Source organism: Schistocerca americana, unplaced genomic scaffold (assembly GCF_021461395.2).
Source record: "Schistocerca americana isolate TAMUIC-IGC-003095 unplaced genomic scaffold, iqSchAmer2.1 HiC_scaffold_18, whole genome shotgun sequence".
Taxonomy (NCBI): Eukaryota; Metazoa; Arthropoda; class Insecta; order Orthoptera; family Acrididae; genus Schistocerca; species Schistocerca americana.
Window position 1 is genome coordinate 4,740,364 of NW_025725884.1, and position 72,089 is coordinate 4,812,452.

Below are 72,089 nucleotides of genomic sequence, written 5' to 3' on the forward strand. Positions count from 1 at the left end.
GGAACATCTCTCTTCTTGTGCTTTTATAATTAACTTTTTGTCTCTGGAAGATTTTTACCAGTGTCTTGTGATCCATTAGGTAGCCTTCATCTCTGTGTTCAAGTGCTTCTGCATAGTGTTTGAATGGTTTTGCTCCGTGTTCAAATGCCTTGTGGCACTTCTTTCTTTCATCCTGGTATCTTTCTGCCTGCACCATTCCACATCATCATCCCTCCTTACTGATGTCTTGGCCCAATTTCTGTATTTTTCTTCCAGGTGTGTGCCTCATGGATGACACTGCCATCTCCTCCATGGGGATGACAGTTGATACTTTTGGCTGCTGTTACAGTCAAAACTTTTCCTCTGAGCACAGCAACATTGGAATCTAGGACATCATCAGTGCAACTTGCAGTGCTCAGCTTAGCTCATATTAGTGACAACCTTACAGCATATCAGGAGTATTTTTATGTTGCTTGCACTAGGAAGCTGTTTCACTTAGCCCAACATTATCATGTGCCTTCTGTGTTCCAATGAAGTTCTAATGTTCATGGCTACCTGAGCACATCTCTCTCCTTGTGCATGGATCATCCACATTAGGTGGGACATATGACCACGAGTGTGGGTGGCAGATGGGGCAAGGCAGCTCCCTGCTGGACTCCCTGTAGAGAGGTGAGGCAGAAAGACGAACAGATTGGTCTGGGATCAAACTGTAGTGAAAGTCTTGATGGGAAATATTTTATGAACAAAGGTACTGGCACCAGAGACAAATCTAGTGAACAGGAAGTGATACTGCATTATCAGCCATTCTCTCCAAAAGCATTGACACATTCATCCCACATGCTTCAGTTGTTTTCACTCTACTATACACTCCCAGCACCTTCATTTCAGAGGTGATCAGCTTTCATATGTTATAAAGTAGATCATAGAAACCTTATTTCTGCTGACTGTATTCTTCATAGCCACCCTCCCCGTAATTCAAAAGACAGCTCCATAAATAATTGTAAACAATTAATTCCAAGAAACTATTGAGACATTCAAGACAAAATAAGGAAAAGAAAACAAATGTCTCCAGTACACTGTCTCATGAGAAAGAAGAAAAACAGTACATCAAAAGAACAGTATCTGTACATTTGTGGTGGTAGATTTCCAACTACAGTCACGATTTTGATATGATTTTCATTAATAAAGACATGCATTAATTTTAGTTACAAGACACAGACATCAGTTTTCTTCAAGAATGAGTTATCAGTGAAAATATATGTCAAATAGTATATACCTAGCAAATAATGTAACAAAGATAAATAATATCTACACTGTCTTTGCCATCCACAATTAAGCCAAAGATAGGAAGCTCCTTCTACAAAACATACTGTACTCACTTCTGTACCAACAAAGAAAAAAACACATTCTAGCATCACCTGTCAGCTTCTGGGTTTTAATTGTACATAAACTGAACAACAGATTACAGTACACAATGAAATGGGACATTCCTATGGTTGTGCAGATTCTGAAACAAACATTTTGGCAGGACCTTTATGTCTGATTGACCACAGAAAGGTTAAGGGAGCCCCTGAAAATGTTAGTATCAAATAACTTATGGTATTACTGAACGCATCAGCTATGACCATTTATAAACTAGATTCACACCCAAATATTTCCATTTAAGTTACTACCCTAATAGGTTGTACAAAAATGTTCAGTTTTGAAATACAAATCATCCTCTGTTTCTTCTACTCACATCATTCATTCATTGGAGTCCCAGTGTTTGATTAAGCCTCTTCTCTGGCTTCTCCTGGTATTCTGGTCTCAAGCTACAGGCATTGCAGCTTGTAGTCCATGTAGCCTGATATCCACTCAATGCCTCTCACCAGACTGTCACCTCAATGTTCCCCCCACTCACCTCTCTAGGATAGGAGCATGTAATTGTCTTATCCTATCTGCCACTCACTCCATCACTACATTTGTCACTCATCTCCACTACCTCCCCACTACGTCTCCTACTCCTGCCTGTTCCCTGTCCATTTTTCCGTTTCCTTTTCCCTCCCTGTAATTCTCAGCACACATATTTCCACAGCTATATAGGTAAACTTTGTATTTCTGTAAGTCAGTAAATACTCGCCCCAAATCAAAGTCCTCAATATTCAAAAACATAAATATAATAAAATATATTGTGATTTCTGGATTCTAATTAAATTGTGTATGGTGGACTGACTAAGGGGTTGCAGAAATCACATAGATAAGAACTATAAACCCACTATCCAATCAAAATACATGCGCACCCTTTTGTAATGGGCAACTGAGCGTTTTAATTCAATGAGAGGTGGAGCTACTATTATAGGAAGTGAAATGATAATTAAATGGACACCCTAGCTGCAAACAGGCGTTGATGTACTTCATTGGGGGAATGTTGAAAATGTGTGCCCCAACCGGTACTCGAACCCGGGATCTCCTGCTTACATGGCAGACGCTCCATCCATTTAATCATCATTTCATTTCTAGCAAAGCTGCATGGTTATCCATGGCAATTGTTCTTTCGGCAACAGATACTGCCGTCATATATATTATAGGAAGTGGCAGGTAATACTGTTTTGTAAGCAGAATTTATCAGTCAGGGATCTGAGTACACTGAACATGGACTTTTCTTTGCATTACACCTGAATAATTAACACAGGAATGCATTTCAACCCTTCCAAACTTGCCCAAGTCAGCTGTCAGCGATGTGACAGTTAAGTGAAAATGTGAAGGAACAACCAATGCTACATGAAGTCCAGGCACACACAGTATGCTGATGGACAAGTGCTTCTATCATTGTGGTAGGAAATAGTAAAAACCAGCTTGCAGTTAGCTGCTGCAGTCACTCTTCAGTTTTGAAGTGCAGCTAGGAGCCCACTAAGGAAATGGCTGTGTACAGGGAGTTAGAAAAACTGGTTACAGTGGCTGAGCAGCTTCTGGAAACAACATTTCTGTTTAACATAAAGTCACACTGACTGTAGCATAAAAACCCATGACTCCTGTTGAGTGGATGAGTGGAAACGAGATTTGGAGTGACAAACAGTGCTATACTCCGTGGGTATCTGACGGAAGAATTTGAATAGAGTGACTACTCAGTGAACATTATCCGCCATTAACTCTACTGCCAACAATGCAGTGCAGAGCAGGTAGTGTAACAATATGCAATTTCTCCTCTTTAACTTGTTCTCCCCTTATTGTACCGAGCGAGGTGGCGCAGTGGTTAGCACACTGGACTCGCATTCGGGAGGATGGCGGTTCAATCCCGTCTCCGGCCATCCTGATTTAGGTTTTCCGTGATTTCCCTAAATCGTTTCAGGCAAATATCGGGATGGTTCCTTTGAAAGGGCACGTCCGATTTCCTTCCCAATCCTTCCCTAACCCGAGCTTGCGCTCCGTCTCTAATGACCTCGTTGTCGACGGAACGTTAAATACTAACCACCACCACCACCACCACCACCACCACCACCTTATTGTACTTCAGGATATGATAAATGCAGAAGGGTAAGTACATATTTGACAGTATTGTGTACTATGCACAGCAGAGGAACAGTTCACAGACAACGACCGATTTGATCAGCTCAACACTTGTACCTCTCATGTATCAGCATTGTTAGGCAAAGGCTTATAACCAGTGGCATTCCTGAAGAAGGCTTGCCTGCCGATGTTCCAACCTGAAAGCAATGGATCGTCTTAGGGATTAGTTAAAAATGGCATTTTCACTCCATACCCTGTGTCCAATATTTCTACCTTGTCTGGTATCAGCTATCAAGGAAGAATGGGCTGGCATCCACCCACAGAGATTTCGAAATGTCAAAGTGTCCCCAGAAGAGTTCAAGTCCTCAAAGGAGAACACAAAATCTTAATGTCCACTAATAGGTGTCCAGATACATTTGATTCTCTAGTGTACAGAGCAGGAATGTAAGCCTGCCACAGTGGGCTCTTACTCTTACTCACCAGGTGACTTCGCTGCACCTGCAGTACTGGGTCCAGCCTCTGGTGACCGTAGCTGCTGCTGTTCTGCACTGCCTACTATTGTACACACAGAGAGTAAAACGTCTTTTAAGTACTTTATGTACTGCTTTAGTTAAGGCTGCAATTACGTGTAAATTTACTCTTACTCACCAGGTGACTTCACTGCACGTATGTCCTCAGCCCCAGTACTGGTTCCAGGCTTGGGTGTCCGCAGCCGCTGTGGTTCTGCACTGGATACTATTGTACACACAGAGAGGAAAACATCTTTCAAGCACTTTATGTTCACTTTAGGGACATTCTCTTAAATTATGGCTGCAATTGAGGGTAAATTTGCGTATTTTATCATGGACAATGATGTACTGAGGCTATAACCAATCTCTGAAGCCATAGTTACAAAGAGAAATCCACATTCATGGCATATAGGAAAAAAAATTTAAAAAACTTTGGACTGTGTTCACTGGGCACCATGTTCACAGACTGTGCTTGTATGTACCACTCCAGAGGAGAGATGCACATATCAATGACTTCTTATCAATGAATGTCATTTTGAAAGAAGTTTTGTGTACACATTATGAAAAGAGCAATAGAAAACAACATGTCAAACATAAATGTACAGATATTGTTCATTAGTGTTATTTCTATTTTGTGTGTGGTGACTTACATCAGGGGACAATATGCACCTTCAGCACTGTACAGCTATCGCAGCAGCTTTGGGTGCCAAACTACATGTGTTAAAATAAGTATTCTGTGGGGTCACCACACTGTCCTGTAAAGCAATAGGCTGCCGAAGGAGTTATTTCAACAACTGATGTATGTTGTGAGACACAGAAGAGGAACCTTCAAAATTATTGTGAGTGTCTCTTTTATACTGAATGAAGGTGATCTTTTAGTGTAGTTCATGAGTGTGATGATGAAGGGAATAAATAATTTGTTAAGTCAAAAGTGACATAGTAAGTTATTTATATAAATGTGATGCGTCAAAGGCATCAATTTTGAATTTTAAAGTAATTATAACAGAGTTTGAGAAGAAGTATAGAAGATAAGGTACAGAATATAATACATCATTGTATTAAATAATTACACCACATGACACCTGACTGCAGTGTTAGGGGACAAACGACATGAAAGGGAAGCTGTGTTGACAGAGGAGTGAGACAAGTGTCAGAGTCCTGCACAACTGAGTAAGCGAGCACAAAATGTGAGATCAGGAGACCACAGCCTAACTTGATAGGCTGCCCACCCCACCTGTCATAGACATGCACAGAAGTTGTGACTGAGCCTTATACAATGTACAGATATAGTTTAAGTCCTTTTGGTCACACATATTATAAACTTGCCAGCCAGTACTATAGGCAAAATGTCAAAGGTGGTGGTGTATGCATTTATCTAAATCCCAAGCTTAAATTTAAGTTAAGATATGAGGCTAAACCATTAATCATAGAAAAGAAAGTAATTGTTGCAGCAATTTGCAGATCACCATCTGGAGATACTGAAGTCTCTCTTAAGAATTTGGAAGAAATGCTAGACATTTTTCTCAAATGAGAACTCTGCCATAATTCTTTGTGGTGACTTTAATATTAATCTATTGGTCCAGAGTTCAGTAAAATACAAGTTTTTAGACATACTAAAAGCTTCAACTTGTTTCCCCACGTATCAGCTCCCACTAGAACAACAGATTCCAGTGAAAGCCTAATAAATAACATCTTCTCAAATGTGGTCACACATGAAGTTGCAGTTACAAATGTGAATATAGGATTATCAGATCATAATGCACTAACCTTTAATCTCACTGCAACTCCCAAGGAGGGGAAAATAAAAAGGAGTACAAACGATTTTTCTCTACTGAAAATTGTAATCAGTTCAAAAATAATGTTAAAAATGCAGTTTGGCCAGAGGTCTTGGCACAAACAAACACAAAAGATGCTTACAATACATTTGCTTCCACTTTTATGGCATACTTTGAAATGTGCTTCCCAAAAAAGCTTTTGAGTTACAGATCATCTGGATCCAAAGGGACCTGGAGTACATCCGGAATTAAAACATCAAGTGAAACCATGATATTACTAAGTTTAAAGTTAAAAACATGTCATGATCAGCAGTTTGTTGAGTATGTGAGAACATACAAACAGACTTACCGCAAAGTAAAATCAAAAGCAAAATTATTAAGTAATGATAGATTAATAAGGCAGGCTAGTAACAAGTCCAGAATGATGAGGTAAAAAAAAAAGAAAAAAAATTTGGGTCAAACTAAAGAACAGGAAATCCATCTTAAAAATAATGAAAATATCCCCATAGAAAAAACGCCATGGCAAACAATGTAAACAATTATTTTGTTAATATTCCCCTTACTTTAAGCAACAATTAACAGTGATGTCTCCAATGGTAAATACCAGCATGATGGCAATCCCATCAGACGAGCATTAAGTTCTAAAAGTCATTAAATGCTTGAAATCCAAATTGTCCTCTGGTTTGGATGATGTACCTGTATCAATAATTAAAAAATTGCTCCACGTGTTGTCGAACCTATAGAGCACATAGCAAACTTGTCCCTTAGTGAAGAGATATTTCCGGATAAAATAAAATCTCTAAAGTGATACCTCTACACAAAAATGGTGACAGACATAAAATAGAAAATTACCAACCTATATCTCTCCTCCCATACTTCTCCAAAATACTTGAGGAATTTATGAAAATCAGGGTTACAAAATATCTAGAAAAACATAAACTAATAAATAACAGTCAACATGGCACAGTACAGAAACAGCCATATTGCACAGAAATAGTAAGAAATTTTGAGTCAAATAAACAGGTTGTTGGAATTAATCTAGATTTAGCCAAAGCCTTCAATACTGTGAACAATGTAATATTACTAGGGAAACTTGAAGCAATATGCATCAGGGGTACCGTTAAAAATTGGTTTGAATCCTATCTGCAAAACAGGTCACAAGTTGTTGAGCTGAGGTCATCCAAGAATCTTCACAATTTTAAACCCATATCTGAACCAAAACAAATTTAAATAGTTGTTTCTCAGGGCAGCATTCTGGGCCCATTGTTATTTCTAGTTTATATCAATGACATACAGGCTCCAGACAGCCCAGCCAAAATTCTACTATTTGCAGATGACACGAGTATCGTAATTAGTGATAAAAAAGAATCACTGTGTACTACAGCAGAAAAAATGCTCTCATACATACAGTCATGGTTTTATTCAAAAAGGGCTATCATGCTCCAATGTATTTACATCAGAGACAAAAATGGTAAAATAGGTCTAAGCAATAACCACACATGTAAATTACTAAGAAAGTACTTTGATCAATTTTTGAACTGTGGATAACTGAATTGTTACCTAGAATTTCCAGATATTTGAGGAAAACATGGAAGCAGATCTACCACCTACAGCAAACAAACAAATAACCAAACAAACAAAAACCCTGAAAAACAACAAAGCCAGTGGAGAAGAAATAAAATCATCTCAACCATAACTGGTGTCAAGCAGAAATGACAACTAACCTTCAGATTATGTCTGAAGAAATATGGGAAACTGAAAATATTCCAGAAGACTGGAAAGTGGCTCCTATCCATCCTGTGCACAAAAAAGTCATAGGCATTATCTAAATAATTGCACAGGTATGTATCTGTTGCCAGTCTGCTGTATTATATTTTTAACAATATTACTAAACAAGGTAGAAGTAACACTTGACAGCCATTTGGGAGAATATCAAAGTGGATTTAGAAAGATCGAATCTGGCTCAGAACAGAATTTCAACTTTTAGTCCATACGAATTTTAAGACATAGTTTTAACATTTACAGGTTTTAGAAAAGCATTTGATTGACAGGTAAACAGTGGGTAAAGTGACTCAAGAACTTGGCATTACACTAAACTAGCAAACCTTATTCGTGAAACACCCACACACTGAAGCATAAATAAAGTTTTGGTGTGAAACACCTAAGGCACTCAAAATAACAGGTGAAATGCAGGGTGACAACATGTTTCCACACCACCTCAACTGCATCTTAGAGGAAATAGTAAGATAATTGAAACAAAAGGCAAAGAACATAAGCTGTCACAATGAGACTGGAGACTTCAGGAAAAAGAGATACTGAAATTCAGTGTCTAGTATTTGCAAATGATTATGCCATTCTTTATAAAAATATAACAAATTCAGAAATACAAATCAACCTCTTAGAAGGAATACCTAACAAAGCAGCTTTAAAAGTTTCTGTAGGAAAAATGTTTTAGGGCAAACATAAAAAAATGACCCAGAAATCCTAGTAACAGGTAATGAACTGATAAAGATGGTTTATAAATTTAAATATTTGGGAGGAAAGATTCAAGGCAATGGCTTCAAAAATATTAGCTGTAGACAAAATAGTATGTAAAATGGAGAAAGCATATGATATAAACATGAACATTTACAACAAGGTGTGTGTGTCTAAAAATTTGAAAATACAGCACTACAGCACAGTAGTAAAACCAGAATGTCTCTATGCAAGTGAATGTTTAATGTTGAATTATGAGTTACACAAACTTCAAGTCCTAGAATTAAGAATCATTTGAAAAATACTCAGGCTGCTAGGAAATCCATGAGCAGATTGTTAAGCATCTTTGGGACAAGATGTCAACAACAGGACAGATTCAAGTAGTTAGGAAAGATTTGGAAAGAAATACAAGAAAAAGACCCAGCAGAATGATAGGATTTCAAGAAGAAAGTGTTGCAAATGGAAGCATTCCAAGGCAGGAAGAAGAAGAGGAAGACAGGGTCAGAATGGTCTGAGGAAGAAAAAAGGATAGATAGTGAAGACGAAGGAAACCTGGAAGAAGAACAAAGGAGGAAGCATTGAAATTAGTATGTGGTCATTAGATACCCCAAACAGAAAAACAAAAAGAAGAAGAATGTCTGTGATGTCATTAATATGAAACATCAATATCAAGGGCCCCACACACTTCCTTGGAGCACATCTACAGTTACATTTACAATGTTCCATACAGTTCTATGCAGTGTCCTATGTACCGATATATCTTCAGCCTTGTCACGAAGCTCATTTCATTTGTACATATTTTTTATTTAAACCACCCACCATCAATGCATTATGATGTTGGTACATCATTAGAACATTAAATGTTGGGAGCAAAAACAGAGAGACATCTTAAGTGAACACTGTGCACTGTGTTATTGTTACTTATGCAGCCGATACCTATAATGTAAGAGTGAGCACACAATGTATGCTTTAAGTCAGCCTTTCCCATCATTGTGTTTTGTGTTGTTGGGGGCATTACATGTGATCTAAGACAAGTTCATATGCCTAGGGATCAAAGGATACAGTTGTCTTTTCCACCATTTTTACGAAGTACATTACCTTGTTCTCACTTAATGTGGACACATTCTTTTAGGTAAATTGTCATTCTATGAATATTATGTTGACACAAAGCACTGCTACATTTTAATTTAAAATGGCTAAGTCGGCAAAATGAGAACAGTGGAGTTTATGAATATGTGGTTTCAATGGTAACGTTTTCACCATGTATGGGGATAATGCCATGGGACAGAGCATGGCAAGGAAAGATATTCTAATTTAAAGGATGAGTGTTTTGACATTATTGACCCTCCATTTTCAGAAAGACCTTCAGCATTTGATGAAGATCGTCTGGATGCATTAATCCACGATGATGCACATCATTGCACTCAAGAACCAGAAAATGTGATGAAGTATGACCATTCCGTCACTGTGCAGCATTTGAATACAAAGGAGAAGGTTCAACAATAAATCATACGGGTACCACATGCCAAACCATATAAATCAGTGGTTGGCCGTATGTACATTACCCTCTTGCTTGTTCTTGATTAGTGGGTGAATACCACTGACCATTTCTAACCTGTATTGTTACTGATGACTAGAAATTTTGTTTTTATGCTAATGTAAGAGAAAGAACGGAAAGGAATGCTTTAGTCCAAACAGAGCAGCAGTGCCACATAGACATTTGAGCATCCACACAAGATAATGTTATGGATATTGTGCAGAGGTCCGGTGTTAGAATATTGCTGCGGGGTGTGGGAGCCTTACCAGGTGGGATTGATGGAGGACATCGAAAGGGTGCAAAAAAGGGCAGCTCGTTTTGTATTATCACGTAATAGGGGAGAGAGTATAGCAGATATGATATGCGAGTTGGGATGGAAGTCATTAAAACAAAGACGTTTTTCATTGCGGCGAGATCTATTTATGAATTTTCAATCACCAACTTTCTCTTCTGAAAGCGAAAATATTTTGTTGAGACCAATCTACATAGGTAGGAACGATCATCAAAATAAAATAAGAGAAATCAGAGCTCCAATAGAAAGGTTTAGGTGTTCGTTTTTGCCATGCGCTGTTAAGGAGTGGAATGGTAGAGAGATAGTATGATTGTGGTTGGATGAACCCTTTGCCAAGCACTTAAATGTGAATTGCAGAGTAATCATGTAGATTTAGATGTAGGTGACCATGTGGTGTACTACGAGTTGCTTGCATGAGGTGAAACTTTCCTGTTGGTATTTATTGTCAACAACAGACATCTTGCAGATATAGTTCCAGAAAAACATCCAGGAAGACTGTGTGAAGTGGTGCTATTCCACAGTAACAGTCACCAGCATTCTGCTAGACTGGCAACAAACACTATAGAACAACTGGGTTGAGAAGTCATTTTGCACCCACCCTTTTCATCTGATCTTGCACCCTCAGGTTTCATCTTCTCTGCTCTCTGTTCAATGATCTTGACATACTTCCTTTGGAGTGAAAATACACTTTGAACATGGCTTTTTGCTACAAAACCACATGATTTCTACAGTTGTGGATCCAGAAAGTTATCCCAACAGACTGAAGTGAACAGCGAAACAAATTATATTATTTATGATGATTTAAGTCTCCAGTATGTATAGTCTGACTTTCTTAACTTTTAAGAAACACTACAGTGTTATGCATCAGCCTAAGACGTTCAATTGGCCATGAAAGGGTTAATCTGGAAATAAGCAGTAAAAGGCTAAGCCAGGAATTACATTGTTGCGTTCTGTCCCTCTGCCAACCAGATAAATTGTCATAAACCTGCAGGCCAACTGCGTGAGGAGTTGTGGTGGACAGATTTAATGCAAATGACATAGAGGTGATGGGGTGGCAGAGGGTGTAACATAGGAGGTACAGGTACAGGTACAGGTACAGGTACAGGTACAGGTACAGGTACAGGCTAGTACTGAGGGAAGGATTGTGAAACTTAAGTTAAGGGGAACTCCAAAATTTTCAAATTAGGGAAGCTGGTATGGGAGTAGAGGGGGCGAGAGGAGTATGAGATGGGTCTCGAGAATGCAGTACACAAGTTGTGAAGCCACCAACAAGTCAGCCACCTTGTACTCAGTAGCATGTTGTCACCGGGTAGTCAACAACACTCTTGGCAGGCGGGGGATTGAGAGTAACTGTGGCACCCAGATGGGTCAGGCTATTTCACACATCAGTCAGGTGGCAAAATTCATTACTACTTATCGTAGTGTGCCTATTTGTAATGTTTGCTTAACATTACAATGACAAATTTCTAAATGTCAATTTGGTACTTAAAAATTTGTCTTTTTCCTCTTTGACCACATTTCCCTCACAATTTACCACAGTACACATTTTCAATGCAACTGCACATTTGTAACCAATCTTTCGTAGTTACAATAACACCGCCAATTTTCAGTATGAATTATGTATGACATAATTAACATCCAGTGTTAAGTTATAGTATAGAGTTTTTAAAAACTGTTTCACAAAAATTATTTAGCACACCACCAATGGAATATTAATGTCAAAGAAAAAGATGAAAAATAAAGTACCACATAATAAAATATTAAAGTCGTAACTTTAATGTGTAATTAAGCTACTGAAGAAAGCAAATATCTCACCTGCCAACAGCTCCTCCATCCTCAACTTCTGCGGCATCTGTAAAAATATTAAGAAGCTGAATAACTTTACATCAACAGAATTTGAGTGTAAATCAAACATCTTGATATGTGGCAGTGGTTGTCTTCTCACTGCACATGCTCATTTTAATGTCAAGAAGTTGCTAAATTAAAATAGTGATGGAGATAAGGAATCAGGTGCTGTGGCATGTACATACATGTGGAATTTTATAAAAGTGAGATTGATGAAAACTGCATAATGATCCAAGTGAAGAACCACAAAATATTTTAATTTTAATTGTCTGAATTCATTACAGCTGCCATATACAGCCACTGTCACAGAGAAGGACAAAGGTGCCCACAAAAAGCAAGGCAACGTTGGTGTTTGGAGGCTGGTGTAAGGACACTGCCAGTGACCGAAATAATGGTACAGCTTAGTTTGCTGGAATGGACACCCCTCATGAAAGGGGAAAGGAATAACAGACCAATATAAAATTACAGATTGTCACAGTTAGGAGATAGAGAAATTATGTCATGTACAATTCTGATAGTGTCTCCATTGGATTTCAAGTTACTGAGAACCAGCAGATCCCAAAGTGATGAGCCACAGCAGTTCACGTGGCACACGTCGCAAATGACATGCCATGTAGTGTAGCAGAGTTGTGGCTGCTTACAACTATGTGACTCACTTTCTTTTGTATTAGTAGTGTGATGTTGATAGGAAGCCATAAAGGCCACATGAATACCGAGAATCCTGATCGAAACACTTTAAACTATCTGCAAGTACTGTAATGACTGCATACCTACAAAACTGGAGGACACTGGCCTCAACAATACATTAAGATTTTATGAGCTTTTTCTATTTAGGGGTGTACTAACCTGTTCCAGAGTGTTGTTGTGTTAGAGTAATTCTTCATCAAAGTTCATATTTTGGATTCCAACATGCTAATAGCTGCCCCAGTGGTAAGGAGGTTTAATGTGTCGAGGGTATGCCCACAGATACTTAACATGCGTGGCCAGCACATAAGTTTTCATTTCAATTGAGTCACACTACCCTGTTAGGGAGCTTCTTACAGATGCAAGCAGTTTGTTCAAGGTACATTGTTGGTTAGGGTTTGGATAGTTATTTTCTATGTATTTTGTGTTTATTAGCACATGCTCAGTTAGCCCCCAAACTACACTGAATAGCTCTTGTTGTTCACACTGCTACAGCAGACTGCAATGTGATTGAAATATAGCACTGTAGGCATCCAAATCGCTATTGATGGCATTCTCCTGTAAAAATGCATCGGTGGCAACTGGCATCAGTGTATCAGCCTCACTGATTTGTACCTGTACACACAGAACAAGTGAGACTTGTGTGTTTCATAGTGAATGACTAGTGGAAGCCACTTCATACTGTGGACAGTGTTAAGGTGATATGCAGAAAAGTATATCTAATTTACAAAGAAGATAGTGTAAGTGTCTTGAAGTGTACTATGTGACATTGGTAGCAATGATATATGGCATCATAAATCACAAATACTGTAACAGCCTAGCACATGTTCATAGCAACACTGCAGAGAGCAACAATGACAGCATGAAGAACCAGCATAAAGGTGTGGGAGTTTAAACAATTGGAAAATTTTATATCCAGCAACTAAAGGAACTATATGCCAATTTGGATACACAGCTTAACCAACAAAACTATCATCAACAAGTGTGGTACTCAGTACTGATGACTTAACATCAGGCATTCCTGTCAGGGACTGCTGTTACAACTTTTACAAGAAACTAATGTAACATTTACACAAAATCCAACTGCAGTGCAAATTTGGATTCCTTGACATGCATGAGGCAAGTCCTACATCACTTGGAGGGGAAAGGAAATTTCAAAACTGAAGTCTTTAAAGTAATCTGTAAGAGCACAGTTTGACAGAACTACAGGCAATGCATCATTATCCCATTTTGGTATACTCGAACATTTAATTGGGAAGCTGTTAGAGCAGTTGCTGTGGACAATTTTGAAGCAACTTTGTATTTTGGCCATGCACATCTCTGTGGTCATGGCTAACAGGGATGGAAGCTGATATTATGACAGCAGCAACACAATGTGACTAATGTGAACACATCCAATAAAGAGGAAACTGCAAATAAGAATTTTTTGTCGAGTAGTGACTTGAGTAAGAGCATAATTGGACTGGGGCAGCCCAACAACTAGGGTCCCAATGGCAGTCAAAACAAAGGAAATACAAGAAATTAAAATGGAAACAAAAAGTGGAAAAATAGGTAAAAACATCTGACTAAACACGGCCACAAATGTCCATAGCTCATTGAGGGGCTACAGCAGTGGTCTGGAATTAGTCCTCTGAAAGTGAACTAAATGGATTTTGGTCCACTCAGCTTGTGTCAGTTGCTAACAGGATGTGGCTTAACTTCCAGCACTGCAGTACCTCATGAGAAAGAAGTACTTTTATTCACTCTGTGAAGGCAGTACAGAATTCTCTGACCAGTCATTTGCACAGAAGTTGCTGGTGGTGACTGCACTGAAGTCATTCCACGTGGTACTGTGTTACAATCATTACTGTATGCCTCCTACCAGATTTAAACACATGATAATGAATTTAATAATGGTTACAGAGAGCCAAGGATGCTTGCACAAGGTAGACCAGAGTGGAGAACTGCATCAAACCCCATTCGGACTGACAATAACAACAACAAGAACAACTGCAGTCCATAAACTGGGTGAGTATGAGCCTAACACCAAGTGGTGTTTACTTTACAAACTCATTTTCTGCTACATCAGTTCCATACTGACTTCCCTCCTACCTCCCTCCCACCCACCCTACCTCCCACCTTTCGCACTGCAGTTCTGCAAGTATGAAATGTCTGAGATGAGTGGCAGTATAGTTACTTCCCACTCACCAAATCTATCACTCTTACTGAAGGGTGCAGTGATGTAAGACAGATTGTGATTTAGTAAGCAAATTGAGTGCACGGTCTTGCTATTGTTAGGTAGCACTGATTGGGACAAATGACCGACAGTCGAGATCAGATGGCCTCTAACAAAGCTGTGTTTAGTCAGGCTGTGGAGGATGCATGGGGAAATTACATGATGCAGTGTCCACAGTTGCATTTTTCCTCCATTACATGAAGGAAGAACAATCTGTGGACAAAGTTCATTGCTGTAGCCCAGGATTCAGACAAGAAATAAACACGTTTTGTCCAACAGAAATTAAATGTCATATTGTTTCTTATTCTACATACAGCATGAGGAAACACATGTACTCCATCAAATAAATGCAGCATACAGACCAATTTCTATATACAAACACCATCTAGAAACTACAAATTATCCTACTGCCCTGTTTTCTTATTTGGTCATGAGAGACTTTCCAATTTGTAATTTGCCTGTGTGTGTGTGTGTGTGTGTGTGTGTGTGTGTGTGTGTGTGTGTGTGTGAGAGAGAGAGAGAGAGAGAGAGAGAGAGAGAGAGAGAGAGAGAGAGAGAGAGAGAGAGAGAGAGAGAGAGAGAGAGAGAGATGTATTTTGCACATTTTTGGCCGAGGCTGATGGGTGGCAATAGAGTGGGAGAGAAATGAATTTGACATAACAAAAAATAGCCCTAAAAAGGGGCACTCTTGGTTTATTCATTTCATGTATGTAGGCAGAGAGCAAGTAAAGAGAATGTAATACTCAAAATATTAAATTAAAATAAATTTATTTCGGGTACAAGGATAATGCCAACTAGAACTAGCTCAAATTTCCTTCTCTCATCTTTGATATTTTTCCGTCACCAAGAGATTTTGTGCTGGCTCTCACTGGCAGAACACTGCACAGAAGAACAAGGAAAGAATGTAAAATGTTCTCAGTCCATAACATTTTATCCAGAATGCCTCTATTTCCGACTTCAGTCATGCACCCTGGCACTGAATCTGTGAGGCATTGGACCCATTTGTCAGAAGAAACAACCCCACCGAGGCTTCAAAAAAACCAGTCCAAAAGAGCATCAGCTATAAATGGTGTGTTTCACAGCCAGTTCTCTGTGTGTTCGTGCTACTTACACACACATAATTTCCATTGTGTTCAAGTGAGCAGTCTCTCACAGCCAGTCCATTACATTAATGTCTATCTTGGACAGCTGCAGTTGAATGAGCAGACCTATACACAAGTGAATATTCCTCCTGTAGCATGAATTCCCCTCCACAATATAGCATTCACACTAAATGCAGCACCACTTTCTTAAAAATGTGGGCATACGGACTGCTACTGAGGCGGGGGAAACCGACGCCCCCGGCGGGGGAAACCGACGCCCCCGGCGGGGGAAACCGACGCCCCCGGCGGGGGAAACCGACGCCCCCGGCGGGGGAAACCGACGCCCCCGGCGGGGGAAACCGACGCCCCCGGCGGGGGAAACCGACGCCCCCGGCGGGGGAAACCGACGCCCCCGGCGGGGGAAACCGACGCCCCCGGCGGGGGAAACCGACGCCCCCGGCGGGGGAAACCGACGCCCCCGGCGGGGGAAACCGACGCCCCCGGCGGGGGAAACCGACGCCCCCGGCGGGGGAAACCGACGCCCCCGGCGGGGGAAACCGACGCCCCCGGCGGGGGAAACCGACGCCCCCGGCGGGGGAAACCGACGCCCCCGGCGGGGGAAACCGACGCCCCCGGCGGGGGAAACCGACGCCCCCGGGAAACTGACAATCGGCTAGTATTACCTGTTGTCACCACTTATTTGCCATTATGTCTGGACCCTCACGGCTGCTAAACTACTGTTTGGTCTTGGTAAGACAACTTATCTGTGAAAAAATACATTTTTTCACATTGCATTCAGATGTAGCTCTGTGGCTGCCAGCCAGTGTAACATTTCCTCACTGAGTTCCTGTTTTATAGTGGATCATAGTGCGTGCAGTACAGCTTTCCTTGGCCCTCAACTAACTGCATCATTGGAACTGGGAAGTTGGTCACTCACTACAACTGCTTCGTATCTAGGGGAGGGATTAGTTGGCTCTTACAGGCAAGCTATGTGTTATCCTGCTGTGTGCTCAGTATCTTGAGCCAGGCATTCTGCTGATAGTGCCTCCTTCAACAAAATTCTTTAAAATTCTCTTTACAGTAGGGGTAGACTTCTGACATTCCAAAGATTCATCAATCACACAGGTTGATATTTTATCCAAAGTTCCCAATACTCAGGCAACTTCCACTCCCATAGTCACCCTTGGGGTGAATTTGTATAGCTTTAAAAATGCACGTTACTACCCCTCAATATTTGTCATGTCAACACAGGATACATAGAAATTCACGACTCTGCCAGATATGTGACAAGCATGGATGGAAAGCCAAATCATCTGCATACTGCAGACGTTTGCTTAACCTTGCACAGCTTACACTGAGGACAGGCCACATATTTGAACAAAATTTCCTTAAACATTTTTGCCATTTATCAGCATGACAAGAGAGAAATCAGCATTGGACTAATATGCCATTTCTGATGACTAACACCTCTGACAATACCTCAGTTACAGTCATCCACTCACAAGCAGCACCAGAGGAATATCACAGTCAAGCAAACATTAATGGTTTGAGTTGGAGCCAGGGCATGAGTAACGACAACCAAAGGTGTATTCATTTATTTCTTATGTCTGTTACTTGTAATTAGGGTCTCAGTGATGTTCTAAGGCCTTCCATGACATCTTCCACTGATCTGTGCCCGCAACTATTGTTGCTATGATGGTCTAACACAAGACTGCAACTCACCTCGCCATCATCTTCCTTATCTTCCCCTTCTCCCTGTTCCCGTTTTCAAGCACGATATGCAGTACACTAGGACTCCCAAACAAGAATAACATTGTGTGATGAAAACCTGAATAGTATTGTAAACCCCGTGAAGAAATTTGATCTCTTTTTGCTGTAAAAATGTTTGTGGAAGCGCACTTCACAATGTTGATATTGTGCTGGACTATACACAAGCACTGTAATGGAAAGTGAAGTTATAGTTTGGCACATGTGACAGATGAGATCTGATGGAATATGATCAAATGTTTTGTTGCAACACTTTGCTTACCTAGGCCTGCAACTGGATGATACTGTGAATCATTAGTTTTACTGTTTCTATTCTTTGCCATGAGGTCTGGTTTGTGTTCAAATAATTATATCAAACTTGGCACCCATTCTACATCTACATCAGTAAAGGCACATAAGTGAGTACTTAAGATGCCAGCATCCAAGTTCAAATGCATCTGGAAGCTTAATTGTTGGCATTCTTTTTTCTGGTAGTTCATAATAGATCTAATAGATTATAGTTAATATTCTCTGACAAGTAGCTGACCCAGTAATGTTGATAACTAATTTGATAATGCTGCCTGCCCATTCATTAGAGCTTTAATGGCTGTATGTAGGTGCAAAAGTACATCATTATTTGTTCACACTTTGTCAAAGTACTCTGGGAAATTTTAACCACTGCTTTAAACATTTAAGGATGGTAAGTATTAAGTGTGGTTGTAGTAGTGTGTAATATTTCTTATCATGAACTGTTAAAGGTATCATGTTTCATTCTGTCTTTTAAGAAGAGCTCTTCAAATGTTGCTTTTGTTGTTGGTTATTTTCTCTATCATAAAACATTATAACTTTCATGACTTTAGCTACAGGTAGTTTAATAAATGTATCTGAAACAGAGTGAAGCCCATACACAACAAGAGCAGCTATTTCATTACTCAGACACACAATTCCATTATTTGCATAAATGTCAAAAAAATCTGTCTCTCTTTCTAGTGAATTTGCAAAAACAATTAAAAAATGGAAATCTGTAGCTTTGAACTCTGCACCTTCAAGTTACCGTGCAATGCTTCTATCATTTCACCATGGAGAATGGATTTGGGACGAGCAGGTAATTTTGAGGCCATAACCTTCATTCTAAATCATGCAGAGATATATTTTCAAGCTGCAAAATGAAGAATATGAGTGGCAGTGGAAAACAAAAAACTTGTTGGTAAAACTGGTCTTCCATTCTTAGTTGCTTGAATGGTAGACAGTGAGCACTTAGAATCTGAATGCCAATAAATATACTAAGGCTAAGAGTGTGCTTATGTCAGTGATTTGAACCTTCCGAGAGTCAGGTCCATAACCTATGCAGTTAAGTAAGCGATCACTAGCATGAATACTGAGTTAGTATCAGACACCTCACATTTACCACACCAATGACACTCATCTCCCCGAGATCAATCCCTGGTCTGGTTTTTATGGCACTATTGCCAAATGGTCTGATCTTTCCAGGCTTTTGTCTAATATGGCACAATTGTTTGTTTGCTGATGAGTGTACACTGCCCCCTACCTCAGCACCTCAATGCCTCGAGCCATCACAATTCTTCAGAAATGAATTTAACAATACCATGGAAAGCACACAGGCACGACAAAAAAAAAAAAGAAAAAAAAACTGTAAGAAAGTGAGCTCTCAGTGAACAAGGCCTCTGTTATATATAGATAACATACACTCACATACTCACGCAAATGCAACTCTCACACACGTGATCACACTCTCTGGCAGCTGAAGCCAGGCTGCGAGCAGTTGCACATGATTAAACAGGCAATCACGTGGGGGTAAGGAGGAGGCTGGGACAAGGTGTGGGAGGGTAACAGGGTAGAAGTGAGCAACAGTAGATTGCTGGAGATGACCTGCAGGAGACAGGACATAATAAGGTTAAAGGCAATAGCAAAGAGGGTCACACTCAAAACAGTACCCTGAGGCACACCAACTTCCTGGTAAAGGTGTCTGACAAGGCAGTACCAACATTCCTTGAAAAATCAATACTTTAAAAATATCTGAAGGACATGGGGCATGTGGCCTCAGAAGTGCCACATGTAGAGAGATCAAGAGTACCCATCCTTCAGAAGGTGTTTCAGGCATTCTGCAAATTTAAAAACACTGGCAGTGTCTGATATATCCACAGAAAACCATTCGCGACACACGTTGACAAAGTGATGAGATGGTCAGCTGCAGGACGGCCTGATCAAAATCCGCACAGTACAGTGGTCAGTGAATTGCCACACTCTAGTCACTATACCAGCCAGGCATGAATTACATGTTTCATCAGTTTGCAAACACAGCTTGTGGGAGAAATGGGGCAGTAACTAGAAGGAAGGTATTTTTCCGTACTGGGCTTGGGTATGGGTATGGGAATGACAGTGTCTTTATGCTGGCATCTGGCAAACGGCGCCCTCTGCCCAGATGCAGTTGTACATAAGAAAGAGCAAGTGCTTGCCCACAAAAGAAAGGTTTAGGAACATCTGAATGCAAACATCGTCCAGCACTGTGTTGGAGGATCGATAGGAAGTGAGAGCAAGTTCTCGCCCCCTCATACTAAAGGCAGCTTGTAGCACTCGCTAATCTGTCAAAATAAGGGTACTACCCAAGCCTCCTCCACTTGTTTCTGGTGGAGGAAGGCAGAATGATAGTGGGTGGAGCTTGAAATCTCCGCAGAATAGCAGCCCAATGGATCTTGGTCCTGCAGGGCCCATACAACAGATGAGGTAGTGGAACTGTTAGAAGAACTAGTTAAGGAAATCTAGCTAGATTTTTGCTATCCTGAAGGGTGCAACGACACTGTGCATGCAACTGTTCATAATGAATGCAGTTTGCCATCATAGAATGATGGTTAAAAACATGGAGAACACATCTCTGCATGTGAGTTGAGTCACAACACAGCTCAGTCAATCAAGGCACTGGGACATGGCACAGTAAAGATGAAGGGCGAGAATGGAATATTGTGTGGTGGTAATGATGGCATTTGTAAGATACTCTACCTGGACATCACAACTGGAGAAATTATGTTACTCAAAGGGTGCCAGGGAACAGTAAATCTCTAGTCATCCCTAGAAAGTTGCCATTTGGGTGTGCATATATGTGGGGTAGGAGTCAGAAAATGGATAGCAAATGGTAAATGGTTGCTCGAGTACGTACTAGAGACAGTGATGAGATGATGGGCAAATTGGGCAGTGCAGGAGATTTCCAGATATGGGTAGGAGTGCATGTAGTTAAAAGGAAGATGGGTACTCCCACGATAAGGCAAATTAGGTTAAGGTGACAGAAGTTCAGCCTAGAGGGCACCTCTCTGTCAGGTTCTGGGAGATTTCCAAAGAGAATGGTGTGCATTACAGTCAACGAGCAGCAGAAAGGGGTGAGGGAGTTGGCCAGTAAGCTGGATGAAGAGTGTCCATGACACGGAATGACTGAGGGATGTAAACAGTACATATGGAAAAGTTCAGGAGAGGAATGTAAAACACGGACAGGAATAGCTTCAAGCTGGGTAGTCAGGGAGAAATGTTGACTTTGAACGTCCTTCCATATGAGCAGCATGACTCCCCTCTCTCCTCCTACGATATGGAATGCCATCTTTGGAGAGAGGGAGTCAAAGCAGACTGGGAAGAAATACAAAAGCTCAAATCAGTCAGGAGGATGCAATTTTGTTTCCTGCAGGCAGAGAACTAGCAGAGGCTGCGATTCCAAGAGCAGCTGCAAGTCATCTTTTTGGATTGAAGGCCACTAATATTCCATTGGAATAATGTCATGATTAGGAAGAAGGAGGAGGAGGAAAGAGATGGAGAGGTGGCACCTCAGCGGCCATTCCTGTGTTACATTCTTGACTGCATTTACATAAACTTATGGCTCCTCTTTTTTGGTTTCTTAAACATTTTATTTTATCTGACACATTCCTGACCTTTATGATTTGTGCCACATATTGGTCCTAAACAACAAGATGTATGAAAAAGAAACCACTTACTGGATAAAGGACTGTTTGCCATGGTCATGGGAGCTGGCAAGTAAGTCAATGCAAGATCTGAAAGATCACAAGAATGATCATTCAATTCTGTTTAATATACCAGAGACCTATATTAATGTTACTGAAAGCAAATCCCTAATGACAAAAGTAACTAAACAGTTACTTTGAAATCACACTGCACAATTTGTGATGCACGTGCTTAAGTACACTACGGTAGTTTTATTGAATTACTAATCAACACTTGTCAAACATAACAAACACTATGACAAGTATACCTCTCAAAGTAGTTTACTTGGTAGTTATTTCACAAGCAGGAAAGTATTTTCAGAAGAGTTTAGGAAGTTGGATAGGCCATGAATGTATGAAGGAGAATGAGTCTGATATCATTCTAGAAAGGTACTTTGAAATGTGTTTGCAATTGCGAGTACCTGTCATTTGTGTTTGTGATATTTGCTCAAAAATGGAGAAATCTCAGTTCCCAACTGCAATCAGTAAGCATTTTAGACAACAGTAAGTGATAAGTGTCAATTTTAAGGAATATTTATTGTCATGTTTAATGAGTATCAACTATGGTGTAACACATCGCTTTGGTAAAGGTGTACATCTCACAATGTCTACAGTACCGATGGACAATGGTCACCACCACAAAGTGATTATTATTTTTTTTTAATTCAAATGACGGCTTTAAACTTTTATACCCTTCTCTGTTGTGCATAATGTGGTGTCACCGCCAGACACCACACTTGCTAGGTGGTAGCCTTTAAATCGGCCGCGGTCCGGTAGTATACGTCGGACCCGCGTGTCGCCACTATCAGTGATTGCAGACCGAGCGCCACCACACGGCAGGTCTAGAGAGACTTCCTAGCACTCGCCCCAGCTGTACAACCGTCTTTGTAGTGATGGTTCACTGACAAAATACGCTCTCATTTGCCGAGACGATAGTTTAGCATAGCCTTCAGCTACCTCATTTGCTACAACCTAGCAAGGGGCCCATATCAGTTACTATTGATATTGTGAATCATGTACCATCAAGACAGACGTTCATCATTAATGGATTAAAGTTAAGTATTCCACCAGCTAAGTCAGTTTTTCTAAATTCTAATTTCCTTGTCCTGTTCCAGACCTCACGCCAGCCTGCGTGAGTTAAAACGCATGCATTTTGGCCTCCTCTAGTAACACCTGCCAACCACAACACACAAAATCTAGTGGAAATTGATGCAGCATATCTGCAGGGTGGGATAACGATAATTAGTTTATCGTTCTTCACAGTTCATGATGATTTCAGTGTTTTATTCTATCATGATGATGATGATACCTGGTTAGGGGGCACTCAATGGCGTGGTTATCAGCATCCACACGAATCCCCAAATTTTACATGGTCCAGCCATGCCACTTTCACAAATGATGATGGCAACACAAACAACCAGTCCGTGGGTTTATTCCTTGCTGTCTCATTCTTGTTCAGCAATGTGCCTTCCCCCTAGAACTGTCAGCATCATGACAACTGCCATTACATCAGGAGAACGAAGATGAAGTCGAGCTGTCAGTAAGATTCTGTACACTAACCAATGACACATGACTTGACATTAATAATTAAAGAGAGTTACTTGTTTTAAATTAAGAGCCAGTATATGAGTGGTCTTTCAGATATTTTTTGGTTCATTTAGCAGGTAATTTAGACTTGAGATAGCATTTCAGTTAACAGTGCTAAAGAAGTTGCAAAGTTTGTGATGTCAGGAAACAGACTGCCATGGGAGATGCAATGAGACTGAAATGGAGATGAATAGGATATTAATAAAGGAGTTTATTTGATTAAGCAAGTTGGTAGTGTGCAGAGTAGCTCAGAATAGGAGGAAGTATTTTAACGGTTCAAAGCCCTGAGCTGATGAAATATGTCCTCACCCTGGGAGGAGGACAGGAAGCAGTGTGGGGTTCATTACATGCCACAGAACCAAACTTTATATGCTACTGGTGAAAATCACACTTGCTCTGCCAGTCTCATACGTGCATCCACTACTTTCACTCACCTGAGCGATGGGGCGCGTGCCTTCCTCCTCAGCAGGGCCTGATTGACAAAAAAAGAATTTGCGTGTTAATATAAAAAATACTTTATCTGCACAAGTAAAACAAACTAGTGATAAACTAAGTGTGTTTCAACATGACCTGATAAAGAACAGAATCAATTGTTTCTATCTTTTAGAAAAAGTACGGATCAGTGTATAATTGAGCATCTAATCTACTCAATTATAAACAACCATCAATATTACCGAGTTCCAGAAAGCCAGAACTTTATTCCGGTTGTACGCTTGCTATCTGAAGACTGGCAGGGACAAATAAATGTTTATTGTCATCATTTCACATAATTATTGATCAAATTTTAAAATCTGCTTAATAAAACATACAATCTTATGTTACACAGTTAACACAGTGTCACGTTTAACATTTAGGAACTGTGTGTAAGCTTGTTTATGCACCTTCACTACTTGCATTCATGTACCGACATTATATTCATCCAGTATTTGGCAATGAGAGCACTTGGTGTTTTGCAGAAAACTTCACCAATAATTTTAAATTATGATGAATTTCTCTCACAGATACCCCACAGAAACTAATAGCAAAAATGTTTATCACTTACCACATTTTTGCTGTTTGTGCAGTAATAATGCCACATCAAACACATTCAATGTAACACTCCTTTCTTTACTTACAGATGGGTACAAGTAGTGAGGAGAATGAGTGGCAGGTGAGGCAGATTATTTCTCAGGTGGATTTTTTGTAGAGGTGAGACAGAAAGAAAATCTGATGCGTATGGGAACAGGATGGATTAGGAGACATAATAGGAATGAGGTGGAAGTGGGTGGAGTAGCATCTGGCTGGTGTTTTACAATTCTGCCTTATGCCACAGAACAGAGGTATGTCAGTTGCTGGCATCTGAACAGGCTTGAAACTGAAACTCACCCTCAGTGCAGCGGATCTTGCCAATGACAGCCACTGCACGGTTTCCACCCTGGAGCCATGCGACACTGGACAACTTAACAGTATTTCTCCACTACATAGCCTTTGTAGGGGAATGTGCAGTGGCTCACTAGCCAACCCAAGTTCCAGACTCGACATCAACTATCTACTTTGGAATGCATGACTATATTAATAAGAATGCGGCCCACAATATTGGCATTGCCAGTGCTACCTACAGCAGTGTTTGTCAGTTGTTACAGACAGAGTGCTCAACTGGAAGCTTCAAGAATAGTTTTCATATTAGTGGCAATCTTTTCATGCATCAGGGCTTTCTCTTCCTTGCCTTCATCAGAAAGTTGTTTCATTTGCTTCATGTTGGCATGTACCATCTGTGCCACAATGAAACACTCTTCCTCTTGTCCACTCAGGAACATCTCTCTTCTAGTGCTTTTATAATTCCTTTTTTGTCTCTGGAAGCTTTTTACCAGTGTCTTGTCATCCATTAGGTAGCCTTCATCTCTGTGTTCAAGTGCTTCTGCATAGTGTTTGAATGGTTTTGCTCCGTGTTCAAATGCCTTGTGGCACTTCTTTCTTTCATCCTGGTATCTTTCTGCCTGCACCATTCCACATCATCATACCTCCTTACTGATGTCTTGGCCCAATTTCTGTATTTTTCTTCCAGGTGTGTGCCTCATGGTTGACACTGCCATCTCCTCCATGGGGATGACAGTTCATACTTTTGGCTGCTGTTACAGTCAAGACTTTTCCTCTGAGCACAGCAACATTGGAATCTAGGACATCATCAGTGCAGCTTGCAGTGCTCAGCTTAGCTCATATTAGTGACAACCTTACAGCATATCAGGAGTATTTTTATGTTGCTTGCACTAGGAAGCTGTTTCACTTGCCCAACATTATCATGTGCCTTCTGTGTTGCAATGAAGTTCTAATGTTCATGGCTACCTGAGCACATCTCTCTCCTTGTGCATGGATCATCCACATTAGGTGGGACATATGACCACGAGTGTGGGTGGCAGATGGGGCAAGGCAGCTCCCTGCTGGACTCCCTGTAGAGAGGTGAGGCAGAAAGATGAACAGATTGGTCTGGGATCAAACTGTAGTGAAAGTCTTGATGGGAAATATTTTATGAACAAAGGTACTGGCACCAGAGACAAATCTAGTGAAGAGGAAGTGATACTGTATTATCAGCCATTCTCTCCAAAAGCATTGACACATTCATCCCACATGCTTCAGTTGTTTTCACTCTACTATACACTCCCAGCACCTTCATTTCAGAGGTGATCAGCTTTCATATGTTATAAAGTAGATCATAGAAACCTTATTTCTGCTGACTGTATTCTTCATAACCACCCTCCCCGTAATTCAAAAGACAGCTCCATAAATAATTGTAAACAATTAATTCCAAGAAACTATTGAGACATTCAAGACAAAATAAGGAAAAGAAAACAAATGTCTCCAGTACACTATCTCATGAGAAAGAAGAAAAACAGTACATCAAGAGAACAGTATCTGTACATTTGTGGTGGTAGATTTCCAACTACAGTCACGATTTTGATATGATTTTCATTAATAAAGACATGCATTAATTTTAGTTACAAGACACAGACATCAGTTTTCTTCAAGAATGGGTTATCAGTGAAAATACATGTCAAATAGTATATACCTAGCAAATAATGTAACAAAGATAAATAATATCTACACTGTCTTTGCCATCCACAATTAAGCCAAAGATAGGAAGCTCCTTCTACAAAACATACTGTACTCACTTCTGTACCAACAAAGAAAAAAACACATTCTAGCATCACCTGTCAGCTTCTGGGTTCTAATTGTACATAAACTGAACAACAGATCACAGTACACAATGAAATGGGACATTCCTATGGTTATGCAGATTCTGAAACAAACATTTTGGCAGGACCTTTATGTCTGATTGACCACAGAAAGGTTAAGGGAGCCCCTGAAAATGTTAGTATCAAATAACTTATGGTAGTACTGAACGCATCAGCTATGACCATTTATAAACTAGATTCACACCCAAATATTTCCATTTAAGTTACTACCATAATAGGTTGTACAAAAAGGTTCAGTTTTGAAATACAAATCATCCTCTGTTTCTTCTACTCACATCATTCATTCATTCATTCATTGGAGTACCACTGTTTGATTAAGCCTCTTCCCTGGCTTCTCCTGGTATTCTGGTCTCAAGCTACAGGCATTGCAGCTTGTAGTCCATGTAGCCTGATATCCACTCAATGCCTCTCACCAGACTGTCACCTCAATGTTCCCCCCACTCACCTCTCTAGGATAGGAGCATGTAATTGTCTTATCCTATCTGTCACTCACTCCATCACTACATTTGTCACTCATCTCCACTACCTCCCCACTACGTCTCCTACTCCTGCCTGTTCCCTGTCCATTTTTCTGTTTCCTTTTCCCTCCCTGTAATTCTCAGCACACATATTTCCACAGCTATATAGGTAAACTTTGTATTTCTGTAAGTCAGTAAATACTCGCCCCAAATCAAAGTCCTCAATATTCAAAAACATAAATATAATAAAATATATTGTGATTTCTGGATTCTAATTAAATTGTGTATGGTGGACTGACTAAGGGGTTGCAGAAATCACATAGATAAGAACTATAAACCCACTATCCAATCAAAATACCTGGGCACCCTTATGTAACGGGCAACTGAGCATTTTAATTCAATGAGAGGTGGAGCAACTATTATAGGAAGTGAAATGATAATTAAATGGACACCCTAGCTGCAAACATGCGGTGATGTACTTCATTGGGGAAATGTTGAAAATGTGTGCCCCGACCGGGACTCAAACCCGGGATCTCCTGCTTACATGGCAGACGCTCCATCCATTTAATCATCATTTCATTTCTAGCAAAGCTGCATGGTTATCCATGGCAATTGTTCTTTCGGCAACAGATACTGCCATCATACATATTATAGGAAGTGGCAGGTAATACTGTTTTGTAAGCAGACTTCATCAGTCAGGGATCTGAGTACACTGAACATGGACTTTTCTTTGCATTACACCTGAATAATTAACACAGGGATGAATTTCAGCCCTTCAAGCTTGCCCAAGTCAGCTGTCAGCGATGTGACAGTTAAGTGAAAATGTGAAGGAACAACCAATGCTACATGAAGTCCAGGCACACACAGTATGCTGATGGACAAGTGCTTCTATCATTGTGGTAGGAAATAGTAAAAACCAGCTTGCAGTTAGCTGCTGCAGTCACTCTTCAGTTTTGAAGTGCAGCTAGGAGCCCGCTAAGGAAATGGCTGTGTACAGGGAGTTAGAAAAACTGGTTACAGTGGCTGAGCAGGTTCTGGAAACAACAATTCTGTTCAACATAAAGTCACACTGACTGTAGCATAAAAACCCATGACTGCTGTTGAGTGGATGAGTGGAAACGAGATTTGGAGTGACAAACAGTGCTATACTCCGTGGGTATCTGACGGAAGAATTTGAATAGAGTGACTACTCAGTGAACATTATCCGCCATTAACTCTACTGCCAACAATGCAGTGCAGAGCAGGCAGTGTAACAATATGCAATTTCTCCTCTTTAACTTGTTCTCCCCTTATTGTACTTCAGGATATGATAAATGCAGAAGGGTAAGTACATATTTGACAGTGTTGTGTACAATACACAGCAGAGGAACAATTCACAGACAACGACCGATTTGATCAGCTCAACACTTGTACCTCTCATGGATCAGCATTGTTAGGCAAAGGCTTATAACCAGTGGCATTCCTGAAGAAGGCTTGCCTGCCGATGTTCCAACCTGAAAGCAATGGATCGTCTTAGGGATTAGTTATAAATGGCATTTTCACTCCATACCCTGTGTCCAATATTTCTACCTTGTCTGGTATCAGCTATCTAGGAAGAATGGGATGGCATCCACCCACAGAGATTTCGAAATGTCAAAGTGTCCCCAGAAGAGTTCAAGTCCTCAAAGGAGAACACAAAATCTTAATGTCCACTAATAGGTGTCCAGATACATTTGATTCTCTAGTGTACAGAGCAGGAATGTAAGCCTGCCACAGTGGGCTCTTACTCTTACTCACCAGGTGACTTCGCTGCACCTGCAGTACTGGGTCCAGCCTCTGGTGACCGTAGCCGCTGTTGTTCTGCACTGGATACTATTGTACACACAGAGAGAAAACATCTTTCAAGTACTTTATGTTCACTTTAGTGACATGCTCTTAAATTATGGCTGCGATTGAGGGTAAATTTGCGTATTTTATCATGGACAATGATGTACTGAGGCTATAACCAATCTCAGAAGCCATAGTTACAAAAAGAAATCCACATTCATGGCATATAGGAAAAAAAATTTAAAAAACTTTGGACTGTGTTCACTGGGCACCATGTTCACAGACTGTGCTTGTATGTACCACTCCAGAGGAGAGATGCACATATCAATGACTTCTTGTCAATGAATGCCATTTTGAAAGAAGTTTTGTGTACACATTATGAAAAGAGCAATAGAAAACAACATGTCAAACATAAACGTACAGATATTGTTCATTAGTGTTATTTCTATTTTGTGTGTGGTGACTTACATCAGGGGACAATATGCACCTTCAGCACTGTACAGCTATCGCAGCAGCTTTGGGTGCCAAACTACATGTGTTAAAATAAGTATTCTGTGGGGTCACCACACTGTCCTGTAAAGCAATAGGCTGCCGAAGGAGTTATTTCAACAACTGATGTATGTTGTGAGACACAGAAGAGGAACCTTCAAAATTATTGTGAGTGTCTCTTTTATACTGAATGAAGGTGATCTTTTAGTGTAGTTCATGAGTGTGATGATGAAGGGAATAAATAATTTGTTAAGTCAAAAGTGACATAGTAAGTTATTTATATAAATGTGATGCGTCAAAGGCATCAATTTTGAATTTTAAAGTAATTATAACAGAGTTTGAGAAGAAGTATAGAAGATAAGGTACAGAATATAATACATCATTGTATTAAATAATTACACCACATGACACCTGACTGCAGTGTTAGGGGACAAACGACATGAAAGGGAAGCTGTGTTGACAGAGGAGTGAGACAAGTGTCAGAGTCCTGCACAACTGAGTAAGCGAGCACAAAATGTGAGATCAGGAGACCACAGCCTAACTTGATAGGCTGCCCACCCCACCTGTCATAGACATGCACAGAAGTTGTGACTGAGCCTTATACAATGTACAGATATAGTTTAAGTCCTTTTGGTCACACATATTATAAACTTGCCAGCCAGTACTATAGGCAAAATGTCAAAGGTGGTGGTGTATGCATTTATCTAAATCCCAAGCTTAAATTTAAGTTAAGATATGAGGCTAAACCATTAATCATAGAAAAGAAAGTAATTGTTGCAGCAATTTGCAGATCACCATCTGGAGATACTGAAGTCTCTCTTAAGAATTTGGAAGAAATGCTAGACATTTTTCTCAAATGAGAACTCTGCCATAATTCTTTGTGGTGACTTTAATATTAATCTATTGGTCCAGAGTTCAGTAAAATACAAGTTTTTAGACATACTAAAAGCTTCAACTTGTTTCCCCACGTATCAGCTCCCACTAGAACAACAGATTCCAGTGAAAGCCTAATAAATAACATCCTCTCAAATGTGGTCACACATGAAGTTGCAGTTACAAATGTGAATATAGGATTATCAGATCATAATGCACTAACCTTTAATCTCACTGCAACTCCCAAGGAGGGGAAAATAAAAAGGAGTACAAACGATTTTTCTCTACTGAAAATTGTAATCAGTTCAAAAATAATGTTAAAAATACAGTTTGGCCAGAGGTCTTGGCACAAACAAACACAAATGATGCTTACAATACATTTGCTTCCACTTTTATGGCATACTTTGAAATGTGCTTCCCAAAAAAGCTTTTGAGTTACAGATCATCTGGATCCAAAGGGACCTGGAGTACACCCGGAATTAAAACGTCAAGTGAAACCACGAAATTACTAAGTTTAAAGTTAAAAACATGTCATGATCAGCAGTTTGTTGAGTATGTGAGAACATACAAACAGACTTACCACAAAGTAATATCAAAAGCAAAATTATTAAGTAATGATAGATTAATAAGGCAGGCTAGTAACAAGTCCAGAATGATGAGGTAAAAAAAAAGAAAAAAATTTGGGTCAAACTAAAGAACAGGAAATCCATCTTAAAAATAATGAAAATATCCCCATAGAAAAAACGCCATGGCAAACAATGTAAACAATTATTTTGTTAATATTCCCCTTACTTTAAGCAACAATTAACAGTGATGTCTCCAATGGTAAATACCAGCATGATGGCAATCCCATCAGACGAGCATTAAGTTCTAAAAGTCATTAAATGCTTGAAATCCAAATTGTCCTCTGGTTTGGATGATGTACCTGTATCAATAATTAAAAAATTGCTCCACGTGTTGTCGAACCTATAGAGCACATAGCAAACTTGTCCCTTAGTGAAGAGATATTTCCGGATAAAATAAAATCTCTAAAGTGATACCTCTACACAAAAATGGTGACAGACATAAAATAGAAAATTACCAACCTATATCTCTCCTCCCATACTTCTCCAAAATACTTGAGGAATTTATGAAAATCAGGGTTACAAAATATCTAGAAAAACATAAACTAATAAATAACAGTCAACATGGCACAGTACAGAAACAGCCATATTGCACAGAAATAGTAAGAAATTTTGAGTCAAATAAACAGGTTGTTGGAATTAATCTAGATTTAGCCAAAGCCTTCAATACTGTGAACAATGTAATATTACTAGGGAAACTTGAAGCAATATGCATCAGGGGTACCGTTAAAAATTGGTTTGAATCCTATCTGCAAAACAGGTCACAAGTTGTTGAGCTGAGGTCATCTAAGAATCTTCACAATTTTAAACCCATATCTGAACCAAAACAAATTTAAATAGTTATTTCTCAGGGCAGCATTCTGGGCCCATTGTTATTTCTAGTTTATATCAATGATATGCAGGCTCCAGACAGTTCAGCCAAAATTCTACTATTTGCAGATGACACGAGTATCATCATTAGTGATAAAAAAGAATCACTGTGTACTACAGCAGAAAAAATGCTCATACATACAGTCATGGTTATATTAAAATAAGCTGACATTAAATAGAAAGAAAACGAACTTTATACAGTAAGGGAGAAAGTGACAAGGGGAAAATATGTGCCTTATGCTGGATAGCAAAGAAATAGAAAAAATGTGCACCACGAAGTTTCTGGGAATGCGAATTGACCAAGATTTTAACTGGAATGAATACAGTTTTTATATTACTCAGTAACTTGGCTCAGCATGTTTTGCCTTAAGAATAATATCCAAGGTATGTAGCAAGGAATATATTAGAGTGGTGTACTTTAGTTATTTCCGATCAGTTGCTAGCTGTGGCACAAGCTTTTGGGGAGAAAACCAGGTCAAGACAAAATGACATTTTTATTATGCAAAAAAGAGCTATTCGTATCATGACACACAGCCCACCACAAACTCGCTGTAGACCCTTATTCAGACAACTGAAGATACTGACAATACCATTGATATATATCTTTAAATGCCTGGAAATGGTCAGTAAAAATAACTGCGATCTCCAAATCAACTCAAGCTACCATGATCACAATACAAGGCATTGTAAAGACTTCCACATTCCCTATGTAGCAAAAACTAGAAGTCAGAAACATGTTAGGCAATTAAAGAATTGAAAGGTAAAAATAATTAAAGCATTAAGTAAAACAAAATACTTGATGGAAAAATGCTACTAGAGTAAGCAAAGACCTGTCTCAGACTGTGGATTGAAACATGTACTTACTTTTTAAAAAATTTAAACTAATTTAATTGTGTTTTCAACTTCATAATTATGGTACTTATGAAAAATCTGTTAATCATCTGTAATACATTTTGTGTACAAGGCGTAGTTCATGGTCTGTGATTGTTTATCATGAGCACGTACTTTTGTTTTTGTGTAATAAGTTCTTGTACACTACTTATGTACTATGTGTATGTAATTTGTTTGGCTGTTTGTATATGTTCGTCCATTTATTTTGTGTATGTGTTGTTATGAGTTACGTGTAATCAAATGACAAATCCTGTATCACGTGTGTGATCTATTGGACGCTAAATAAATAAATAAATAAATTAATTAATTAATTAATTAATTAATTAACAAATAGACATCCAAAGGAACAGACACCACACTTTTATAAATATTCATGCCTGATGTAATATTGGCCTTTCAGTCCAAATGCACTGCAATGTCAGATATCCCACAGAAATATAGTAGACCCGCAAGCAAAGAAGGCTAATATACAGGGTACACTACTGTGGAGATTTGGGTTAGGAAAGAAACAGACTGATACCCAGAGTGCAAAAGAAATTTTCATGTGTCACTATTCAGTTGTTTCAATGTGCTATTGCAGTAGAAGTCAAATTTCTTTCATCAGGCCTCAATAATGTTTCACTCCGAAGACATTCAATATGTCTATAATGCTTGGCTACATCCAGCAATGTCTTCTCATGTATGTGTAAATAATCCTGCAACATGGGACAGCCAATGCAGTGAGCAGTAAGACTGGAATCAATGCATACACATTGAGGAAGTAAATAGGGGGGATCTAATCAGTGAAGTATAGAGTACAATTTGATTGGTTAGCGATGGAAACATCACGTCTAGTAGGTACGTATTCCACATATACAGCTCTGCATTATTTTGTTTCCAGTCAGGAACCACTCATTTAAAGCAACACATTTGTGATAAAACCCACACTGACACAGCTCCTTCAGAGATAGCGGAAGTAATAAACAACAGTATAGCACAGAAGTGTGTTGCAATGTGTGCCAAAGACACGAGTCCTCAAAGCTGTTTCTGATGAAGGTTGCAAAAAACTAGGCCAATGATTAACACATTTAGGTGCACAGTATATAGAATTCTGTAGTTCAGATGCCATACTGCATGCCATCTCTTGTGAACTTTGTTTTCTTTACACCTAAATTTCTGGATTTAGGAGCACACGAGTAAATGCTATGAAAATCAAAGGAGAGTAATGCTGTTTAGAACATTTCACTGGACATGTTTCATAATTTTCTTACTGTCTCCAACCAGGATACCAGAACAATAAAACTTTTTGGAAAACTGCAAAAGGATTTTTTGTTTTGTTCTGATCTCTATGTTGTTTGTTATAATTGAAAATTGAAGTAATCACTGAATAAAACAGGATTCTCAGTCTTTTACATTTATTAACCTTCAAAATAAGCAAGGTTTTCCACCAAAATAGCAGGGTTCTCAGTGTTCCATAACCGCCATAAACCACTCTGAACTAGAATGATCACACCATTCCCCTCCCCACCCTTTCCCATGTGCTGAAATCACAATAATTTGTTTCAAGACAAAATTATCATAAACACTAAAAATCAGATAATGTGACTCATTTGTGGAACATCTGCAGTGCTTACCATAATCAGGGTCCCTGGCGAGCACACGAAGTATAATTAATTTCTTAAGCTGCTTTACTCGCATTTCCTTCTCATCTATCTCATTAATTTCAGAACAGCATGCTTCACAGAGCATTCCTTTTCTGTCAATTTCTACGTTCCTCATATGTATAATTTCAGCCAGCCTCTGGCTGAAGCTAATTCTGCTGGTGTTGGTGAGGGCAGTCATGGGAGTCCCTGTAATTCCCACCACTTCACGGCATAAAAAGCAGCTGCTTGCACTGGCTGGTAGATGTTCTTGGAACTGGAAGTAAAAGCATACACAAACCTGTGTTAAGTATTTGTCAATATTCATTTGTGTTACATTGGACTACAGTACTGCATACCCTAAAAGGAGTGCCTGTAACTACTATAACCAGTTATATTTTTGACAGTCTTTTTGTTGTGCCTATCTCCAACTCAGCATCTCTGTTTAATGGTGAGTAGCAACTTTCCTTTCCAGGTCAACTTGGGGACAAGCTAGTTAATTTTAGGTGTATGTGTAATGCTGTGCTCTAATATGAAAAGTCACAGTGAACTACTTATCCAATTCTTTGACATGAGCTCTTCTATCCTACAGTGTTTTAACTACTCCATTGAAACTCCACATTTTGGAAGACACACCACAGTCCACCTCTAAGTTTACACTGGAGCAGTAGGTGACTATTTCATTCTTCTTGCAACAAAATTCAACCATATGAGGCTCATCATGTAAATATACATTTCACATGGCAATCTAGCACATAGTCAGTTAGCTTGAGCATCAATATGAACTGCATAAAAGAACATGTTTGACCTGCTGCTGGAAGGTATGTTGCTGCTCACAGTGTTCATCCTCACACAATAGCCACACTGAAGACAACCTTGGAAGAAAGTGGCACTGTCTCCCACTTTGGAGGTCAGTAAGACAACCCTGCAGTCATATAGGCTAAATCAGTAAATATAAATGAAATATTGAAATCATCTTTAAAAATTCAGTCAATGCCAATGACAAATTGGGACAGGCAGTACAAAGTTTTCATGATCTCAGATGAGAATCTGAATGCAGAAGAGAGACAGGAGGCCAAATGGAGGAGTAAAACAACAAACTGGTAGTGTGAGAGAGCTGACAGGAAAACAAGATCTAAATCCTGTCAGAGACACTGATTTTATATGATGGTACTTACTGTCTTTCAATGTCCTGCCTCTTCACTAAGTTTGAAAAGGAATTTCAATTTCTTGAGTCTTAGTTAGAGAAACATGACACCATTGAATGAATATATCCAAGCTTAACAACTTATACGAACTAAACACATTTTTGCAGTAAGAATTAATGTTTTGTGGATTTACTAATGTGCTAGTAATTCAAATCATCTTATATTATTCATTAAAAAGACAATATTCAGAATTAAAATCAGTTATATTGCTACAAGTCCAATTGTGATGAAGAAGTAAGATGGATCAGCATAGATCTGCTTGGTTTTCCTGAAAGTCTGTAAGAGGGGTGGCCCGGAGGCAGATGGCTAACAATCTAATGCCATGCAACTGTCACTTACAGTACAATGCTGATTTATAATAAACTTAGTCTTCAGTGCATGTGTCAAGAGTAACTGTTATGCAGAGAATTCAAGGCTGTTCAGCAATACTGTCATTGTTAAAAGGCAAAGGACTGATAATTAAATATTTATTGCAAAATATATTCCAATTTGCTCAATTTTACCACTACAATGTAATAGAACAAATATCTTATTGCAGTTTATGAACTATTTTACTTTTAAATTATCTATGTATGTCATTTAGCCAAGTACATCATTCACATATTTTTTCCTTTACTCTTCCCCTAAAATTTGGTTATAGTAAAAGGATTTTAAGCCATAAGTTATGGCCACAAAGGGGCAAGAAGGTTCTGAAAATACAGATCAAAAGGTGCCAATGGAATTACTTTATTTGATTTACATCAGCTACATTAACTATTTTTGTCCCATGTCCAGGGTTCTGTTATATCAGATTACACAAATCACTTCAGTTTTCACTTCAAGTCATGGACACTGAGTTCAATAGTTCCTTATACATGAAGAAACACTGCTTCACTTCTAAAGAACCCAATTGTGCATTTCCTGTCAGCACTCATAAAGGGAGCCCAGTCAAAGCTGCAAAAGGTTTCCACATCTGAAATCTTCATTAAATTCAATTTGAATTTGAATTTGTTTTTAGAAACCCCATCAAGTATGTTCTTAACACTTTGATTGTTTTATTTGTTTTATTCTAGGGCATAAGAACAACTAAGGTCATATGTACCCATGTCAGAGCATCTGAAAACTAAGACAAAAAAGAAGTTAAAAGTAAGTGCACGTTAAGTCGAATCTACAGAAGAGAGACAGTTAAAACTGAAAAATTCCTTGTGGAGAAAGTTGCATAAAATTTTCCATAGAGACAACAGAGGTCCTGAACTAAATATTAAATGTCATTTGCTGTATTGCTACGATAGATTAAAGGTAAGACAGGATCAACCGCCTGTGGAGCTTTCACTAAAATGGGTAATAACTCAGGCAGCAAACATAAATGAGAAGATAAGTGGTTGAAAAAAGGGAATTCTGTCAGGAAATGCCAAACTGTCAAAGGCTGATGACAAGCAGATGGACTTTGCTGGAGCTTGTTCCCATGAAGGGGGGACCAGTGGTGATGCCCAAGGGTACCACCTGCGGACTGATGGCAACACAGAGCTCATCAGACGGTATGGAAGAACTAACAGGCTGAGGTAGTCTGTTGCCTTGGCAGCAACAAGAGAAGCTGCGTTTCTGATCAGACCGACATGACCAGGTACCCACATAAACATCACAGTAGCTCCATAAAGAGTGAGCAAGTGGAAGCTTTCTTGAACAAGTTGCACTAAGGGATGGACCTTGTGCAGCACAGGGGATCTGAAGGGATATGAGAGAACTGGAGCAGATAACAATTGAAAAGCCTGTGTTGCCAAATGTAATGCGTGGCTTGATACAGAACAAAGAGCTCTGCTGTAAATACTTAGCTGTGTTTTGGAAGCTGGTACCGAAATTTGTCAATGCAAATGACAAAGGCACACGTGATACCACAATCAGTCTTACTGCCATCAGTGTACACAAATGTACTATTGCTACGTTCTGTGAGAAGGTTGAGAAACTTATGCAATAGATCAAATCTGGATTAGTGTTCTTATGAAGTCTGGAGTGAACACAGGCTGCCGCAAGAAGCCGAGGTTGGTAAAGTGTCAGGTAGCATGTATTTAAGCAGCTGGAGCAGCAGCCAAAAGGGAAGTAACAGAAGAAGGATGCACCTAACACTGGTGGTGAAAAGAATCATCAAAAAAGAGGGGAGAGGATGGGTAGCCAGGCATGGCAGACAAACATCATGTGCACCTGTTGAGGAGAACATCACACCAGTATGACTGTGGTAATTCAGCAGCTTCTGCATTCATACTCTCAATTGGGCTAGCGTAAAATGCTTCAGTAGCCAAACAGATGCCATGATGGTGCAAGATGGATGCATAAAAAGAACACCAATAGCCTAGTTTTGAATGGACAAGGGATCTGTTGGACTGGAGGAGGAAGGTCCAATCCACTCCCCAGGAAGTGCTGTTGATGGGACATTGAGGGACAGGGTATAGGAGGCAGCCAAGTAAGATGTGGGAGGACTAAGAAAATTTCCTATCAAGCATGAGCCCCAGGAATTTCACAGTTTCAGCAGACAGAAGAGCAACAGGCTCAAGATGTAAAGACAGTGGAAGAAACCCATTGCACTGCCAGAAATTCCTACAAACCGTTTTGTCAGTGAAAAAACAAAAGCATTTGTCAATGCTCCGTGAGTAAAGACAATCACTGAAGACGCTGCTCAATGAGACCAGTCTGTGGGAGAATGCAATAGATCGAAAAATCGTCAATGAAAAGGGAGCCCGATATGCCCTGCGAGATACAGGCCATAACAGTATCAAAGGTGACAGCAAGGATGACAACACTCAGGACGGATCCCTGAGGCACAGCATTTTCCTGGATAAATGGGGTTGACAAGCAAAACCCTTATGTACCTTGAAAGTTGTCTTTTAAAAATTCCTGAAGGGAATGGTGCAGGCAGCCTCAGAAGCCCCATGTGTAGAGAGTACGGAGTATACCAGTCTTCAAGCAAGTATTTTACATTTTCTCCGGGTCAAAAAATGCACGTACAGTGTTATTTCCGCAGAAATGACACGGGTTGACAAGGTTATGAGATGGTCAACTGTAGGATGGTGTGTTGGAAATTCACATTGTGCAGTGGTTAGTAGATTGCGAGACTCTAGCCGCCACACCAGGCACCCAGCTCTGACTGGACATCACGTTGTATAACCCCACTAGATATCAAATTATGTTTGCAATCGACAAACTATGTGGCTGTGCGTTCCTTGGTGTTTTCCATGTTAGCAGGTCATCCTTACCCTATCCCACACTACTTACCAGCAAAAATGTGAGATTACTGTCACAAAGACAAATTGAAATGTTGGGTTGTCCATTCTTGAACCATTCCCTAATCTTTCTGTTCTCGCACTGTAGCTCACTAAGCAAATTCTGGTCAGCACACTGAGCTTGTTGCTATCTAGGCCTTAACTCTCCTTCATTTTGGTTTCTCAGTTTTCAAGCAATGCTCACCACCAGCATTACATTAAATTCTGCTGAGTAGACAGTTAACTATTCAACATCCTTTCCAAAGAAACTACAATGAAATGTTATACGATAGTGTCAAGACTGTAGTGAAGTAATTTTTTCAAAGTAATTTGACAAAGATGTGTGTAAATGATTTTTTACAGCGTAATACAGTTATGAAGAGCTTCCCAGAGGGCACAGTCAGTCATCAGAGCATACTGATGACAGCCAACCTCTTACTACTGACATGGGAACTATTGCAAGTTCATACACCTACAGCCAACTACAAACATACTTAAAACATGGTGACACACCCCTCCAAGTGGCCATCGATAGTATTCACCCATAACAACACATATTTGACTGCTAGCATCAGTGTACTGGCCTCACTGCATTGTAACTGTACGCACAGTACAAACGAGGCCGCTGCTGTATTTGGTAGTGTATCAACAGATGGAAGTCATTTAAACCGTAACTCAAGAGGTGACTTTTCTGTAACGTATGCCACGAGCTCCACAGCTCATGGTCTCGCTGTAGCATTCTCGCTTCCCAAGCATTGGGTCCCAGGTTTGATTCCCGGCGGGGTCAGGGATTTTTCACCTGCCCCGAGATGTTTGGGTGTTGTTGTGTCCCCATCATCATCATCATCATCATCATCATCATCATCATCATCTCCCCATTACAGTTGGAGGAAGGCAATGGCAAACCACCTCCATTAGGACCCTGCCTAGTATGGCAGTGCAGGTCTCCTGCATTGTTCCCATATGCTCTGTCATGAAGCATGGGAAATTTTTTCCATTTCATACCACAAGGAGGGGTCTCTGGGAGCCCGATGTTTAAACTGTGATCAAGGCAAAAATGATTTGAAATTTTTAATTTATGCTACATAACATTTATTTTTACAATTAAATAAGTGTTGTCTAAATGCTTCTAGTTTATTTTACTGCACTAAACAAAGCCTGCAGCATTTGACTATTCATCACACAAAAGCATACAATTTTGTGTGGTTCATTTAAATAGTACACATAAACAGACTGTTAGAGTAGTGAGTGTTACATCCCGTGAAATTATACAATCTCCGTAGGAAATAAATTTACAAATAAAACTAATGTCCAGGGTTTAAAATTGCACATAAAAAGTCCACCTGATAGGGACAAAAAACCTTTTTCAAACTGAAATTAATTGCTAGGAACAATTTTTTCTTATCACCACTCCACTGACACGTTCCTCCATAGACCAACTAACAACTACTACCACACAGGCCATCATGTGCTCTCCAGTGGATAGCTGGGAGAAGTCCTGGGCTGCAAATTGATAAATCAATGGCCGAGTAACTACCATGAGCCACAATGAAATGTGTGGTGGACCCAGTATGTAAGAGGAGGAGGTCGAATTGCAACAGTAAAGTTTTGAGATCTCTGACCTTGCCAGTGAGCGTAGTACCAACCCACAAGGGGTTATGGGCATTAAAATCTCCCAGAAGTAGGAGAAGTTTAGAGAGTTGATCAATCAGTGCAACTAATACATTCAGGGGTACTGCACCACCTGGAGGAAGGTATACATTGCAGACAGTTATTTCCCACATCATCCTTATTCTGACAGCCAGAGCTTCAGCTACAGACCAAGTTTATGACATAAATGCCAATTCCACCTGACACTATTGTAGTCGCTATGGTTCATGTAATATCCCTTATATCTGTGGAAGGCAGGAATCTGCATTTCTGGGAACCATGTTTCCTGGAGAGCAATGCAGGTAGCAGGTGTAAAGTGCAACAGTTGCCGTAGCTCTGCCACCACTGGAGGATGACATCGTGAGACTGGGAAGGCATGGAACATTTAATGAGGCAGTTTACGCCTCTGAGTCATGTGCTGCCTCTGATTTATTGCCTGAGCAGTCTATATCCATTGTGTCTGAGGTTCTGGCGAGATCTAGGTCCTCAGCAGACACCAAAACCTCCACCCCATCCTCAGCCACAGAGCTTGTAGGCAGCAGTGGTTTGGGTGCCACCACAGTTTCCTTGGTCTTGGGAGTTTTCATTTTGGATTTCTCTCGCTGCTCCTTGGGTTTCCCTGGCTGGGAGGACTTCACTGGCTCAGTCTCCGGGACTGGGTATGAGCATGAAGCCCTACAGCCAGCTGCTTTTGGGCTCTTCAGACACTGGCGGGTGTCATCTTTCCCACTAGAAGAAACCTGGGAATGGAGTGTCCCAGGGGACCCTTCCTAGTGAGAGAACCCGAAGACGACTTACGCTCCTCCAGCTTAGAAATGGGGACGGATGTCCCTGATGGTTGAGGGGGTGTTGCTCCTGAAGTAAGTGGTGCAGGAGCAACAGGGACAGAAATGCCCCCCACTGTCAAGGGGGCAGGTGTACTCTTCTGGCTCCGAGAGGTGACCTGGGTTGGCGGAGCTGATGGTGCCAAAACTGTTGTAGCGGCAGCATAAGACGATGTCATACGCACAGGCAGCAGATGTTCAAATTTTCTCTTAGTCTCAGTGTAGGTCAGTTGGTCCAGGGTATTGTACTCCATGATTTTCCTTTCTTTCTGGAGAATCCTGCAGTCAGGGGAGCAAGGCAAATGGTGCTCTCCGCAGCTGACACAGATGGGAGGCGGGGCACATGGAATATTGGGATGTGATGGGCGTCCGCAATCTTGGCATGTTATGCTGGAAGTACAGCAGGAAGACACATGACCAAACTTACAGCACTTAAGGCACCGCATTGGGTGAGGGATATAGGGCTTTACATCACACCGGTACACCATCACCTTGACCTTCTCGGGCAACATATCACCCTCAAAGGCCAAGTTGAAGGAACTGGTGGCAACCTGATTATCCTTCCAACCCCAGTGGACACACTGGATGAAATATACACCTCGCTGCTCTAAATTGGCGTGCAGCTCATCGTTGGACTGCAAAAGAAGGTATCTGTGATACCCTGGACCATATTTAAGCTCTTATGGGGCGCGATGGCTACAGAAACATTCCCCTCCATGTCAGAAGTGAGTAACTCCCGTGACGTGGCAGAGGACTCTGTTTTGATCAAGACTGACACAGATCTCATTTAAGCCCTCCACCTCCCTGAACTTGTCCTCTAAATGCTCAACAAAAAACTGAGGCTTCATCGTCATGAAAGTTTCCTCATCAGCTCTTGAACATACAAGGTACCGGGGCGAATAAGATCCGCTGCCATCTTTAGCCTGATGTTCCTCCCATGGTGTGGCCAGGGAGGGGAATGATTTGGGGTCATACTTCTGTGCATTTAATCGAGTTCGTCATCGCTTAGAGATTGCTGGTGTTTCACCACCAGCAAGAGATGATGGACTACACTTCATCACGTGTGATCTGCCCTGATGCCACCCACTCCAACCAGGGGCCCTCCCCATGGGCACCGCCTAGCTGGTGCCCCAGGGGGCTGGGCGTCTACCCCTTGGCATACATGGGGAGTTAACGGCGCAGGCATCATCAGCAGAGCAATCCCTGTGTGGTCAGGGGACTACAACAAACAGGGTACATGGTGGCCCCACCACTACGGACTGGCTACCATGCTGGCTATCAGGTGCAAAGAAGTCCATGTTCATTGTCGATGCAGAAATCGATGCTGCATAGTGAATTGTGGAAAACGCACGCAGGAAGGTGTCCTCTCCCATGAGATGGAGAATGGGCAGGACTGCAATGCGACGACAAGAAAGTGTGCTAAAGATGTGAATGCATGATGGACACGATACGCCTTGTAAGGTGCCCTTCCCCAATTGGTTCGCTCTTTGAAAAAATTTTGTAGAATGGAGGTCAAACCTTGTTTAGATTGAAGTCAACTGGTAGGTATTTCTGCTTAATGGAAGTCTCTCTAACAAAGAAACCACTTTCTACAAAGCTTGGGTATCCGATTAATGAGGGAATTAGTATATTTCATCAAAATATACAAGGTATTAGAGATGAAGTTAGTGAACTGCTTATAGATGTTGACTCTGAAATTATTGGTATATCTGAACACTTCTTAAATAAGGAGATAATTCAGAGGCTTCCTTTACCAGTATACAGGTTGGCTGGCAGCTTTTATAGGAGCTCTTTGCGGTGTGGGGGAGTAGCCATGTATGTAAAAAATGGTATCTCATTTGAGTCAATTGATGTTTCAAAGTACTGCACTGAAAAGGTGTTTGAATGTTGTGCAGGTGTGGTTAAATTTAGTGGAGCTAAACTTCTTGCTACTGTTATTTATAGATCCCCAGACTCAGATTTCACAACATTTTTGCTAAAGCTAGAGGAGGTTCTTGGTTCACTTTATAGGAAATACAAGAAGTTAGTTATATGTGGTGACTTCAATATTAATTGTATAAGTGATGGTGCACGGAAAAGGATGCAGGTAGACCTCCTTAATTCATATAATCTTATGCAAACCATATTCTTTCCAATGAGAGCGCAGGGGAACAGTAGAACAACCATAGACAATATTTTTGTTCATTCGTCATTATAAGAAGGGCATTCTGTTAGCAAAAAGGTGAATGGCCTTTCAGATCATGATGCACAAATTTTAAGTCTAAAAGATTTTTGTGCTGCAACGCATGTTAAATATAGTTACCAACTTTTTAGGAAAGCTGATCCAGTTGCTGTACAGACTTTTGTAAACCTTATCAAGGAACAAGAGTGGCAAGATGTTTATAGTGCTGATACAGTAGACGATAAATATAATGCTTTCCTCAAGACTTTTCTCGTGCTCTTTGAAAGTTGCTTTCCATTAGAATGTTCAAAACAGGGTACTAGCACAAACAGGCAGCCTGGGTGGCTGACTAATGGGATAAGAATATCTTGTAGAACAAAGTGGCAATTATATCAAAACGTTGGAAACAGTCAAAATCTAAGTGCAGCAGCCCATTACAAACAGTATTGTAAGGTGCTTAAAAAAGTTATTTGGAAGGCAAAAAGTATGTGGTATGCAGATAGAATAGCTAAGTCTCAGGATAACATTAAAACCACATGGTCAGTCGTAAAGGAAGTGGCTGGTCTGCAGGGACAGGTCGAGAATATAGAATCAGTGCGTAGTGGGGATGTCCGTGTTACTGATAAGTCACATATATGTACAGTTCTTAATAATCACTTTCTGAATATAGCAGGTGAACTAAATAGAAACCTAGTCCCAACAGGGAATCATATAGCGCTCTTAGAAAAAAGTGTTCCGAGACTGTTACCTGAAATGCTCCTCCATGATACTGACAAGAGGGAGATTGAGTTAATAATTAAATCACTAAAGACCAAGAACTCTCATGGATATGACGGGGTATCTAGCAGAATACTGAAGTATTGTTCCACGTATGTTAGCTCAGTACTTAGCCATATCTGTAACTTTTCCTTTAGGAGTGGTCGGTTTCCTGACCGATTAAAGTACTCGGTAGTGAAGCCACTTTATAAAACGGGAGACAGGGATAATGTTGACAATTATAGACCTATTTCTATGCCATCGGTGTTTGCTAAAGTTATCGAGAGGGTTGTATATACAAGGTTACTGCAGCATTTAAATTTACATAATTTGCTGTCAAATGTACAGTTTGGTTTTAGAAATGGCTTAACAACTGAAAATGCTATAGCCTCTTTTCTCTGTGAGGTTTTGGACGGATTAAATAAAAGGTTGCGAACGTTAGGTGTTTTCTTTGATTTAACGAAGGCTTTTGACTGTGTTGACCACAAAATATTACTGCAGAAGTTGGAACATTATGGAGTAAGGGGAGTAGCTTACAATTGGTTCGCCTCCTACTTTAAGAACAGAAAGCAGAAGGTAATCCTCCGCAATATTGAGAGTGGTAATGATGTTCAGTCCCAATGGGGCACTGTTAAATGGGGTGTTCCCCAAGGGTCGGTGCTGGGGCCACTGCTGTTTCTTATTTATATAAATGATATGCCTTCTAGTATTACAAGGTGATTCAAAAATATTTCTGTTTGCTGATGACACCACCTTGGTAGTGAAGGATCTTGTGTGTAATATTGAAACATTATCAAATAATGTAGTTCATGATATAAGTTAGTGGCTTGTGGAAAATAATTTGATGCTAAATCACAGTAAGACTCAGTTTTTACAGTTTCTAACTCACAATTCAACAAGAACTGACATTTTAGTCAGACACAATGGGCACGTTATAAGCGAGACGGAACAGTTCTACTTCCTAGGCATACGGATAGATAGTAAGCTGTTGTGGAAAGCCCATGTTCAGGATCTTGTTCAGAAACTAAATGCTGCTTTACTTACCATTAGAACAGTATCTGAAATAAGTGACATTTCAACACGAAAAGTAGTATACTTCGCATATTTTCATACGCTTATATCATATGGTATTATTTTGTGGGGTAATTCTTCTGATTCAAAAAGGGTATTTTTGGTTCAAAAATGAGCTGTTTGAGCTATGTATGGTGTAAGTTCGAAAACCTCTTGTCGACCCCTATTCAATAGTCTGGGAATTTTGACACTGCCCTCACAGTATGTATTTTCTTTAATGTCGTTTTTTGTTAGCAATATTAGCTTATTCCCAAGAGTTAGCAGCTTTCACTCAGTTAATACTAGGCAGAAATCAAATCTGCATGTGGAATGCACTTCCTAGACTCTTGTGCAGAAAGGAGTGCAGTATTCTGCTGCATCCATTTTCAATAAGCTACCACAAGAACTCAAAAATCTTAGCAGTGGCCCAAACGCTTTTAAGTCTAAACTGACGAGTTTCCTCATGGCTCACTCCTCCTATTCTGTCGAGGAGCTCCTGGAATAGCTACAAAATTAAGCAAATTCCAGTGCTACAGTCTTGATTTTCTTTATTTAAACTAACGACTTGTCGCCTGAATATATTTCTTATATTTCATTTTATCTGTTCCTACAATTGTGTTATAATTTCATGTATTGACTCGTTCCATGACCATGGAGACTTCTCCTAAATGTGGTCCAATGGAACAATAAATAAATAAACCCTACAGGGGACCATCACATAGAGGCTGAAATGTGTGAAACTCCGTTTAGTCACCTCATATGACAGGCAGGAATATCTCGGGCCTATTCTAGCCCCCAGACCCACAGAGGGGCTGGTCTGTTCTGATACTCCGTAAGCTCGAATTTCCCCCCCCTCCCCCCCTTTTCATTAAACGGCAATGCAGAAAGCTATGAAATGCCCTACTGAAGTCAAGGAACATAACATCAGCATGAGCACCATTGTCCACTGCGCTGTGATCTCGTGGAGACACAGAGCCAGCTGAGTTTTGCACGATCTGTGTGGAATCCATGTTGATTTTCTTCCAAGAAGTCAATTTTTTAGCGTAAAACATGTTCCATAATTCTACAACAGATTGACATCAATGATATAGGTCTATAATTATGTGGATCTGTCTTACAGCCTTTCTTATTAAACGGGAATGAGCTGCACTTTTTTCCAGTTGCTAGGTACCTTTCATTGTTCAAACGATCTATGATGAATTACTGCTAGGAAGGGAGTAAGTGCTTTTGCATAATCTTTACAGAATCTCACAGGTGTCTCATCTGGTCCTGCAGCCTTTCCACTACTAAGCAATTGTAGCCACTTTTCAATACCGCTATCAATTATCTCAATATCTCCCATTTCATTTCAACGTTCGCACAATGATTGAAAGGATGGACAGTGTTATGATCTTCCATGGTGAAACAACTTTGGAAGACTGAATTCAGTATTTTGGCCTTCTCTTTGTTATCTTGCATTTTGGTGCCAGTGTGGTCACTGAGAGAATAGTAGATGATTTTGACCCACTTACTGATTTTACATACCAAAATCTCTCATGGTTTTTACTCGGGTTGGTTGACAACATCTTACTTTTGAAATCATTGAACACTTCTCTCATTGCTCTCCTTACGCTCATTTTTGCTTCATTCAGCTTTTGTTTGTCAGCTAGGATTTTACTTCTCTTGAATCTGAGATGAAGTGCTGTTTGTTTACATAGCACTTTTCTAACATGGCTATTAAACAATGGTGGATCTTTCCAATCCCTTAAAACCTTACTCAGAACATACTTGTCTAGGGCATATTGAATGATGCCTTTGAATTTTTTTCCATTTGTTCTCCAGCTCTTCATCCTCATCACTGAATATTTGTTGCACACTGCTGAGTATCTTGAAATTTGTATCCTGTCTGCCTTGCCAAAGAATTGACATTCCTTGTACGACCTGTCGTCATAGATACTGTCTCAGCCTTGTCGAAGTGGGCAGAGGAGTTGACATATTTTCAGAGCACTCTCTTGTCCTTGAGTACGAAGCTGCTCCTAAAGGCGAAAGAATCAGCAATGATCAATGTCATGAGGATGCAGAAGACAATGGAAACCTCTGTATTAAATACATGTAGTGTGAATTCACAGAACATGTGGCCTGTAACTGTGATAGTGTCATGATCTCTCCAATGCCAAAATATTCTGGACTAGTCCTCCATTCGGATCTCCAGGATGGGACTGTCAAGGGGGAGGTGACCATGAGAAAAAGATTGAATGATCAATTAAAGGATAACATCCTGCATCCCACGGCATGGAATGTAAGAAGCTTGAATGTGGTAGGGAAGCTAGAAAATCTGAAATGGGAAATGCAAAGGCTCAATCTAGATATATTAGTGGTCAGCGAAGTTAAATGGAAAGACAAGGATTTCTGGTCAGGTGGGTATAAGGTACTATAAACAGTGGCAGAAAATCGTATAATAGGTGTAGGATTCATTATGAATAGGACGGTATGGCAGAGAGTGTGGAATAGTGAACAGTTCAGTGATAGGTTTGTTCTTGTCAGAATCGACAGCAAATTGACAGCAGCAACAATAGTTCTGGTATACGAGGTGCGGCTAGAAAAAACCATACTGCTGCTGGAAAAAACATTTATTTACAATTATTTACAATTTCATGTTATCTCCTTCAATGTATTCTCCTCCTCGGTCTCTACACCGCTCCATAGGAATTTTCCACTGTTCATAGCAATGCTGCAGATCATTTTCGGTAAGTCCATACATTACTTCCGTCGCTTTTTCTTTTACTGCTTCAACAGTCTCAAATCTAGTTCCTTTCAAAGCTGACTTGACTTTAGGGAAAAGAAAAAAGTCACAGGGGGCCAAATCAGGTGAGTAGGGTGGATGATCTAAGATGGGAATGTTGTGTTTTGCCAAAAACGTCTTCACTGACAACACACTGTGAGCTGGGGCATTGTCTTGGTGAAGGATCCATGACTCTTTTCTCCACAAATCGTTCCGTTTTCTCCGTACTCGCTCATGTAGGGTAGCCAGGACGCTAATGTAGTAATGCTGATTCACTGTTTGTCCCTCTGGTACCCAATCAATGTGCACAATCCCTTTGATGTCAAAAAAACAATCATTGCCTTGAATTTCGATTTTGACATTCGTGCTTTTTTTTGTCGTGGAGAACCAGGAGTTTTCCAATGCATCGATTGGCGTTTAGTTTCGGGATCGTAAGTAAAGAACCACGATTCATCGCAAGTAATAACATTTTGTAAGAAGGTGGGATCACTTTCAATGTTTTCCAGGATGTCAGAACAAATCATTCTTCGGCGTTCCTTCTGTTCAATTGTGAAACACTTTGGAACCATTTTTGAACACACTTTGTTCATGTTGAAACTTTCATGAAGAATCTGCCTAAAACTTTCCTTGTCAACTCCTGTTAACTCAGACACTGCTCTGATTGTTAAACGGCGATCTTGTCGAAGAAGTTTACCGATTTTTTCAATGTTTGCATCAGTTTTTGCTGACAATGGTCTGCCAGTGTGAGTGTCATCACTGGTGTCTTCGTGGCCATCTTTAAATCGTTTAAACCACTCAAACACTTGTGTTCGCGATAAACAATCATTTCCGTACACTTGTTGTAACATTACAAACGTTTCACTTGCAGATTTTCGTAGTTTGAAACAAAATTTGATGTTAACACGCTGTTCTTTCTGTACACTCAACATTTTCCGATGCACAGTACACTCAACTACTTAAAACAGACGCCACGGGGAGACTGGGTGCAGGAGGCAGATGAAACTCGAGCAGTAGGTGGAGCGAGAGTCACGTGACAGGCCACGCGACTTTCAGCCTTATTGCATTCGTTTTATTGTTTCACCAGTACTAGTCCGTTTTTTTTTTTTCTAGCCACACCTCGTACGTGCTGATGCCACAAGCTGAAGATGAAAATACAGAGAAAGTACATGAGGATGTTGAAAGAGCAATACAGTACATTAAGGGAGATGAAAATAAAATAGTCATGGGGGACTGGAATGAAGTTTTAGGGGATGGAGTAGAAGAAAAGGATACAGGAGAATATGGGCCTGGGACATGGAGAGTTAGAGGAGAAAGACAAATTGAGTTCTGTAATAAATTTCAGCTAGTAATAGCAAATACTCTGTTCAAGAATTACAAGAGGTGGTGGTATACTTGGAAAAGGCATGCAGATAAGGAAAGATCTCAGGTAGATTACATCATGGCAATACAGAGATTCGGAAATCAGATACTGGACTGTAAGGCATACCCAGGAGCAGGTACAGACTCTATTGAAATAGTGATGATGAGTAGTCTGAAGTTCAAGAGAATAGTCAGGAAGAATCAATACTCAAAAAAGTGGGATACAGATATACTAAGGGATGATGAGATGCACTTTTAAGTTCTATAAGGCTATAGACAGCACAGTGAGGAACAGCTCAGTAGGCAATACAGCTGAAGAGGAATGGACATCTCTTAAAAGGGCAATCACAGAAGTTGGAAAGAAGAACAGAGGTACAAAGAAGGTAACTGTGAAGAAACCATGAGTACAGAAGAAATACTTTAGTTGATCAATGAATGAAAGAAGTACAAAAAGTTCAGGGAAACTCAGGAACATAGAGATACAAGTCATTGAGGAAGGAAATAAATAGGAACCACAGGGAGCTAAGACAAAAAGGCTCCATGGAAATTCCGAATAAATCAAAGAAGTTCAGCATACAGGAAAGTCAAAACAACCTTTGGTGACACAAAAAACAAGGGTAATAATATGAAGAATGCAATGGGAATTCCACTGTTAGATGCAGAGGTGAGAGCAGATAGGTGTAAAGGGTACATTGAAGGCCTCTATGAGGGGAAAGATTTTTCAGATGTGATAGGTGAACCACAAGTCAATTTAGAAGAGATAGGGTATCCATCAATAGAATCAATTTAAGACGGCTTCGGAAGACTTAAAATTAAGTAAGGCATAAGGGACAGATAAGATTCCATCAGAATTTCTAAAATCATTGGGAGAAGTGGCAACAAATTGACTGTTCACATTGGTGTCTAGAACGTATGAGTCTGGGGACGTATCATCTGACTTTCAGGAAAATATCATCCACTCAATTCCGAAGACTGCAAGAGTTGACAAGTGCAAGAATTATCACACAGTCAGCTTAGCAGCTCAGGCACCCAAGTTTCTGACAATAATTATACACAGAAGAGTGGAAAAGAAAATTGGGGATGTGCTAGATGACGATCAGTTTGGCTTTACAAAAGGAGCAGAGAGGCAATCTTGACATTGCAGTTGATAATGGAAGGAACACCAAAGAAAAATCAAGACACATTCATAGGATTTGTTGACCTGGAAAAAGCATTCGCCAATGTAAACTGGTCAAGACGTTCAAAATTCTGAGAAAAATAGGGGTAAGCTATAGGGACAGACACTAATATACAATATATACAAGAGCCAAGAAGGAATAATAAGAGAGGACGACCAAAAATGAAGTTCTCAGATTAAAAAGTGTGAAAGACAGGATGTAGTCTTTCCTCCCTACTGTTCAATCTGTGCATCAAAGAAGCAATGATAGAAATAAAAGAATGCTTCATGACTGGAATTAAAATAAAATGCAAAGGGATATTAATGATATGATTCACTGATGCCATTGCTATCCTGAGTGAAAGTGAAGATAAATTACATGATAAGCTGAATGGAATGAACAATGTAATGAGTACATAATATGGACTGAGTGTAAATCAAAGAAAGACGAAAGTAATGAAAAGTAGCAGAAATGAGAAGAGTGAGAAACTTAACATCAAGACTGATGGGCATGAAGTAGATGAAGTTAAGGAATTCTGCTACCTAGACAGCAAAATAACCAATGACCAGTGGAGCAAGGAGGAAATCAAAAGCAGACTAGCCCTGTCAGAAAGGCTAACAGAAGTCTACTAGTGTCACACACAAGCCTTAATATGAGGAGGAAATTTTTCAGAATGTACATCTGGAGCAGTGTTGTATGTCAGTGAAACACGGATTGTGGGAAAACCAGAACAGAAGGGAATCAAAGCATATGAGATATGGTGCTGCAGGCAAATGTTGAAAATTATGTGGATGATAAGGTAAGGAATGAGGAGGTTCTACGCAGAATCGGTGAGGAAAGGAATACATGGGAAACACTAAAAGGAGAAGGGATAGGATAATAAGACGTTAAGACATTAGGGAATGACTTACATGGTACTAGAGGAAGCTGTAGAGGGCAAACCTGAAGAGGAAGGCAGAGATTGGAATACATCCAACAAATAATTGAGGACATGGCTTGCAAGTGCTACTTTGAGATGAAGGGGTAGGCACCAAGGAGGAATTTCCGATGGGCCACATAAAACCAGTCAGAAGACAGATGACAACAAGAATTAAGTTAGTTTTGTGTCGCATGCAACCATTTAGTCTCCTACTGACATGATGCATTTGTCAGAAAATGAAATGATGGCATGCAACAAAATGGGACACTGATGAACAGCACCATTCTAACATGAATCCTCAGTGGCTTTGTTGGCCATATAGTTTCCTTGTATCATGATGTGGCCAGGTACCCAGCAAATTATCACTTCCTTGCCACAGTGTTTGCATCACTATAGTGAGTCATTGATGTGTTGAATCAACTGGTCTTCCAGATTTCCTGATACAATTGGTGAAGTTCTTGTAGTAAACTAAGCAAGTCGAAACAGACAAGAAACCTTGTATGGTGATGTCTGTATCCCCTTCAGTGCCATTAGAATGTCATTTAACTCTGCATCATAATTTGTGAATTATTCTGGAAGACACACTTTGAAAACCCATTGAGGGAAAACAGCAAAACTGAAGACATTCTTGTCCTGTGATCCATCTGTATAAACGACAATAAAACTGTGGTACGTGCTTAAAATGGACGAAACCAAAGTTGGGACAGAGAGATTTTCAGCACCTGTCCAGCCAAATCCAGAGAGACTGAAATGGACTGGTCCAAAAGGCTCCAGTGAATATCAGAATGTCCTCATGGTGGACAGCACCTAACACCTTGAGATAGGAAATAAGGACTGATATATAGACCACACTGCCGTAAACTAAAAGTGATTGAACAAATGCCGTATAAAACTGCAAGAGGGAGGACCTGTCAAGCGTCCCTCATTTGTACACTAAGTCAGTTAAAAGTGTTCAGTGACTGAAAGCCCTTTGTTCATATGTCTTTCAAGTTAATTTTGAGTCAAATAATAAACCAAAAAAGTGCTCAGTTTCTCGAAAACGTAAAATATTGTCCCTCACTGTGAATACTGGTTGGTTAAAACTTTGACAAGGACAGTTAAAATTGGCGTGTGTAATCTTCTCTGGTGATTACCAAAAAGCAGTAGTCCTGGTCCAGGTTTTCAGCTACATTGTCACTGTTGTAAGATCAGAGGAAAAGTAGAAGATTGCAAAGTCATCCACAAACAAAGAGTATTTGACAGTTCTCCTGACTGTGGAGGAAATGCCACTGACAGTGATGGCGAACAGTGTGACACTGAGTAAACTGAATGAGATTTTCACTCTGCAGCAGAGAGTGCTTAAGTCATGTTTGGGTACCTCAGATGGTAGAGCACTTGCATGCGAAAGGTGAATGTCTCGAGTTCAAGTCTCGGTCCGGCACACAGTTTTAATCTGCCAGGAAATTTCACTGAATACACTGCCTAGCATGACAATTCTCTTTAACATATCAGTCACCCAAGGCATTTCCCATGTGTATCAAAAATGCTGGTCCACAAGAAAGAACTGGATAAAAAGTGGCAGATGTCTATGTAGTCCCCATTCATGAAGTTGGCAAAGGATGTTGTACCTGCAAAACGTTTCATACTTTCTGGATGTCTAAAAATTCCCCAAACCAAATGGTTTCAGCATAACAAGGATTCCTGTATCGCTGTCTCCAGTAAATTTTGATTGTCCAGAGTGGAATTTTAGTGTAGGGGCTGAAATCACACCACTAGGGGATCACATGACCTCACGACACAAGCAACCAGAGGAGGTGGCAGTTGACCATGCGTTGACGAGTCTTACCCATACCACTTGTAAGGACTACACCCCAGTAACCGTTAGGGGCACTAAGGTCTTTGCCTGGTTTCCAGAATGGAATTAATATTGCCTCCTTCAAATTCATGGGGTAGTGTCCATGAAACCAGATCTGACTAAATCAACAAAGGAGCCATCCTTTCAGTTCAGAGCACAGATGACAAAGCCTGACATAGTGGATCTTATCACGTCCTGGAGCTGTGTCTCTGGCTACAGACAAAGCTAATTCCAGTTGCCAAATGGAGAACAGAAGGTTGTGGACTTCCTCATTACATGACAAGAAATTGAATTTCCTAATCTCTGCAATCCTATGGAACACCTGTAAAGCAGGAGCTTGTCTGGATGACTTGGTGACAGTAAAAATGTTTTCAGCTAAAACCTGCGCCATGGCTTGTCATGTCTATCAACACCAAATTCCTTGGCAAGCCTGTAAGGGGAAGTGTACTGCGCTTGCCTGAAATCCACTTTACTGAGTCCCAAACTTGCGCAGCAGAAGTGGACCAATTAATGTACGTCAAGAATTCCTTCCAGGAAGACCTGTTCTTTTATCACTCACCTCCCATGTGCTCTCACAGATCTGTAGGCATGAAGGTTTCCTGTATTTGGATGGTGTTTGAAGTTCTGCAGAACTGTTCATTTGGCCCTGATTGCCAATCTAGTCTTAATTCCACCAAGGCTCAGGCCATCATCTGAGGTGGCTACTAGACTGGGGGATGGACTCTGCAGCAGCTGAATGGATCTCACAACTGATATGGACCACTGTGTCCTGTGCACAATCCTTTTGTTCAAAAATAGCCTATCAACTATACTGCAACCCATTTGCCCTTTCTATCATCCATCTGCATGGTCTCCTGTCAGCCCCTGTCGACAGAATGATCCACACTGGGAAGAGGACACTGGAATGTGAATCTGTAGCCACTTCCCACTGAACTCAGTCTGCAACAGCTGGGGAATAATAACAAAGGTCAGTGGCTGAAAAAAAGACATTGGAGCTGTGGAAAAGTGCATCATCTGACCCAAGTTCAGAAAGCAGATATTCTCAGAACGGATGAATCGCTAGAGCATCTGACCCCTGCAGCAAGTGGTAGGTGAGCCCTACAACACAATGTGTGCACTTAAGTCCCCCATGAGGAATGGGTGTGGGAGTGCCTGAAGAGTTCTGTCAGTATGTTTACAACCAAATCATCATTAGGTGGAAGGCACAAAGAACATGCTGTGATATTAAAGGGTGTGAGAACTTTCTCAGCTATTACTGCCATGGTCATGGTAAGAGGGATAGGTGAGGGGGGGTGACTGTCATCAATGAAAACAGTCACTCCACCTTTAGCCCTACCTCCAGTGTAATCATTTTTCCTGTAGGGGTGGTAACCTCATAATGCTGGTGTGTCTGACTTTAAAATGAGTATCTTGTCACCAGATGCAGAAGTGTTTCTCCTGGACCAGGAGCTGTCATTCTTCCAAATGTGAGCGGTATCAATTTAAATACAACTGCAATGCAGAAGTTCATGTGGCAACCATTGTTTAGTGATGGTTGGTCTTTTCTTTCTCCTTCAGAGGTGATTTGCTGGTGAGATCAGGGGGAATGTTAGCCAGTTCTTAGCTCTCCAGATCCTGTCACTGGAAGGCCGTATCTTCCAAAGCTTAGTTCCCACCAGAGAGGGAGAAAGCTCACCAATCTGAAGGTTTAGCTACCACTTTCTTGGACTTTGAATTACTTTTTGAATGACGTTTTTCTTTACAGATGGGTTACAGGTATGGCTTAGTTTGTTTCTGATGGTGGGTAGTGGTATGTGCCTTAGATGGTGACACCCACTGCTGATGGCTTTCGAAGACTTCAGTTTCAACTGGAGCATTTCCCCCACAGGTTCTCCAACAAGTTCATAGCTCATACTTTAATCTGTGGTCTGAGATTGTGCAGAGGCATCACGCTCAGCAATTGGCGTCTTAAGGGCTCATGTGAAAGAACTAGCAAGAACGTGAGATTGCGTAGCTCTGAAAGCTTTTATAGCTTCACCATAGCTTGACTTTCAACTCCTGAATTTTCCATTCCTTGTTGTAAAACCTCGCACTTCTTGCTCCACACTGGGTGATCCTAGGAGCAGTTCATATATTTTGCAAGAAGTATACAATAATTGCCTGTTTTGTGAGCTGAGCCTCAGCAATGGCCACATGTAGCACTCCCATTACATCCCATAGAGGTACAGCCAAATTCTTCCAATTTTTACCATCACTCTGGGTTAGGAACAAATGGACAAACCTCGAGACAGATATAGCATATTGGAGCTAGTAACAACACCCTCACTAAAGTTAAGGCCTCTAGTGGGTATTCATCTAAGTCCTTAGATCCCGGAAGCTTAGATACCTGGGTTGAATTAGCAGTTTCAACTAGAAGTGTTCCATTACATAGTTATTTGACTCTTTTTTGGGACCAAGCAATACCTTTCCATGCCTTGAGAATATGGAAAGGGAAGGCCTTCTCAAAGTTTCCTCCTGTTCTCCTGTTCCAGAGGTTGCCCCTCAGTCTGCAAGATCCGGGCAGTCGCAGAGGGTGGGCTTACTGGTAGTTGGGAGCTCCAACGTCAGGCGCGTAATGGGGCCCCTTAGGGAAATGGCAGCAAGAGAAGGGAAGAAAACCGATGTGCACTCCGTGTGCATACCGGGGGGAGTCATTCCAGATGTGGAAAGGGTCCTTCCGGATGCCATGAAGGGTACAGGGTGCACCCATCTGCAGGTGGTCGCTCATGTCGGCACCAATGATGTGTGTCGCTATGGATCGGAGGAAATCCTCTCTGGCTTCCGGCGGCTATCTGATTTGGTGAAGACTGCCAGTCTCGCTAGCGGGATGACAGCAGAGCTCACCATCTGCAGCATCGTCGACAGGACTGACTGTGGACCTTTGGTACAGAGCCGAGTGGAGGGTCTGAATCAGAGGCTGAGACGGTTCTGCGACCGTGTGGGCTGCAGATTCCTCGACTTGCGCCATAGGGTGGTGGGGTTTCGGGTTCCGCTGGATAGGTCAGGAGTCCACTACACGCAACAAGTGGCTACACGGGTAGCAGGGGTTGTGTGGCGTGGGCTGGGCGGTTTTTTAGGTTAGATGGCCTTGGGCAAGTACAGAAAGGGCAACAGCCTCAACGGGTGCGGGGCAAAGTCAGGACATGCGGGGAACAAGCAGCAATCGGTATTCTAATTGTCAACTGTCGAAGCTGCGTTGGTAAAGTACCGGAACTTCAAGCGCTGATAGAAAGCACCGAAGCTGAAATCGTTATAGGTACAGAAAGCTGGCTTAAGCCAGAGATAAATTCTGCCGAAACTTTTACAAAGGTACAGACGGTGTTTAGAAAGGATAGATTGCATGCAACCGGTGGTGGAGTGTTCATCGCTGTTAGTAGTAGTTTATCCTGTAGTGAAGTAGAAGTGGATAGTTCCTGTGAATTATTATGGGTGGAGGTTACACTAAACAACCGAACTAGGTTAATAATTGGCTCCTTTTACCGACCTCCCGACTCAGCAGCATTAGTGGCAGAACAACTGAGAGAAAATTTGGAATACATTTCACATAAATTTTCTCAGCATGTTATAGTCTTAGGTGGAGATTTCAATTTACCAGATATAGACTGGGACACTCAGATGTTTAGGACGGGTGGTAGGGACAGAGCATCGAGTGACATTATACTGAGTGCACTATCCGAAAATTACCTCGAGCAATTAAACAGAGAACCGACTCGTGGAGATAACATATTGGACCTACTGATAACAAACAGACCCGAACTTTTCGAATCTGTATGTACAGAGCAGGGAATCAGTGATCATAAGGCCGTTGCAGCATCCCTGAATATGGAAGTTAATAGGAATATAAAAAAAGGGAGGAAGGTTTATCTGTTTAGCAAGAGTAATAGAAGGCAGATTTCAGACTACCTAACAGATCAAAACGAAAATTTCTGTTCCGACACTGACAATGTTGAGTGTTTATGGAAAAAGTTCAAGGCAATCGTAAAATGCGTTTTAGACAGGTACGTGCCAAGTAAAACTGTGAGGGACGGGAAAAACCCACCGTGGTACAACAACAAAGTTAGGAAACTACTGCAAAAGCAAAGAGAGCTCCACTCCAAGTTTAAACGCAGCCAAAACCTCTCAGACAAACAGAAGCTAAACGATGTCAAAGTTAGCGTAAGGAGGGCTATGCGTGAAGCGTTCATTGAATTCGAAAGTAAAATTCTATGTACCGACTTGACAGAAAATCCTAGGAAGTTCTGGTCTTACGTTAAATCAGTAAGTGGCTCGAAACAGCATATCCAGACACTACGGGATGATGATGGCATTGAAACAGAGGATGACTCGCGTAAAGCTGAAATACTAAACACCTTTTTCCAAAGCTGTTTCACAGAGGAAGACCGCACTGCAGTTCCTTCTCTAAATCCTCGCACAAACGAAAAAATGGCTGACATCGAAATAAGTGTCCAAGGAATAGAAAAGCAACTGGAATCACTCAATAGAGGAAAGTCCACTGGACCTGACGGGATACCAATTCGATTCTACACAGAGTACGCGAAAGAACGTGCCCCCCTTCTAACAGCCGTGTACCGCAAGTCTCTAGAGGAACGGAGGGTTCCAAATGATTGGAAAAGAGCACAGATAGTCCCAGTCTTCAAGAAGGGTCGTCGAGCAGATGCGCAAAACTATAGACCTATATCTCTTACGTCGATCTGTTGTAGAATTTTAGAACATGTTTTTTGCTCGCGTATCATGTCATTTCTGGAAACCCAGAATCTACTATGTAGGAATCAACATGGATTCCGGAAACAGCGATCGTGTGAGACCCAACTCGCCTTGTTTGTTCATGAGACCCAGAAAATATTAGATACAGGCTCCCAGGTAGATGCTATTTTTCTTGACTTCCGGAAGGCGTTCGATACAGTTCCGCACTGTCGCCTGATAAACAAAGTAAGAGCCTACGGAATATCAGACCAGCTGTGTGGCTGGATTGAAGAGTTTTTAGCAAACAGAACACAGCATGTTGTTATCAATGGAGAGACGTCTACAGACGTTAAAGTAACCTCTGGCATGCCACAGGGGAGTGTTATGGGACCATTGCTTTTCACAATATATATAAATGACTTAGTAGATAGTGTCGGAAGTTCCATGCGGCTTTTCGCGGATGATGCTGTAGTATACAGAGAAGTTGCTGCATTAGAAAATTGTAGCGAAATACAGGAAGATCTGCAGCGGATAGGCACTTGGTGCAGGGAGTGGCAACTGACCCTTAACATAGGCAAATGTAATGTATTGCGAATACATAGAAAGAAGGATCCTTTATTGTATGATTATATGATAGCGGAACAAACACTGGTAGCAGTTACTTCTGTAAAATATCTGGGAGTATGCGTACGGAACGATTTGAAGTGGAATGATCATATAAAACTAATTGTTGGTAAGGCGGGTACCAGGTTGAGATTCATTGGGAGAGTGCTTAGAAAATGTAGTCCATCAACAAAGGAGGTGGCTTACAAAACACTCGTTCGACCTATACTTGAGTATTGCTCATCAGTGTGGGATCCGTACCAGGTCGGGTTGACGGAGGAGATAGAGAAGATCCAAAGAAGAGCGGCGCGTTTTGTCACTGGGTTATTTGGTAACCGTGATAGCGTTACGGAGATGTTTAATAAACTCAAGTGGCAGACTCTGCAAGAGAGGCGCTCTGCATCGCGGTGTAGCTTGCTCGCCAGGTTTCGAGAGGGTGCGTTTCTGGATGAGGTTTCGAATATATTGCTTCCCCCTACTTATACTTCCCGAGGAGATCACGAATGTAAAATTAGAGAGATTAGAGCGCCCACGGAGGCTTTCAGACAGTCGTTCTTCCCGCGAACCATACGCGACTGGAACAGGAAAGGGAGGTAATGACAGTGGCACGTAAAGTGCCCTCCGCCACACACCGTTGGGTGGCTTGCGGAGTATCAATGTAGATGTAGATGTAGATTACAATGAAAGTGTTCATCATCGTCATCATCATCATCATCATCATCAGTTATCTGCTATATTAGCAGGTCCTTTGCCTCTCCATTTTCTGCGATCCAATGCTTCCTTCTTAAGGCTGCTGTATGTTGTACCGTCCATCATGTCATCCAGTATCTGGAATCTCTTCCTTCCTCGCTTCCTTTTCCCTTCTACATAACCTTCTAAAACTGTTTTTATCAGTCCGTCATTCTTTCTTAATATATGCCCAATCCAATTTCTTTTTCTTCTCTTTATTACATCTAGTAACTGTCTTTTCTCTACCACTCTTCTCAGTACCTCTTTATTTTTTACTCTGTCCATCCAACTTATTCTTTCCATCTTCTGCCATGTCCAGATCTCAAAAGCCTCCAGCCTTTCTCTGTCTTTTTTCCTCATAGTCCATGTTTCAGTGCCATATAGAAGAACACTCCACACGAGACATTTTATGAGTCTCTTTCTGAGTTCTCTGTCCAGACCACTGCAGAAGATTCTCCTTTTGTTATAAAACACCTGTTTTGCCATTGCTATCCTTGTTTTAATTTCTGTGGTGCACTTCCAGTCGGTGTCTATCCTGCTTCCAAGATACTTAAAATTTTTCACCTGTTCTAGTGTTTCTCCATTCAGCACAATTTTTATTTCCTCCTATTGCCAATACTTTTGTTTTATTTGTGTTAATTTTTATTCCATATTTTTTTCCGTTAGTTGCAATGGTGTCCACCAAATCCTGTAATTCTTTTTCCCCTGTGTCTAGAAGGACCATGTCATCAGCAAATCTCATGCACCCTACTCTTCTTCCTCCAATTTCTACTCCTTTGTCATCTAATGAGCATTAATCAATCATATTTTCCAAGTACAGGTTGAAAAGAGTAGGTGATAAACAGCATCCTTGTCTTACTCCTTTCCCTAGTCTGATCCAGTTTGTACTTTCTCCTCTCACTTTAACTGAAACTTTTTGATTAAGGTACAATGAGTTTATAAGTCTTCTGGTTCTCCAGTCCACTCTTTTCCCTCATAATAGTCGCCAGCGTGTCCCAAACCACATTGTCAAATTCCTTTTCTAAATCGATGAAGCACATATATAGGTCTCTTCCTTTTTCAATAAACCTTTCTCCCAAATTTCGTAGGAGCCCTATTGCATCTCTTGTGCCCGTATTCCATCTAAAGCCAAACTGCTCCTCACCGAGATTCTCCTCTATTACTTTTTCAAGTCTTTTATTAATTATTCTTAACATCACTTTGACTGCATGTGAAATGAGGCTGATTGTTCTGTGCTCACTGCATTTCTTGGTTCCTTGTTTTTTCAGTAATGGAATCATTATTGTTGTCAAAAAGTCCTCAGGCCATTCACCACTGTCATATTTTATTACATAACCTCAATATTTCTCTTATTCCATTGTGGTTCAAACATTTTAGTATTTCTCCCGGTATTGTATCTGTACCTACTACTTTGCCATTTTTCATTGCAGCAATGGCAGACTTTACTTCTTCCATTATGATGGTCGGTCCTTTCTCTTCATCACTTACACTGTTGTGTGATTCAAGTTCCAGAGTTTCTGGTTTGCTATTTGTGTCATATAGCTCTTTTATATATTCTTCCCATCTCTGGAGGACATCATCATGATCTTTGTACACTACCTCTTCGTCTTTACTCAAAATTTCCATAGTAGCACTTCCTGCTCTGTTTGGTTCCCATGTCATAGTCTTTACTCTGTTGTATAGTAAGTCATATCTTCCCTTCCTGTCCAGTTCTTCAATTTCATCACATTCCTCTTTTAGCCATTTTTTCCTAGCCTGCTCTGTTCCTCTTCGCAGTTCGTTATTTAACCTCCGGTATATCTTTCTTGCATCTTCAGTGTTCTTGTTTTTCAATTTTCTTCTCTCCTCCATCTTGGAAATCATTTCTCGTGTGACCCATGGTTTTTTTACCTTTTCCCTTTTACATATCCTATATTTTGCTGCCCTGCATTAATGATTCCTTATTTCAGTACTCGTTGGCATTATCAGGTGCTTCTTTGTCTCGTAATGTGTTTAGAAAGTCCCGAGACAGCATTTCTGTAATTTGTTCTTTGTTGGACCTTATCTTCTCTAAATCCCACTTCTTCACCATTGTCACATTTTTCAGTTTTTTCATTCTTATTTCTATTTCTGCCATAAGTAAGTTGTGGTCACTATTAATATCTGCACCTGGTAATGTGTGCACCTTGTTGATTCCATTCCTGTATCTTTCATCTACCAGTATAAAATCGATTTGGTTTCTATATTTATCCCCTGGTGATTTCCAAGTGTAGAGCCTCCTCTTATGGTTCTTGAACCATGTGTTTGTCACTATCAGCTGCCTTTCCCTGCAGAAGTCAATTAACCATTCACCTCTGTCATTTCTCTTTCCAAGACCATGACTGCCTACTATCTTTCCCTCTTTCCCTTCTACCACAATGGCGTTCCAGTCTCCCAATACTATTTTGCAGCGTTTTTATTTTCGTCCATTATTCTCTCTATTACATTGTACGTTTCCTCTACAATTTGGTCATCATGTTCTGAAGTTGACATATTCACCTGGACAATAAGTAAATCTTTTTGTGCTCCTTTCGGCCTTACACCAATAACCCGGTCATTTGCATAGTCTACATATTCCACACATTTATCCAATTCCTTTGTCATAATCATTCCTACTCCATTAATTCCTTTTACTTCTCCTCCTGAGTAGTAGAATACATATTCATCTGACTGCAACTCTCCATGTCCATTCCATCTTACCTCAGCAACTCCTACGAGGTCCATATGATTCTTTTCCATTTTTCTTTTAAGGTTTTCTAGTTTTCCTGCTTGTAGCAGAGTTCTGACATTCCAGGTACCAATTCTCGTTTTGATTTTTTGCCTCCTTTCAAGTTGATGGAGTATAGACAGAGATATGCTGAATGAACATGTTTGGCTGTCAAGAGAGCAATGTATATTACCTTCAATGACCACCATAGCATCATATTGTCAAATGACATTTAAAAAATCCAAAGTAATTCTGCTCATATGTAAAGGCTGTAAGTGGCACTGAAGTTCAGGTCCATTCCCTAGAGAATGAGACGGGATCTGAAACTCATGGTAGCAAAGCAAAAGCTGAAATGCTTAACTCCATTTTCAAAACCCAGGAGAATTGCCCCAATTTAGTCCTTGTACCATTGAAAAGATGAATTAAATGAACAGTACTTCAAGCCAGATGGAATCTGATGTGTTGGCAGAAGAGACAAAACCGTGTTGCTAGAGGAGGCCGAAATGCACGCGTTTAAGTTCATGCAGACTGGCGTGAGGTCTGGAACAAGGTAAAGTAGTTGAGTCTAGTAAGAAAAGAATGTAGTTGCAGGAATACTTAACTTCAATCCATAATTGGATAACATCGCTCTTGTTGATACATTAATTACAATCTCAATATAAACTGGTAAAGGCGCCTTGCTAGGTTGTAGCAAATGACGTAGCTGAAGGCTATGCTAACTATCATCTCGGCAAATGAGAGCATAGTTTGTCAGTATAGCATTGCTAGCAAAGTCATCTGTACAATTGGGTCGAGTGCTCAGAAGTCTCTAGACCTGCCGTGTGGCGGCGCTTGGTCTGCAATCACTGACAGTGGCGACACACGGTTCCGACGTACACAAACAGACCGCGGCCGATTTAAAGGCTACCACCTAGCAAGTGTAGTGTCTGGTGGTGACACCACAGAATCCCCATCATATTCTATACTGAATTTGCAGCTGAGTTAGCCCCTATTCTCACTACATTACCATATCTGCCCCGAGCAAAAAACCATGCCCACTAATTGGAGAATGGCACAGGTCACACCTGTCTATGAGAAGGGTAGTAGACGTGACCCACAGAACTACCATCCAACATCCTTGATGTTAATTTGATGTAGACTCTTAGAACATACTCTGACCTCAAACATGATAATGTACCTTGAACAGAAAGACCTCCTCGATGCCAACCAGCTCGGTTTTCGAAAACACTGATCATGTGTAAACCAACTCACACTTCGCCCACATGCCGTACTGAAAGCTTTGGATCAAGTCAATCATTTAGATGCCATGTTTCTTGATTTTCAAGAAGCATTTGATTCACCTATGCTTATTGTCATAAGTATGATCATATGGGGTACAAAGTGAAATTTTTGACTGTATTGAGGACTTTTTGGTAGGAATGGCACAGCATGTTACCTTGGGTGGAGACTCATCATCAGATGTAGAAGTAACTTGGGGTGTGCCCCAGGGTAGTGTGTTGGGACCCTGGCTGTTCTTGCTGTATATTAATGACCTCACAGGCAACATTAATAGTAAAACCCGGCTTTTTCCATAAGATGCAGTTATCTATAATGAAGCACTATCTGAGAGAAGCTGCAGAAATATTCAGTCAGATCCTGACAAGTTTTCAACATGGTGCAGAGATTGACAAATTGCTCTAAATGTTCACAAATGTACAATTTTGCACTTTACAAAACGAGAAAACATGGTATTCTTGGATGACAATATCAATGAGTCACAACTAGAATCAGCCAACTTATACAAATACCTGCATGTAACACTTTGTTGGGGTATGAAATGGAATGATCAGAGGGTGAAGTAGGTGGTAGACTTCAGTTTAATGGAAGAATACTGGAGACGTGCAATCACTCTACAAAACATACTGCTTACAAATCACTCGTGCAATCAATTCAAGAATACTGTTCAGGTGTGTGTGACTTATACCAGATGGGACTAACAGGGGATATTGAAAGTATACAGAGAACGGCAGCACAAATGGTCACAGGTTTGTTTAATTCATGAGGGAGTGTCAGAGATACTGAAGGAACTGAAATGGCAAACTTTTAAAGCAGACAAACTACCCTGAGATAGACTATTAACAAAGTTGCGAGAACCAGCTTTAAATGGTTACTCTACGAATATACTACTAACATCTATGTACTGTTTAAACAGGGGTTGTGAGGATAAGATGACAATTATCACATGCTCAGAGGCATTCCCACAATCTTTCTTCTCACATTCGATACATGGATGGAACCGGAAGATACCTTAATAATGGGTAAAATGGGGTGTACCCTCTGCCGTGCACCTCATAGTGGTTTGCAGAATATAGAAAGGGAAACATGACATCAAAACTGAGGGCTCAAAGTTAATGTGTAAGAGTGAAGCTCAACAGAGCTACCATCAATGGATGAATTCTCCATTGTTGGCGCATTTAAGCACGTAATACAGAAGCTGCTAGAGCAGTTTCTCTGTACAATTTTAAGGCTTCTTCACATTTTGTCCAGGCAAATCACTATGGTGAGCAGGGCATAACTGGACTGAGGCAACCAGAGAACTAGGGGGTACACTGGCACCCACAACAAGGAAACAATTAAATAATGAAAATTTGAAATGCGTCTACAATATGCATCATATGTAAAGTGTGTACTGTAAAATCCACCTTCCTTCAGGAAATGTATGGCTGGCTTAGCTACTATCTCATCATCCCACATATTTCGGGTAGTGTGGTAGACAAGTTGATGGCTCATCTCACATCAACTCGCAGGGCAGATTCTACAGAAATATGAGTTGGCATAAGATGATCAGCACAGCTGCATCAAGGGGTGTCCTCTATTAATAAGGAACCTGTGGGAAACTGTGTAGAGGTCACTATGCAGTCAACAGTAAAATTGCACCTTTCTGAGTGGCCAGGAGTGACATATCCCCTACCACAGCGGTCCCTTCAGTTATTCTCAGCTTGCTGATGGTTGTTGTAGTCTGCCATTCATATCCTAGGCTTTCAAAATGTTATGTTGCAGCTGAGATCTTAGGTCTCTCTCTCTCCAGTACACATATTCAAGCTTGCCTCTTGCGGTTGCCTCTTTAGCCGATTTGTCAGTTCATTTCACAGAAAAACCACATTGCCCTGTGTCCAGATGAATGTTAGTATTCTGTAGCTGTGTAGGTCATCTACTAAGCCTTGGATGTTCACTTCTGAAATGTACACAGGGTGATATGTCCTTTGTAAGCAGTTCACGTAGTTCCTACAAACCAGTTGTCCTTTGTGGTGATTTTTTCAACAAACTGCAGAGCCTGGCCATGACCAACTCTCCAGTGTGTGCACTGTATGCGTGAAGCAGAAAATACATTTTGCATATGAAAAAGCACAACCAAACCTGCCATTAACTTTCAGTCTGTCCATGTACATGCTCGTCGAATTAGGATAGTTGTGAGGAACTGAACATCAGTTACCTGAGGGTGGTGCATCTGCATTTTTCTTATGGCCACAAAAGAGATCCACTTGAATCATAAGGCTGGAGGCATATCGCAGGAGATGCTGAGAAGGAATTACGTACACAGACAAGTGGGGCCCGGTCCGCGCATACTGTTTTCAATCGTATCTAAACTAGTCTAACCATTTTTGGAGGATTCAGAATGAGTATGAACAGGTAGTTGTGGAACAGAGTTGACTAACATAGATGTTTAGGCATGTGGCAAATTTAGATTGAATTCTTCACCAAGAGTTGCTGGCACTTGACCCTCAATTGTGGGATACCAATTTCCAGCAGTATTTTGCGTGTGGGACTCTTCACAGAAAGCACCAGCTGCCAACTGCACACCATCGAAGTGGATAGGGTCTAACAAACTCAGTATTGATGTGGTATTGACTCACAAGCAACATCCATAGATCAGGTGGGATAAAACCAAAGCTCTGCAAAATTGTAGGAGAGCTGTGCTGTTGGGGCTCCAGGTAGTGCTGCTAAAAAATCTGAGGGTATTGAGTTTCTGCGTGCAATTTGGAGAAATTGCTAAAACACAAAATCATTCACCATACTGAAACATCTGAAGTTCAATCTTCATACAAAGTCAAATATTATGTGGACACAGTGAAGAATTACATACCACAGATAATGTCAAAACAATGAAAACTGTAACTTTGGAGAAGTTTAAATCCTCTTGGGACAAAGTGATTCATAATGTATATAATGTGGGAACTGCTGTGTATCACAGTAAGTGAAACTAAAGATAAAAGTATCATTTATGGATGGCAGAGTTAGTGTTGGGCAAGGGACATCAAATATCCTTCTGACTTTCTCAAATGAAGTAAGATGAGGTATATCAGTTCATCATCATGTCTCAGTAGAAAATAATTTCAGTGATGACACAGTAGCAAGGTAAGAGATAAGGTTTTGAAAACTTTGATGACGCACCAGTGGATGTTGAAGATAAAACTGATATGCCTGGGAAAAAATGTAGTACATTTTAAAACAGCTGATGTTCCATTGCTGGAAAATTTGTAATTTATTTGTGTGAAACATCTGATCACATGCATTGCATTTGGTAGTACAACAAACACAGCAGTATACAATCTATGTTATAAAAGGTACTGAAGTATACACTAAATTATTTTACATAATAATATTAAATTTTTGTGTCTAAGGTAGGCTCTAGTAGCATTGCTCAGTGAGCTATGATTTTCAATGCATTTAGAATTTTTGAGTAGTTACCGTATTTACTCGAATCTAAGCCACACTTTTTTTCCGGTTTTTGTAATCCAAAAAACCGCCTGCAGCTTAGAATCGAGTGCAAAGCAAGCGGAAGTTCTGAAAAATGTTGGTAGGTGCCACTACAACTAACTTCTGCTGTCTAATATATGTAGCGCTACACAGGCATGCTTTGTAGACACAAAGATAAATACTGGCGCCAAAACCTCTGTGTCAGTTAAAAAAAAAAAAAAAAAAAGAAAAAGAAAGAAAGGTGGAGGACGAGCTGCTTTTCTCCGCCCCGAGTTTCGACCACTGCATTTTCATACATTATCCAACAAAGTAAATACAAATTCCGTATTGTTCATCTTCGAATGTAGCAGAATTTCAATGTACTACGAAAATCCGACTAGCAAGGCTGTTTAGGATGTTTGTCAACATGGCCAACTCTACGTTCTGAGTTTTTTCCTACCTGTGAGAAGAGATGGTTGCTAATAGGAACCTGATGAAATGTGAATCACATGCAGTATTCTCTTCACCATAAGAATAATACGAATATAAACATTTTGCCATGTATTCTTTCACGTTTGCTGCTATCTCATTTAAATCCTGTCTGCCTAATAAACTACGAAACTAGAGTGAGACAACAGCAAATGCAGAAGAATATACCATCGTGCCATGTTTATATTCGTATTATTCTTATGCCTAATAGTGATACAATCAGAAATGAAGCACGCCTACTGACTAGATTTTTAACTCTAAGATGACTAATTTCTGTGCATAATTTGATGTACTAAAGAAGCGGCCGCAAAGATGTTCAAACGGAGAAAAATTTTCGCCTAACTCTCGTACAGAACATGTTCTATCATACACAGTCTATTATTTGGTTCTTGTTGATCATTATCAAAGAAAGCAGCACTGTATGTAACAACAAATAGCAGTCTCTTGCCATTGTTTCGCTAATGAGACGATTCCTCTTTTTAAAAAAGCGGCGGTAGCGCGCACAAAAGCAAGCCGTGGCGCGAGCGGCGACAGGCCGTAAACACGCACTATCAGAATGCGGCAAACAATGCATGACACAGTACAGTAATGCATTTTCTGCTTAGAGTGACGTGAACACCTATAACAAAGAAATCAGAACTTATCAGATCAAAGCAAAATAAGCAATCGATTCAAACCAGACGGAGCACGTGAAAAAGGAAGGGTACTCGTATAAATACGGACGGAGCGCCTGACGCATAGCAATGGCTACCTGGTAAAGCTTAACTGCTTGGCCTAAAACTTTTCTCTCCCCTTGAATTTTGAGTCCCAAATTACAGGTGCGGCTCAGATTCGGGAATTTTTTTGTCCTTTATTTCGAGTCTCATTTTTCAGGTGCGGCTTAGATTCGAGTGCGGCTTAGATTCGAGTAAATACAGGCATTGAAATATTTTGCTCCTTTAGTGTACGGACCATTTGCAATTCTTTTTCAGCCTTTGTCTGCCACATGGTAATATTCTACTCGTACAGAGTTTTGTTCATGACTTTCTGTTTTATGACATGTATATTTCTTGTCTTCTACAGCCAGTACTATTGCTTCAAATACAAACATAGAACAGACAGTCATTATTTTAAGATGTATTAATCCCCTGAAAGATGTTCTTTCATCTTTCTTACCTAATATTCTCAAAGCTCATTTGTGCAGCTTAAAAACTCTGCCCAAATGAGGTATTGAAGCCCCAACCAATAATACTGAAGCATTTGGAAGAAAGCGCTGCATTAAACTGAAATGCATTAGGCCTACCCTCATTGTTGGGTGTTGACATATGGAGTTATTCTTCTTGAAACATGTAAGCTGGATATTAGCCTAACAAACACACATTGCCAACTTCTTGTGTCCATAACCGTTTCCTGTCTACACATATACCTACAAACTTACACTCACTGCAGATTTTCCGTAACACATTATATCTTGACAATTGGTACAATTTTGCAAGTACCCAACATTGAAGGAAATTATACTTCTTTTTTGTAAATTGACTTATAATTTTATTTCCTAACTGTGACTTTGCCATATCTATAAAATTTTTTACCTTCATGACAAGATTAAACACACAATTTCCTCAATAAATTCTGAACCGTCATCTGCATACATTGTAATGAAGATACTAGTTTTGAATTTATTTGGGAACTCACTGGCATATCTTACACAAAGGAGGACGGCAATTATCAATCCCTCATGTTCACAGAATTTAATATTTCTGGCCCTTGATGTGTAGCTTTTTAATGTTTCTCCATTATTGTGTGGGATTTTGGTACACAGTCTTCTGTTTTCTAATATGATGTATTAAGGTGCAAAAGTTTTCCACTGATGCCATCTCTGGCCAGTTTTGACCAGAGTACCTCTTTATCAACCCTATCAAAAGTCTGTGATAGATCTAGGAAAACCCAAGCTCCTTGCATGCCTTCATTGATTTTCTCAAGAAATTTCAGCATAAATTGTAGTGCTGCTGTCATGGTCCTGCGACCACTTGCAAAGTCCTGCTGAAAATCTCTCAGATGTTTGTGCATATTATACTACTCTAACACATTTCAGAATGATTTTGTTGATTGACTTACTAAAAACAGAAGTTGAAGTGAGTGGTCTAATTTTCTACTAACTGTTTATCACCTTTTCTGTGGGGAGGTTTAATGATGGGTGATTTTAGTCTATCACAGACCACTCCTCACAACGAGAGCCATCAAATGATATGCTAGATTATATTGGCACTGCATAAGTAAAAATGGAGAAATTTCATCCCAGCCAGCAGATTTCATGTTTTTACATTCTCTGATGAGCTGCAAAGTGTGCTTGAATTAAAGTTCAGGGAGTTGATCAGGTTTAGATTAGATTAATACTAGTTCCATGAATCATGAATACAATATTTCGTAATGATTTTCCAATACATGAAATAATTAAGTTAATATAACAACTTATATATTTTTTAATTTTTTTATATTTTTTTATAATTTTTTTATTTGTTTTTTTTTTCTTTCTTCTTAATTTATATCTAAAAATTCCTCTATGAAGTAGAAGGAGTTGTGTTTCAGAAATTCTTTTAATTACTTCTTAAATACTTGTTGGTTATCTGTCAGACTTTTGATACTATTTGGTAAGTGACCAAAGACTTTAGTGGCAGTATAATTCACCCCTTTCTGTGCCGAAGTTAGATTTAATCTTCAATAGTGAAGATCATCCTTTCTCCTAGTATTGTAGTTATGCACACTGCTATTACTTTTGAATTGTGTTTGGTTGTTAATAACAAATTTCATAAGAGTATATATACTGAGAAGCTACTGTGAATATCCCTAGATCCTTAAATAAATGTCTGCAGGATGATCTTGGGTGGACTCCAGCTATTATTCTGATTACAAGCTTTGGTGCAATAAATACTTTATTCCTCAGTGATGAATTACCCCAAAATATGATGCCATATTCAAGCAATAAGTGAAAATAGGTGTAGTAAGCTAATTTACTAAGATGTTTATCACCAAAATTTGAAATGACCCTTATTGCACAAGTAGCTGAACTCAAACGTTTCAGCAGATCATCAATGTGTTTCTTCCAATTAAATCTCTCATCAATGGACACACCTAAAAATTTTGAATAGTCTACCTTAGCTATATGCTTCTGATTAAGGTCTGTATTTATTAATGGCATCATACCATTTACTGTACGGAACTGTATGTACTGTGTCTTATCAAAATTCAGTGAGAGTCCGTTTACAAGGAAACACTTAGTAATTTTCTGACAGACATTATTGACAATTTCATCAGTTAATTCTTGTTTGTCAAGTGTGATTACTATACTTGTATCATCAGCAAAGAGAACTAACTTTGAGTTGACCTCAGTCAAGGCCCATGAGAAAGACAGGCCGCGGCACAAAAATCACTAATGTAGGCCTGAGTGCCCTCACTCACTCAACTCAGCAGACAAACTGTATTTTTAGACATGTTAGCTCTCAACTGGGTGTATGTGTACTAACGAGAATTGCATTTTCTACTGGAATCTGCTATTGTGAGGTCTCACTTATTACTCGTCATACAGTGAAATTGAAGATCAATTCTCATCATAAACAGCAAAACGGTTTGTTTATAGCATTTAGTCTCATCTGATTAACAGTCCTCATTTCATACAAGATGTAGAGCCTTATGCAACAGATAATAATTTAGGCATGATTTTAATTTTATTATATCACATTACAGCCATAACAAATTATCAGTAACCTTGTGGACTTACTATCATTGTAGGACTAGTAACAGTAAGACTTCATAGTAGTTACTTCCAGTAGAAGATGCAATTCATGTTTATACATACACGTCTAGTTACTAGTTAATAGGTATATAAATGCAGTTTGTGTGCCAAGCTGAGCGAGCTCGGCCTACCTTCGGGATGTACGTGCCATGGCCTCTTTCTCGTGGGCCTCGCCTTGGTGTGATTTCCAACATTTACTTTATCTGTAGTACAGAAGTCAGATTCTGCAATGTGTATGAAGTAGTCATTAAAAATATTACTTAGCCCCTCTCTATTGGTGACAATATTGTTATTAAATATCTGTTATTAGATCTAAATGTGGCAGGGGTAAAGTACAGGGAGCAAAAGGCTATTTACAATTTGTACAGAAACCACGTGGCAGTTATGAGAGTTGAGAGGCACGTAAGGGAAGCAGTGGTTGGGAAGGGAGTGAGACAGGGTTGTAGCCTCTCCTCAATGTTATTTAATCTATATATATTGATCAAGCAGTAAAGGAAACTAAAGAAAACTAAAAAAAAGAGTAGGTATTAAAATCTGTGGAGAAGAAATAAAAACTATGAGGTTCAATGATGACATTGTAATTCTTTCAGAGACAGCCAAGGACTTGGAAGAGCAGTTGAACAGAATGGACAGTGTCATTAAGGAGGGTATAAGATGAACATCAACAAAAGCAAAACAAGGATAATGGAATGTAGTCGAATTAAATCGGGTGATGCTGAGGGAATTAGATTAAGAAATGAGACACTTAAAGTAGCAAAGGAGTTTTGCTATTTGGGGAGCAAAATAACTGATGATGGTCAAAGTAGAGAGGATACAAAATGTAGACTGGCAATGGCAAGGAAAGTGTTTCTGAAAAAGAGAAATTTGTTAACATTGAGTATAGATTTAAGTGTCAGGAAGTCATTTGTGAAAGTATTTATGTGGAGTGTAGCCATGTATGGAAGTGAAACATGGATGGTAAATAGTTTGGACAAGAAGAGAATAGAAGCTTTCGAAATGTGGTGCTATAGAAGAATGCTGATGATTAGATGGGTAGATCACATAACTAATGAGGAGGTATTGAATAGAATTGGGGAGAAGAGGAGCTTGTGGCACAACTTTACTAGAAGAAGGGATCAGTTGGTAGGACATGTTCTGAGGCATCAAGGCATCACAAATTTAGTATTGGAGGGCAGCATGGAGGGTAAAAATCGTAGAGGGAGACCAAGAGATGAATACACTAAGCAGATTCAGAAGGATGTAAGCTGCTGGAGTACGTACTGGGAGATGAAGCAGCTTGCACAGGACAGAGTAGCGTGGAGAGCTGCATCAAACCAGTCTCATGACTGAAGACCACAACAACAAACAACCACATCATCCAACAGTTGTGA

General features: G+C 40.2%; 1 protein-coding gene across 1 annotated transcript; it reads left to right on the plus strand.

The window, feature by feature from the left end:
• The first annotated feature begins 16,092 nt into the window (after positions 1 to 16,092).
• LOC124572276 (proline-rich protein HaeIII subfamily 1-like) lies at positions 16,093 to 34,310 on the plus strand. The gene is made up of 2 exons (XM_047131124.1): positions 16,093 to 16,514; positions 34,226 to 34,310. The coding sequence occupies exons 1-2, from the start codon at positions 16,093 to 16,095 to the stop codon at positions 34,308 to 34,310; spliced, it is 507 nt and encodes a 168-aa protein (XP_046987080.1).
• Positions 34,311 to 72,089: the final 37,779 nt, after the last annotated feature.

What these genes read in the sequence shown, in the direction of transcription:
- LOC124572276 (XM_047131124.1), top strand. Translation starts at nt 16,093, where the DNA reads ATGTGGGCATACGGACTGCTACTGAGGCGGGGGAAACCGACGCCCCCG. An exon ending in GGGGGAAACCGACGCCCCCG is followed by an intron (nt 16,515 to 34,225) that starts GCGGGGGAAACC and finishes GTATAATTTCAG; the next exon opens with CCAGCCTCTGGCTGAAGCTA.